Source organism: Bos javanicus, chromosome 13, assembly GCF_032452875.1.
Source record: "Bos javanicus breed banteng chromosome 13, ARS-OSU_banteng_1.0, whole genome shotgun sequence".
Taxonomy (NCBI): domain Eukaryota; kingdom Metazoa; phylum Chordata; class Mammalia; order Artiodactyla; family Bovidae; genus Bos; species Bos javanicus.
This window is the reverse complement of record NC_083880.1, coordinates 30016409-30088497: the sequence shown is the minus strand read 5'-3', so window position 1 is coordinate 30088497 and position 72089 is coordinate 30016409. Positions and strand designations below refer to the sequence as shown.

At 41.6% G+C, this 72089-nt stretch overlaps 1 non-coding gene and 1 pseudogene across 1 annotated transcript; one reads left to right on the top strand and one right to left on the bottom strand.

Annotated features, from left to right (window-relative positions):
• Positions 1 to 52883: 52883 nt before the first annotated feature.
• Positions 52884 to 53275, top strand: LOC133259976 (U6 spliceosomal RNA; annotated as a pseudogene).
• Positions 53276 to 57772: 4497 nt separating this feature from the next.
• TRNAQ-CUG (transfer RNA glutamine (anticodon CUG)) lies at positions 57773 to 57844 on the bottom strand. Its single transcript has one exon. It is a non-coding gene; the product is annotated as a tRNA-Gln (tRNA).
• Between the last annotated feature and the right edge of the window lie 14245 nt (positions 57845 to 72089).

Genomic DNA, 72089 nt, shown 5'->3' with positions numbered 1-72089 from the left:
ATTCTGGCCCAGAGAATTCCATGGACTGTATAGTCCGTGGGGTCACAAAGAGTCAGACATGACTGAGTGACTTTCACTTTCACTTTTAAGACTTTTTTTTTGGTGGCAGGGGTGCTGTGCTGGGTCTTTGTTGCTGAGCACAGGCTTTCTGTAGTTGTGGCGAGTGGGGACTACTCTCTGGTTTCAATGCAAGGGCTTCTCATTACGGTGGCATCTCCCAACCACTGGACCACCACGGAAGTCCAAGACTGTTCTCTTCTTATTCTCCAGCATTTTGTTCACTAACCCAGTTCTCCACATGGCTGACAGCGTGTTTCGTTTCTAACAGCAGAAAAATAATAATCAAATAGAGCTTGTGGAAAAGTCTTTGGGGCACTGATTGGTTCTGTGAGATTGTAGAGATCAAATGTCCTGTTTGTGGCCACCCACGTAGCCCAAAGCGTGCAAGTTCAATGAAGTATCTCTTATAATGGCCTTTCATGTAGAATGCAACTGACTAGGAGGAAACATCCCTAACAAAGGAAAAGCAGGCTAGGAAGACACTAGAGCCAAAACAGAAGAAAGGTCCTGCAAATGCAGACCACTGGATTGTTCCAATAAAAACCACTGGGTTGTCTCCTACTGTGATCTCTGATAAAGGTACTAAAGGGAATTAGACAGAATTTACCCTCTATGACATCATCCTCAAAAGTTTAAAATGTCCCTAAACATCCCTAAATTCCCTGGTAAGTGTTGGAAGAATGATTTAAAGCAATGATTTTGTGTGCGCAAGTTCTCTTCTTAGCAAACCACATCTGGACATGGGCCACAAGTCAAAGGCCTTCAGTGTGGGAACTAATTTGGTTTCCTCAGTGCCTAGTTACTTGGTTTTCAAAGTTCTCCCATTTCCACAGCCCAGTGGTCCTATCTGCCAGCCAGCTCGCACTCTCTCATTCATTCATTCATCCATCCAACAAGTACTCACGGAGTATTCACTATTCCACATGCTGGGACATGTTAGCTGAAAACAGACCCTTGGTTCCCAAGATGGGGTACCAGAGCCAGAAGCATCAAGATCACATGGGATCTTGTTAGAAATTCAAATTTACTGAGGCTCCATCTCAGATCTACTGAACTACAAGCTCTGGGGGTGGCCCCAGAATTCCATGTTTTAAAAAGCCCTCCAGGAGGTTCTGACGCACATCAAGTTGGAGGACTGCTGGTGTGGCCCAGACCCCACTCTCTCAGAGCATGCCTTCTCCTGGAGAAGAGCCATAAATAAATAACAATGTGTGATATAATGTCAGGCAGTGATCAACACTCCTTAAAAAAGAAAATCAAGGGAACAAGGATAGAGTGGTGGGGTACTGTTTCACTCAGGCTATCAGGAAAGGAAGACATCCGTTCTGAGCAGTGAATGAAGCGAGAGGACAGGATGTCATGGCTGACTCCACATCCAGACCCTGCATCCCCTTTCCCTTCAGAGTTTCCAGGTAGATATCAGAACACACTGGGAAGACACTTTTCTCGCCAGCCATTCCAAAATGTCTCTGGGAATCTGAATCCTAAAGAAAAGTAGAAATCTAGTACCTGCTCCAAACCTCCAGCTAAGTTTTGAAATCGGAAAAGACCAAAATAGCCAAGAATGTCATTGATTTCATGAAGACCGTTTGAGACAGACATAAGGAAGAACTTCTCGACAGCAAAGATTTTGAAAACACAGGGTAACTGCCAAAGAAACCGGAGGAACGCTTTCTTGGAGGGAAGATTAGTCTCCAACACTTATGGTTCAAGTGCAGTTTTAGTGGGAGGAAAGCCTGAAACAGATAACACTTTGGGGTCACAATTATTCCCAAGATCATACACATCTACTCTGTCACTTTTTTCAATGCTTTTTATGAAAATCCTCCAACATAGAGTAGAATAGGAGGACAATCATACATAGAACTGTCATCTAGAATCCAAAAATTTTAACACTTTGCCATATTTGTTTTATCTACATAGATAATACTGCAAGTCATTTGAAAGTAAGTTATAGACATCATGACATTTTACCACTAAATATATTATCATGAACTCCTAAAAATAAAGATACTTTTTACATAATCACAATATTATTACTCCTAAGAAAATTATTGATAATTTTTTATTATCTAATCATATCTACACATTCAAGTTTCCACAAACATGCCAAAGGTGTCTTTTTTCAAATTAGGGTATAGGGGCTTCCCTGGTGGCTCAGATGGTAAAGAACCCACCTGCAATATTGGAGACCTGGGTTCAATTCCTGGGTTGGGAAGATTCCCTGGAGGAGGGCGTGGCAACCCTCTCCAGTATTCTTGCCTAGAGAATCCCCATGGACAGAGGAGACTGGCGGGCTATAGTCTATAAGGTCACAAAGAGTCAGACATGACTGAGCGACTAAGCATGTATATAGTTGTTTTACAATATTGTGTTAGTTTCTGCTGTACAACAACATGAGTCAGCTATATGTATACCCATATCCCCTCCCTCTTGGATCTCCTTCCTACCTCTCTAGGTTATCCCGGAGCACTGGGCTAAGCTCCCTGTGCTATCCAGCAGCTTCCCTATCCTAGCTACCTATTTTACACATATTCATGTACATAGGTACATATGTCAATCCTACTCTCCCAATTCATGCGCATCCCTCTTGTCCACTGTGTCCACACATCCATTCTATCTGCATCTCTATTCCTGCCCTGCAAATAGGTTGAAATCATCCCCTAAAGAATTAATTAAAAGACACCTTTGGATTAATATTTAAAAGACTTATGTGGGATTTTAAATTTGCAGTGGACTTACTGTCTGGGCTTCCCTGGTGGCTCAGACAGTAAAGAATCTGCCTGCAATGCAGAAGACCTGGGTTCAATCCCTGGGTTAGGAAGATCCCCTGGAGAAAGGAATAGCTACCCACTCCAGTATTCTGGCCTGGAGAATTCCATGGACAGAGGAGCCTGGCAGGCTACAGTCCATGGGGTTGCAAAGAGTCAGACATGACTGAGAGACTAAACACAGCATTCATTGTCTACAAAGGCTCTTTGTGTCAGGGAGATAACCTGGGCTACTGGGATCAGAGTGCCAAGCAGAGGAGTGCCGGATGACCTTGGTCAGTGGACCAACAAATAAAGGTGCCATACATTGACATGAATCAGCCATGGGTGTACATATGTTCCCCATCCTGACCCTCCCTCCCACCTTCCTCCCCATTCCATCCCTCAGGGTCATCCCAGTGCACCAGCCCTGAGCACCCTGTCTCATGCATCGAACCTGGACTGGTGATCTATTTCACATATGATAATATATATGTTTCAATGCTAGTCTCTCAAATCATCCCACCCTTGCCTTCTCCCACAGAGTCCAAAAGTCTGTTCTTTACATCTGTGTCTCTTTTGCTGTCTCACATATAGGGTCATTGTTACCATCTTTCTAAATTCCACATATATGCATTAATATACTGTATTGGTGTTTTTCTTTCTGACTTACTTCACTCTGTATAATAGGCTCCAGTTTCATCCACCTCATTAGAACTGATTCAAATGTGTTCTTTTTAATAGCTGAGTAATACTCCATTGTGTATATGTACCACAGCTTTCTTATCCATTCATCTGCCTATGGACATCTAGGTTGCTTTCATGTCCTGGCTATTGTAAACAGTGCTGCAATGAACATTGGGGTACACGTGTCTCTTTCAATTCTGGTTTCCTCAGTGTGTAGGCCCAGAAGTGGGGTTCCTGGGTCATATGGCAGTTCCATTTCCAGTTTTTTAAGAAATCTCCACACTGTTCTCCATAGTGGCTGTACTGGTTTGAATTCCCACCAACAGTGTAAGAGGGATTTTTTCTCCACACCCTCTCCAGCATTTATTGTATATAGACCTTTTGATAGCAGCCATCTGACCAGCGTGAAATGGTACCTCATTGGGGTTTTGATTTGCATCTCTCTGATAATGAGTGATGTTGAGCACTTTTTCATGTGTTTGTTAGCCATCTGTATGTCTTCTTTGGAGAAATGTCTGTTTAGTTCTTTGGTCCATTTTTTGATTGGGTAGCTTATTTTTCTGGAATTGAGCTGCAGGAGTTGCTTGTATATTTTTGAGATTAATTCTTTGTCAGTTGCTTCATTTGCTATTATTTTCTCCCATTCTGAAGGTTATCTTTTCACCTTGCTTCAGTTTCCTTCGTTGTACAAAAGATTTTAAGTTTAATTAGGTCCCATTTGTTTATTTTTGCTTTTATTTCCATTATTCTGGGAGGTGGGTCATAGAGGATCCTGCTGTGATTTACACCAGCGAGTGTTTTGCCTATGTTTTCCTCTAGGAGTGTTATAGTTTCTGGTCTTACATTTAGATCTTTTACCCATTTTGAGTTTATTTTTGTGTATGGTGTTAGAAAGTGTTCTAGTTTTATTCTTTTACAAGTGGTTGACCAGTTTTCCCAGTGCCACTTATTAAAGAGAATATCTTTTCTCCATTGTATATTCTTGCCTCCTTTGTCAAAGGTAAGGTGTCCATAGGTGCATGGATTTATCTCTGGGCTTTCTATTTTGTTCCATTGATCTATGTTTCTGTCTTTGTGCCAGTACCATACTGTCTTGATGACTGTTGCTTTGTAGTATAGCCTGAAGTCAGGTAGGTTGATTCCTCCAGTTCCATTCTTCTTTCTCAAGATTGCCTTGACTATTTGAGGCTTTTTGTATATCCATACAAATTGTGAAATTATTTGTTCTAGTTCGCTGAAAAAATCTGATGGTAGCTTGATAGGGATTGCATTGAATCTATAGATTGCTTTGGGTAGTATACTCATTTTCACTATATTGATTCTTCCAATCTATTAACATGGTATATTTCTCCATATATTTGTGTCCTCTTTGATTTCTTTCATCAGTGTTTTATAGTTTTCTATATATAGGTCTTTTGTGTCTTTAGGTAAATTTATTCCTAAGTATTTTATTCTTTTTGTTGCAATGGTGAATGGAATTTTTTCCTTAATTTCTCTTTCTGTTTTCTCATTATTAGTGTATAGGAATGCAAGGGATTTCTGTGTGTTAATTTTATATCCTGAAACTTTACTATATTCATTGATTAGCTCTAGTAATTTTCTGGTGGAGTCTTTAGGGTTTTCTATGTAGAGGATCATGTCATCTGCAAACAGTGAGAGTTTTACTTCTTCTTTTCCAATTTGGATTCCTTGAAGCTGGGAGGACACCCTGCCCGAAGGGCGGTGGCCAAAGGAGTTACCCCACATCCGAGGTCAGGGGCAGTGGCTGAGAGTGCCAGGCTGTGACCACACAGGAAAAGCCGAGAAGAGCTACCCAAGTCCGAGGTCAGGGGTGGTGGCCGAGAGGAGCTACCCTGCATCTGAGGTCAGAGGCGACGACCAAGAGGAGCTACCCTGCAAACGAGGTCAGGGGTGGCAGCGGGGAGGACCAACCTCACCTCCAAGGAGCAGTGGCTGCGCCGGCGCAGGAGGGCCTAGAGGAGCTATCCCACGTTGAAGGTCAGGAAGGGTGGTGGTGAGGAGATACCCCTCGTCCAAGGTAAGCAGCAGCAGCTGAGAGTATGAAACATACTCACAGAAAACTAGTCAATCTAATCACACTAGGACCACAGCCTTGTCTAACTCAAAGAAACTAAGCCATGCCCGTGGGGCAACCCAAGACGGGCAGGTCATGGTGGAGAGATCTGACAGAATGTGGTCCACTGGAGAAGGGAATGGCAAACCACTTCAGTATTCTTGCCTTGAGAACCCCAGGAACAGTATGAAAAGGCAAAATGATAGGATACTGAAAGAGGAACTCCCCAGGTCGGTAGGTGCCCAATATGCTACTGGAGATCAGTGGAGAAATAACTGCAGAAAGAATGAAGGGATGGAGCCAAAGCAAAACAACACCCAGTTGTGGATGTGACTGGTGATAGAAGCAAGGTCCGATGCTGTAAGAGCAATATTGCATAGGAACCTGGAATGTCAGGTCCATGAATCAAGGCAAATTGGAAGTGGTCAAACAAGAGATGGCAAGGGTGAATGTCAACATTCTAGGAATCAGCGAACTGAAATGGACTGGAATGGGTGAATTTAACTCAGATGACCATTACACCTACTACTGTGGGCAGGAATCCCTCAGAAGAAATGGAGTAGCCATCATGGTCAACAAAAGAGTCCAAAATGTATTACTTGGATGCAGTCTGATCAGAATGATATCTGTTCGTTTCCAAGGCAAACCATTCAATATCACAGTAATCCAAGTCTATGCCCCAACCAGTAACGCTGAAGAAGCTGAAGTTGAACGGTTCTATGAAGACCTACAAGACCTTCTAGAACTAACACCCAAAAAAGATGTCCTTTTAATTATAGGGGACTGGAATGCAAAAGTAGGAAGTCAAGGAACACCTAGAGTAACAGGCAAATTTGGCCTTGGAATACGGAAGGAAGCAGGGCAAAAACTAATAGAGTTTTGCCAAGAAAATGCACTGGTCATAGCAAACACCCTCTTCCAACAACACAAGAGAAGACTCTACACATGGACATCACCAGATGGTCAACACCAAAATCAGATTGATTATATTCTTTGCAGCCAAAGATGGAGAAGCTCTATACAGTCAGCAAAAAAAGACCAGGAGCTGACTGTGGCTCAGATCATGAACTCCTTATTACCAAATTCAGACTGAAACTGAAGAAAGTAGGGAAAACCACTAGGCCATTGAGGTATGACCTAAATCAAATCCCTTATGATTATACAGTGGAAGTGGAAAATAGATTTAAGGGCCTAGATCTGATAGATAGAGTGCCTGATGAACTATGGAATGAGGTTCGTGACATTGTACAGGAGACTGGGATCAAGACCATCCCCATGGAAAAGAAATGCAAAAAAGCAAAATGGCTGTCTGGGGAGGCCTTACAAATAGCTGTGAAAAGAAGAGAAGTGAAAAGCAAAGGAGAAAAGGAAAGATATAAGCATCTGAATGCAGAGTTCCAAAGAATAGCAAGAAGAGATAAGAAAGCCTTCCTTAGTGATCAATGCAAAGAAATAGAGGAAAACAACAGAATGGGAAAGACTAGAGATCTCTTCAAGAAAATTAGAGATACCAAAGGAACATTTCATGCAAAGATGGGCTCGATAAAGGACAGAAATGGTATGGACCTAACAGAAGCAGAAGATATTAAGAAGAGGTGGCAAGAATACACAGAAGAACTGTACAAAAAGATCTTCATGACCCAGATAATCATGACGGTGTGATCACTGACCTAGAGCCAGACATCCTGGAATGTGAAGTCAAGTGGGCCTTAGAAAGCATCACTACGAACAAAGCTAGTGGAGGTGATGGAATTCCAGTTGAGCTCTTTCAAATCCTGAAAGATGATGCTGTGAAAGTGCTGTACTCAGTATGCCAGCAAATTTGGGAAACTCAGCAGTGGCCACAGGACTGGAAAAGGTCAGTTTTCATTCCAATCCCAAAGAAAGGCAATGCCAAAGAATGCTCAAACTACCGCACAATTGCACTCATCTCACATGCTAGTAAAGTAATGCTCAAAATTCTCCAAGCCAGGCTTCCGCAATACGTGGACTGTGAAGTTCCTGATGTTCAAGCTGGTTTTAGAAAAGGCAGAGGAACCAGAAATCAAATTGCCAACATTAGCCAGATCATGGAAAAAGCAAGAGAGTTCCAGAAAAGCATCTATTTCTGCTTTATTGACTATGCCAAAGCCTTTGACTGTGTGGATCATAATAAACTGTGGAAAATTTAGAAAGAGATGGCAATACCAGACCACCTGATCTGCCTCTTGAGAAATTTGTATGCAGGTCAAGAAGCAACAGTTAGAACTGGACATGGAACAACAGACTGGTTCCAAATAGGAAAAGGACTTCGTCAAGGCTGTATATTGTCACCTTGTTTATTTAACTTATATGCAGAGTACATCATGAGAAACGCTGGACTGGAAGAAACACAAGCTGGAATCAAGATTGCCAGGAGAAATCTCAATAACCTCAGATATGCAGATGACACCACCCTTATGGCAGAAAGTGAAGAGGAACTCAAAAGCCTCTTGATGAAAGTGAAAGTGGAGAGTGAAAAAGTTGGCTTAAAGCTCAACATTCAGAAAACAAAGATCATGGCATCCGGTCCCATCACTTCATGGAAAATAGATGGGGAAACAGTGGAAACAGTGTCAGACTTTATTTTGGGGGGCTCCAAAATCACTGCAGATGGTGACTACAGCCATGAAATTAAAAGATGCTTACTCCTTGGAAGGAAAGTTATGACCAACCTAGATAGCATATTGAAAAGCAGAGATTTTACTTTGCCAATAAAGGTCCGTCTAGTCAAGGCTATGGTTTTTCCTGTGGTCATGTATGGATATGAGAGTTGGACTGTGAAGAAGGCTGAACACCAAAGAACTGATGCTTTTGAAGTGTGGTGTTGGAGAAGACTCTTGAGAGTCCCTTGGACTGCAAGGAGATCCAACCAGTCCATTCTGAGGGAGATCAGCCCTGGGATTTCTTTGGAAGGAATGATGCTGAAGCTGAAACTCCAGAGTTGGCCACCTCATGCGAAGAGTTGACTCATTGGAAAAGACCCTGATCCTGGGAAATATTGAAGGCAGGAGGAGAAGGGAATGACAGAGGATGAGATGGCTGGATGGCATCACTGACTCAATGGACGTGAGTCTGGGTGAACTCTGGGAGTTGGTGATGGACAGGGAGGCCTAGCGTGCTGTGATTCATAGGGTCACAAAGAGTCAGACACGACTTGAGCGACTGAACTGAACTGACTTTCTTTTTCTTCTCTGATTGCTGTGGCTAAAACTTCCAAAATTATGTTGAATAGTAATGGTGAGAGTGGGCATCCTTGTCTTGTTCTTGACTTTAGGGGAAATGTAGAGCATAAGTTTCTTAATTTCCTACCAAGGCCATCTCCACCAGGCCATGCTGGCCTTGATGAGATTTCAGCTTACATGAGCTCTTTGTTTGTGTCCTTCCATGTAAGTTTCAGGAGGACAGAAACTTAGATTTGTTCCCTATTTCATCCCCTACCTAGTGGTGAACACACTGTATGTCTGAAGCATGATAGGTGAATGATTCATTTTTAAACTAAAAGAACATGCACACATGAGGTCATGCAGTGTATTACATCTCCTCATGTGTTGTACTAAGCACTTTTCTTTTTTTGACTGCGCTGGGTCTTTGCAGGATCTTTTAGCTATAACAGCGGCATGTAGAACTTTCAGTTGTGGCATGTGGGATATAGTTCCGTGACTAGGGGCACACAAAGTCTTAGTCCCTGGACTACAAGTGTGAGCTTAGTTGGTCAGTCATGTCTGACTCTTTGCAACCCTATGGACTGTAGCCCGCCAGGCTCCTCTATCCATGGGGATTCTCCAGCAAGAATTACTGGAATGGGTGGCCATGCCCTCCCCTCCTCCAAGGGCTTTTCCCAAACCAATGATTGAACCCAAGAGTCCCACATTGCAGGCAGAGTCTTTACCATCTGAGCCACCAGGGAAGTCCCTAAACACTTTTAATTTGTATTTAATTTACTTTCCTTACCACCCTTTACACAGAGGTGAAAGGGTGAGGTTGTTGTTGTTTAGTCACTCAGTCCTGTCCCATTCTTGTGACCCCATGGACTATAGCCCACCAGGCTCCTCTGTCCATGGGATTTCCCAGGCAAGAATACTGGAGTGGGTTGCCATTCCCTTCTTCAGGGGATATTCCTGACCCAGGGATCAAACCTGCGTCTCCTTCATTGCAGGCGGATTCTTTACCTCTGCACCACCAGGGGAGCCCCTGAAGATGCTATGTACCACATCTCATTATCTGCAGGGCAGGCAGAAGACTGGGTCTTTGGGACCTGGCCACCTTCACAGGGTGATGACAATGATTTAAATAACTAAGGATATTTTGTTTTTCTCAGATCTGGTCTTACTGTTCAAAAGTGACCTTATTCTCAATTTAGCCTTAAATAATGAAAACCATACAGGCAGAAACTATTTGATCCAACTCTTTGGGGGGAAAAAAATCAACACCGCAACAACATTAATGCTAGTTATTGTTGTAGCTTCAACACTAACCCATTGATCCTCTCAAATTTTATTAAAGCAAGAAGAACTACATCATAGATTTTCCGTGACTTGACAAAAAACCAAAGCTATGTCTAGATCACCTGAATAGTTCATGTATCACTTGGACAGCAGCCTAACTGGCATTTAACCCAAAGTAGTATTCTCAATACTAAATAAAATTTAGAGACATCATTACCTTTGTTGCTGAAAGCCTCTTCTGGGCTTAATTTTTAACTCTGATTGAATTTCCCAAGACAGTGAATGCCTTTTCAGTCTCCTCTCAGTCACTTGAGACTCACAGACTTAGAGAATGAACTTATGGTTGCCAGGGTGGGGGAAGGATGGGGAGAAAGGATAGTTATGGAGTTTGGGATGGATGTGTAAAACCTGCTAAATTTAAAATGGATAACAAGGACCCATATTGTACAGGGAAGTCTGCTCAATGTTATGTGGCAGCGTGGATGAGAGGGGAGTTTGGGGGAGAATGGACACATGTATATGAGTGACTGAGTCACTCTGCTGTCCCCTGAAACTATCACAACATTATTAATTGACTATACTCCAATATAAAATAAAAAGTTAAAAAAAAAACAAATATGCCAGTCATTTGGGATGAAGATTTAATAATTATTATGACTTTGAGATTCCTCAGTTATGAGATCATTTTTATAATAAATTGAATAACCAGGCAGATAGCTCCCATCAACACTCTGTGTTTCGCGGTAAGTGGAGCATTCACCAAGCCACACCATTTACTTTTCCTATTCTGTTTGCAATTGTTCAAACACTCTCTGGAGAGGTTAGGGCATCTCTCTGTGGAGGTGGGATATCCACCCACAATAACCAGAGTCTTATCCCTGGGGTTTCTCAGACTCAGAAACTCCAGCTGAGCTTCTGGTCCTGGCAGGGAGTCAGTGGGCCTGCCTCCCATGGTGCCATTTTATTAACTCAACCCAGGAGACGATTCATTCCACAAGGAGACTTTGTTCCTCCTCATCTGCTCGTCAGCCGCAGTGGGAAGGGAATGATCCGTTGGCTCTGATTTCACTGGGCCTCATCCTTTCCTCAAGCCTTTTAACACATGCCATCACGGATCATATTTTCCTCTTAATGTGGAAGGAGGGTGAATGGACTGGAAGGGGTTGGTGAGAGCATAGCCCCTCGGTGGCTGGATGGGGCCCTCTGAGCCCTGGTTCTCTTTCCAACTATGCTCCTGACCTGCCAATGTCAGCCATGGGCTCTGCTGTCCCAGTGTCCAAGTCCTACGATCAGTCACCTCTCAGGGTCACAGGTTTCTAAGAAACAGCAAACTTAGGGGCCAGGATGTGGGGAAAGACACTGCCTGAAAGGTGTAGGAGAGCCTCACTTTCCATCCTTTGCCCATCAGCCCCAGCTCACCTTGAACTTCACCCAATACTCTCAGGCCCTCCTGGCCTAAAAGGCATTTTTATCCAAATTCTGATCACTAGCCCTTCTGTCTTCTGCAGAGACTGCGAAGGCTGGGCCTCTGCCCGCTGGTTGGGGAAGAATGACAAGGGCACTTTCTTACCCTCTAAAGCTCCCTCCTGCTGAGAAAGGCTGCTGGCCTTGGGTTCCAAGAGGAAGCAGCAGGCTTGCATCCCTGGGAACTATGCATGATGAAACAGGGCACCCTGCCTGGCCTGGCCTGGCAGGAGTTGCAAGAGTTAGTAAAGAAGGGAGCTACAGAGAAGACACTTACTAACCCCAAGATCCCTTTCTGTGTCTCAGACAGCAGTGCTCCTCGTGGATTACAGTCACATGACTGAATTATCTGGCTTGTACTTAATGCTGGAAGATTCCTCAGAATGATGAGTAGACACCAAGGAACTAGTCTCATGCTCTGGTTCCTTACCTGAAGAGGCTGCTTTGAGTCACTCAGTGGTTCCTTACCTGACAAGCATGTCCTCAGTCATCTGGCCCCTGCTTCACTCTCCAACCCAAGTTCACAGGCTTGTCCTGGAAATTCTGAACTCTTTGTAGTCCTTGTACACTATGCCAAGAATCCAAAAATTTTATCTGTAAAGGTCCAAATAGCAAATATCTTAGGCTATGCAGGCCCTAAAGACTCTGTATCTTGTAAATCTTGCTTATATGAGAAAGTGAAAGTGTTAGTTGCTCAGTTGTATCTGACTCTTCACAACCCCATGGACTGTAGCCTGCCAGGCTCCTCTGTCCATAGAATTCTCTAGGCAAGAATACTGGAGTGGGTAGCCATTCCCTTCTCCAGGGGATCTTCCCGACCCAGGGATCAAACTCAGATCTACATTGCAGGTGGATTCTTTACCATCTAAGCCACCAGGGAAGCCCATCTTGCTTACATATTTAATGTTAATTTCTATTTGTTTTTATAATCATCTGTATTTATATAAATTTCCCCATCAACCTCTGATCTTGCAGGCAAAAATTACTTATCTTTATATCAAACAAATCAATCCTAAAGAAAATCCCAGTCCTGAATGTTCATTGAAAGGACTGGTGCTGAAGCTGAAACTCCAATACTTTGGCCACCTGATGCGAAGAACTGACTCATTGGAAAAGACCCTGATGCTGGGCAAGATTGAAGACAGGAGGAGAAGAGGAAGACAGAGGATGAGATGGTTGGATGGCATCACCAATTTGAAGGACATGAGTTTGAGCAGGCTCTGGGAGTTGTGATGGACAGGGAAGCCTGGCATGCTGCAGTCCATGGGGTCGCAAAAGTCGGACACAACTGAGCGAATGAACTGAACTGAACTGGTATCTCCACAATCCAGCAAGTACCTGGCATATCTAGTGTTGATTAAATAATTTTTAGTGAATGAGCAATACCAAAGAAAGTCAAGCTATACCCCCTCCCAAACTGCCTTTAAAAGAAAGAAAACTGAAAGATAAAAAGAAAGAAAAAGAGAGACAAGAAGAGAAAAGAAAGAAAAGGAAATGAAAAACGAAGACAGACAACAGTCAAATGCCAGAACCTGGGAGGAATTTAAGTCTTACAGAACCAAATGAAGAAAAACAGTCAGCTGCTCATGTGTGCTACGGAAAGAGACACCTAGACCTCCCAGGAGAGAAGAGCTGGAACTCATTCTGTCTGCCTCTGGACTCAGAGACTCAGGATCTGTAGCATCTGGAACAATCATTTCTTACACATGTAGATTCTGCTTTGAGGGGCGGGGTGAGTCTTCATAAATTCTCCCTTTCCTCTTCATTCCCTCCCAACCTCTCCCTAACTTACAGCCTTCCCATCTTTCTGTCCATTCAGATACCAGACATAATTCCCAGAAACAGTGGGGCAGGAAGTGGGGAGTGGATGTGGTTCTCCTGCAGATCAGAGTGAAGGCAAAGGAGGTGCCATGGTGCACGGCCTTCCCTGTGTTAGTTTTTCAGAAGACGGGGCAGTAAAGCAAGAGATAACTTCACCTCAGCTCATCAGAATCACAAGTATGTACTGTGCTCACTTCAAAACTGACAACACAGAAACAATTAGCATAGTACCTGTACAAGGAGGACACATGAATTTCTGAAGCATAATTAAAATTTTTACACTAGGTGAATTTTATTTCAACCACAAAAATGTATTATATATAGGGACTTCTCTGGTGGTCCAGTGGCTAAGACACCATGCTCCCAAAGCAGGGCTCAATCCCTGGTCAGGGAACTAGATCCCTCATGCTGCAACTAAGACCAGTGCAGCCATACACACACACACACACACACACACACACACACACAAATAAATGAATAGGTACCTCCTTAACCCTGGAAACAGAGATGAGAGTTATACATATTAAGCAGTCCCTCAGCTATAAATCTCAGGATATACCATAACCAGCATTCAGATCAGATTAGATCGATCGCTCAGTCGTGTCCGACTCTTTGCGACCCCATGAATCCCAGCACGCCAGGCCTCCCTGTCCATCACCAACTCCCGGAGTTCAGTCAGACTCACGTCCATCCAGTCAGTGATGCCATCCAGCGTCCATCCAGTCAGTGATGCCATCCAGCCATCTCATCCTCTGTCGTCCCCTTCTCCTCTTGCCCCCAATCCCTCCCAGCATCAGAGTCTTTTCCAATGAGTCAACTCTTCACATGAGGTGGCCAAAGTACTGGAGTTTCAGCTTTAGCATCATTCCTTCCAAAGAAATCCCAGGGTTGATCTCCTTCAGAATGGACTGGTTAGATCTCCTTGCAGCCCAAGTGGACAGTATTCCACTGTTCAAGTGGACAGTAAATGTAGCCAAGAGCAATCTTCATTCTCTATAGCTATTGTTCTAGAATGGAAAACCAAGAAAAGGCAAAAGAAGCCTGAAAGTCCGTAGAACTATGGGAAGGAAATTGTTTCAGAAAGAACACCTCAAAAAATAATTTAATATAGTAAACGAAGAAAATTAAAATAATATCACAGAATGCAGAGTCAAGTTGAAAAGGAGAGATAATGACAGATGTGACAGTGTTCCAGCCTAAGAATGAGAGTAGATTCTTTAAAAAGAGACCAGAATATTTGAGATAGAAGCAATAATGTAAGCAGATTTCCAGGAGCTAGGGAACCAAGCCTGTATATCAAAAGAACATTCCAAACAAAATCACTTAAAACAAATCCACAATTAGATATCCTTTGAGGGAAAGTAGATTATAAGAATGTCTCAGTTGTTGTGTTGACAGGCAGGACAATCTCTATAAGTAGTTTAACTGTGTAGCTATGGGGAGGATGCAGGAGAATCTATAGACATCAGTTGATGGTGGAATAGCTGGGCTTAGTGGGAAAAAGCAACCATCAGATATTTTTCCCTCCTCTTCTGCTCTCCCCATCTCGCTCTTATTCCATAACTGTTTCATCCAAATTTTTCAACAAACTGGCTTCTTTGCTTATGTATTCATTTATACATGGCTCATAATGGCTGCCTCCAAATGAAACCTTTAACTTCCTATAGGTAACAAACTCAGCCTCTGCTCTCCACTTACAAGTTTCTGGATAAGATTACGGATGGTCAATGAACCAAACAACAATACCAATGAGAGTCAAGCTATAACCAACCCAGCTTTGGATAGTTGTCACCCATGAGCCAATTAGCTGTGCCTCTAAGGGCAGGGTCATAGGCTAATCAGAGCTGTTCCACCTGGACTAAGGATAGAGTAAGTTCTTTGTGAAGGGGTTAAGGGATTGGAGGAAATTTTCTTAATCAGGTAGATTAAGAAAAATTCTATCAGCACCAAGGCAGGAAAGGTTTTATCAAAAATGTAATTAAAACTAGTGTGGCCTTCAGTGACTCTGCAACATTAAATACCAAATAACAAAAAAACATAGTCCATTGCGTTTTGAGTGGGAGAAAGTTGTGACCCAAGAATTTTATATCCAACCAATATAAATATATTCATACACCTGAAAGACATTCTTCAATCTGTGTGATTAAAAAAAAAAAAAACCCTCTGTAAGATATGGTCTAGCTAAACAAAAGGAGAGGCAGGCCCTACCAACAATGCCGGAGGGACTTCCCTGGTGGTCCAGTGGTTACGAATCTTCCTTGCAATGCAGGGGATGCAGGTTCGATCCCTGGTCAGGAAACTAGGATCCTACGTGCCTCAGAGCAACTAAGCCCATGTGCTGCAACTATCGAGTCCACAAGCTCTGGAGGCCATGCTCCACAACAGAAGACCCCGCATAGTCCAACAACACCACTAAGATCTGACACAGACAAATAAATGTTAAAAAAAAAAATGTGCTTGAGCTGTGGCACCAACCTCATGCCACATGGGAGTTATGAATGAACCAACAGAAGAGTATAGCCATGGAGCCCTGCCAGTTTGAATGGAAGTACTTTTCACTGAATATGTCACTGAGGCACGCCCCCTACCTCACTACAGCTGGGACAGGATGCCCCACTCACAGCCACGCTAGCTGCTGGAGCAGTGCACCAAAGCTACTATGATTTAATAGCATAGGCTAAGGCCAGCTTCTGCCCAATGGTCAAGACCTCCTAACACTGAGGTAGAATTGGATGGGACAGGACTTCTCAGTGTGCCACTAGAGTCCAGTGAACACACCAGCATTCCTACACATGTGAAAAGAGGTGAGTGGATCCCAGAAAGGAGAAGGCAGTGGCACCCTGCTCCAGTACTCTTGCCTGGAAAATCCCATGGATGGAGGAGCCTGGTGGGCTGCAGTCCATGGGGTCGCAAAGAGTCGGTCACGACTGAATGACTTCACTTTCCCTTTTCACTTTCATACATTGGAGAAGGAAATGGCAACCCAGTCCAGTGTTCTTGCCTGGAGAATCCCAGGGACGGGGGAGCCTGGTGGGCTGCCGTCTATGGGGTCGCACAGAGTTGGACATGACTGAAGTGACTCAGCAGCAGCAGCAGCAGATCCCAGAAATGGGTTAAACTAGGGCTTCTGCTGTTAGCTGTACTGGGAGCTTGATAATCCAACTTTGAGACTGAGGCACACTATTTTATACATGAAGCTATAAACAAATGCTCCCTGGTTACAGGAGACACTGGTCACAGTTAATAATTCAAGTATTGATAAGCCATAGACTGGATGCTTGGTGCTTTACTGTAAGATTTCTGTGTATTTACAGTAATAAACTGTATCCAGTTGATTGATAATGAACCTTTCAATTGGAGATGGGTCCTGGAAAAACTACTTTGTCAATGTCATTGATGGGGAAAAGAAACGTCTGGCTTTACTGGATGAATGAGATACGCCATTCTGGTTAAATCATCAACAGATTAAAAATTAATAATAAATAAAACATTAACAAATAAAGCCTAAGACAATGATAGTGGTGATTTTGTTTAGTCATCATCCACATACAAGATCTCTGTGAAGGATTTTCTTTGCATTAATCCTTGTGATCTTCACATAAACCAAGTGAGATATATGTGTTTTTTCCAGTTCATAGATCATTAAACAGAAGCTCACAGAGATTAAAGAATGTATATAAAGTTGCACAACCAGGACCAAGCTGAGGTTCATACACCAATCTGTCTAATTCCAAAGTTTGTGTTTTTAACCACTTTTTGCTCATCCTCTTCTGATATTTACAATTACCAGGAAAGGCTGGCTAGGAAAGATTTTCTTCAGTTCAGTTCAGTTCAGTTCAATTGCTCAATTGTGTCTGACTCTTTGCGACCCCATGAACTGCAGCACGCCAGGCCTCCCTGTCCATCACCGACTCCCAGAGTCTACCCAAACTCATGTCCATTGAGTCAGTGATGCCATCCAACCATCTCATCCTCTGTTGTCCCCTTCTCCTCCCTCCCTCAATCTTTCCCAGCATCAGTTCAGTTCAGTTCAGTTCAGTTGCTCAGTCGTGTCCGACTCTTTGCGACCCCATGAACCACAGCACACCAGGCCTCCCTGTCCATCACCAACTTCCTGAGTCCACCCAAACCCACGTCCATTGAGTCGGTGATGCCATCATACCATCTTATCCTCTCTCGTCCCCTTCTTCTCCTGCCCTCAATCTTTCCCAGCATCAGGGTCTTTTCAAATGAGTCAGCTCTTCGCATCAGATGGCCAAAGTATTGGAGTTTCAGCTTCAACAGTCCTTCCAATGAATACCCAGGATTGATCTCCTTTAGGATGGACTGGTTGAATCTTCTTGCAGTCCAAGGAACTCTCAAGAGTCTTCTCCAACACCACAGTTCAAAAGCATCAATTCTTCTGTGCTCTTATGCCAGGTCAATTCGTCTGAAAATTGCAAACCAATTTTCAACTTTCAAAATGCTAATGAAACAAAATAAAGCAAAAATTCCAAAGCATGAATAGGTAGCAAATATCTCAAAATAGAGAACAGGAAAAAATGTCCTTCTTATAAAAATGTAGTATTCTGAAGTTTAGAAAGTCAGACTGAAAGTTTTCTTTAAACATCAGAGAAAGGATATTCTAAGAAGTGAACTAGGATCACTGTAAATTTTGCCCGTCTGATAAAAATCCCACATTGAAATAATATGATTCAGAAGTGTTTCTTTTGAAAGGTTAATACTCAACCTAAACGTTCTTAAATTTTCCTTTGTTTTCTCACATAGTTCACAATTAAATCAAAGATGGATGAGTTACTTAAGTTAATGAAGTTTTTACAGCATAGGAAATGCCTGCATCATGATGCCATATGGAAAAACCAAGATACAAATTTTCTACCATCTGACCTTCAATATATTAAAAAATTCATAGAAAAACTATAAGGAAATAATACACTAAAAGGTTAAGAGATGTGGGGCTTGGTTAGGCAAGTTATGAGTAATATGGTTCTTGTTATTTCTGTTTATTTTCCAAATTTTCTAGAATATACACAATTTTATCATCAGAAATACATTTTTAAGAACTGTGATCTAGAGGCTCTTCCCTGGTGGCTCAGTGGTAAAGAATCTGCCTGCCAATGCAGGAGACATAGGTTCAATCCTTGATCTGGGAAGATCCCACGTGCAATGGAGCAACTAAGCCCGAGCACCACAACTACTGAGCCTGTGCTTAGAGCCTGGGGGTGGAAACTACTGAAGCCTGCGTGTCCTAGAGCGTGCTCTGCAACAAGAGAAGCCACTGCAATCAAAAGCCCATGCACCACAACTAGAGAGGAGCCCCCTCTCACTGCAACAGGAGAAAAGCCCACACAGTAAGGAAGACCCAGCACAGCCCCAAATAAATAAATAAATAAAATTATTAAAAAAAGAACTGTGATCCAGCCCACAACTTTTTAGTGACACTAACTCAGTGGAAAGAACATGAGAATGAGAATATGAGAGTCAAAAAAACTAGAACATTCCAAGAAAATCAGCTCCACTTCCCTAGGTGCCCCATACTGACAGTCATCCAGCTCCAAGTCCTGGGCAAAGCAAGAGGGTTGAACAATGACCTTCAAGGTTCCCTTTATTTCCACAGAAGATCATACTGCTATTATGAATACTCCATTGAGTAACAGTGATGGCCATGGGAATCCATGGTGAAAACTTCCAACTACAGGAAGTGTAATTGACCTCACCGTCCAGCTGCATGCTCTGAAATCTATCATCATGTTTGCATCAAGGTCATGCTTCCCATAGGTTGCTCCCAACCTACGACTGAGCACAGCTGGGCACACCTGGGAGACATGGACTCCTCTCAGACATGGGGCCTGTCTTCGGCTCAAGGATTCCCCAACAGTCTTATTGAAACTTCCTCAAATGGCATAGCCATTTTGCACATTTCCATCCAAATTTTCTTCCTTGTCTCCTTCACTCAGGGTCAGGCTTGCACTGTGGTCTGATGGCTCTCCATTCCTTCCTGGCTTTCTCATTTTTTTCTCACACAGGTGTTTCCTCTGTAGACATCTTTGCACATTAATCTCATCTTGGCATCTACCACTCAGAGGACCCAGACTAGCCCAGCCTATTGGTGGACCCACACACTACACCTGTGCATAGAAAGACGGAACAGGAGGCTGCCAGGATGGCACAGTTCCTCATCGGTCTGCACGCCTGATGTGTGCTTTCGTTTGTTGTTGTCGCTGTCATTTTCTCCCTTTTTAAAACAAATGTCAATTATACTCCCAAAAGAGCATTGTTCTATTGCTTGTACAGCAAAAAAAAAAATAATTATATTTCAATAAGCCTTTCCTGGGTTTATTTTAAACTCTCTCTTGTTTCTTCGGCTCTATCAGCCATATGTATCTCTTCAGCAACTTCTAACTCCCTATTTCAGATCAGATAATACGGTTCATTCTTCATTTCTGTCATCCACAACATTAGAGGAATCTTCCTCTGAGATTTAGAGTATAATTAATCACTTTCATACAGTGTGACCCCCTTTAGATGGCTAAGGGAACTTTTCTCCCTAAAGTCCTTTATTTTCAATACAGTGGCTTCCGCCTCCCATGGTTGTTTGTCAGTCTTTGTCCCGCTTAACCACTCCTTTGAAAATGTCAGCAAGTCAGTATCCCCACCCTTCTGCTCACCTCTCCCAGGTCGAGGAATCCTTTGAATTCCTGCTGAGCTGTTTAAAATCTCTTTCGCAAGCTAAATGAGGCACAGCTTTAAATTCAGAATCTCCAAATCAACACTGCAAAAAAAGACACCCTCATGCCTTGGTAATTAGGAGGAAAAATAAGCAACTCTGCAGGAGAGTACTGTCCTTTCTTTGATGGGCTCTGAGTAATTCAGAGACTCCTTGGGAGACATTTCCTCCTCTGAGTGAGGGCTAGGGGAGTGCTCCCTTCTGTCCCCTGAGCAAGGGTCCCACGTCTGTGGACCTTGCATAAGGAGCATTTCCTCTTCTGGGTGATGTAAGATTTGGCTCTGATTCATGGATTCTTGGAGCTGTTGTCCCTGTGCAAAACCCTTACAGGACTGGTACTCAAAGAGAGTAGGGAGGAGAGAGCGCCGTGCACGTGCGCAGACAAGATTGTACTTTTGTCACAAAAGGTGCTTTGGTTTTGACCCTTTCTCTCTCTTAGCCAGGATGACAAAGCTGTCTCCAAACTCATACTGCACCAGAAGCATGCACTGCAGCAGATGAAATGGAACAGACACATAGTCAATACGGGACAGCCCCACCAGTAACACAGAGAACGAGCTGATCCAGTCTTGGAGGTGGGAGTGCGTCTCACAAACCAGGTATCTAACTCCAGGGTCCCAGAGCACTCAATCAGCTCAGCACCAAATGTCCCTATTCCCTTGTTTGACCAAAATGACCCAAAGAGAAGGCTGACTCAGCGAACCAATAAAAGCTTTTTTTCCTCCTTCTTTGTGTTCCTGTTTCTGTTTTATCGTCCTCAGGGAATGTAGAAAAAGCAAATATTATCTAAAGCAATTTCCTCTTCTTAGAGGCCACATGCATGAGGCTTTATGTGCCCAAAGAATTCATAGCCTTCCCCAAGGAGACTTTTCCTAACATCCTCTCTTCGGTTATTTATTGTGACATTTCCAAAACAAACAACTGGACAACTGAAACCCAGTCTTGCATAGAGAGGCTCTGGGATATTCGTGGTCATAGATAGCAGGGAAGATGCCTGCCTGCAGAACCCAGGAGGCCATCTCGTCAACCTCTTGAACCCTGTTCAGTTTCTCCAGTCACCCATGAGCATTTCAACAACACAGACCAGCTCCCTCTCTTCCCCTTTGTAAAAGACCACTTTGCAACAGAGAGACTCTGATTTCTGGACATAAATCTCCTGCTAATACTGACATTCCCTACACACCATTCAGACAAGATCTGGGATTTTCTTAGCGAACTGAAACTGAAACTTTAATGCTTGTTGCTGATCAAGTTTAATCCCATGTTACAAATAATCTCACTAAGAAGGAAGGAATTCTATCCCCGTTGGTATGGGGATAGGATATGCAATTCTGTTTCTTCCAAAAGTATTCTTTCTAAATCTAAACTCTACTGCAAATCTCCTAACATGGAAGAAATCAAACAGTGGGTGTCAGAGGAGGGAAATTCTAGAGTTAGCAGCTAAAAGCATAATGAAACAGACCAGGCTTTGGGGACTATGAAAATGTCCTTGATTTAGCAAAAGAATGATGAAAGAGAGAGAAGACACTCCTAGCCAAGTCTGAGGATTTAGAATACATTGTATATTATGGATGGTGTCTTAACTGCACTTACCTCAATCATGTACATCTCTGGAGAATATTTCAGAAATGATTTGTTGTTTTACAGGTGAACAAAGAAAACAATACTCATCCCTGAGAAATTAATGTGAAGCTAAATTTTTAACCTGGATTTTTTATAATAAAATGGGATGATCCAGTGCTATAAATTAGTGTCAACAGCTCAAACTAAAAAAAAAAAAAGCTTAACTGAAGATAAATGAAAAATGGGTCAGAAAATACATCATACAATTTTCTCGAGACATTGGGTAGGTAACACATAAATAGTAAACTCATTTGAGGATGTTTTTGATCATTGGGCATCTTTGTTAATGACCTGGATGATGAAGAGTGGAGAAAATAAACAAAATGTAAAGGAAACCTGGAGAGAAACAAAATGGAGCTTCAGATGTGAGCTTTAACTCAAGAAAAATTCTACTTCCAGCAGAAAATCACTCAAAATGCAGACCTCTGAAAGCAAGGGTGAGAATGGAGCAGAGTAAAGAAATCTGAGGAGGCTGTTGGAAACCCATGACTGAATTCCTGCTGTGTAATAGGGAAACCAAAGGCCAGTGTTCTTTAGGGATCAATGACACCATTCCCTATAAGAAAAGATGACTAACCTACTCCCTAAAAGTTGATTAATTTTCACTTCCAGTTCTGTAGAATAGAATAACTAAATTCCAGTGACCTGAGGACAACAGAAGCTTGGGCTGTATTCACTATGATGGGTGTTTGGACCAAGATTCTCACCAGCCTTAGGAATGATAACCCATATGATACCAGAATGCTGTGCTTATGTTTCAAAGTCCACAATGCTTGTATTACATTTATATGGTTAGCTTGAATCCACACATAATGACAATGATCTAAGGGAATTTTTTTTTTAAACTCAATGTACATGTTTTGCCTGAAATAGCAGTGGGGAAGAACGGAGTGAAAGTGGGAATTGTTACATGAGAGGTCTTAGCACTCCTAACAGGCAGGGAATAGGTAAGGGAGATATTTTAGTGCCATTTAAAGGAAACATAAGAACACTGTTCACATGACTGACTGTGTTATGAGAAAAGGTTTCCAGGGGAGTAGCTTAAGCCATTTTATGCTACCCCTTTAATGCCAAACAGTCTCCTAAAGGATGTTAAAATTATCTTGGAGTAACTGTGAAGAAAAGAACAAGTGCTATGTTTGTGGAACTGACCATCATCTTTATTAGTGACAATGCAGAATCAATCAAGCAAAGATTGCTTATTTGGAATTATTATAATCCTAGGACTGCTGGGAACATGTTAAACACACTGGAGAATTATGTAATAGAATTATCATTTAAACAAAATTTTTTTAATTCGGAAAATCAAGATTTGGAAACAATTAGTGGGTAATAGAAGTCAATACAAAATTTTCTGAGTTATTGGAGAGTTAGTCATGAAGCTCAAGAGAAATTCATAGGAGAGTAAACACAGAAACATCCATGGAGGCTTCCTGGAATATAAAGTCCTGAAGACTCCCTGGTAGTTCAGCTGGTAAAGAATCTGCCTGCAAGGCAGGAGACCCTGGTTTGATTCCTGGATTGGGAAGATCCTCTGGAGAAGGGATAGGCTACTCACTCCAATATTCTTGGGCTTCCCTGGTGGCTCAGATGGTAAAGAACCTGCCTGAAGTGCAGGAGACCTGGGTTCAATCCCTGGGTTGGGAAGATCCCCTGGAGGAGAGCATGGCAGCCCAGTCTAGTATTCTTGCCTGGAGAATCCCCATGGACAGAGGAGCCTGGGGGGCTACAGTCCAAGGTTGCACAGAGTTGCACACAACTAAGCACAGCACAGGCAGAAGAGAAGATAAAGCGTTGGTCACTCAGTTGTGTCTGACTCTTTGTGACCCCATGGACTGTAGCTCTCCAGGCTTCTCTGTCCACAGAATTCTCCAGATAAGAATACTGGAGTGGGTACCCATTCTATTCTCCAGAGGATCTTCCCAACCCAGGGAACAAACCCATGTCTCCTTCAATGCAGGCAGATTCTTTACCATCTGAGCCAGCAGAGAGGCCTGAAGAAAAAGTACACGCCATAAAATAAAATAATGAAATTTAAATAAAATATAAAAGTAAAATCAAATATGACAGCAAGCAAGTTTCAGAGAAAATGCTCTGGAGACAGCAAAGAACAGAGGGTCTGTGATGAAGTGCAGACAAAATATGACACATCTTTGAAGGGCTTGTGTGAGCTCAGATGAGGAGGGATCCTAGACCAAGGCAGGGATATGTGCACTTCATAATAAGAAAATAGAGAGCCTCTTAGTTTCCAAACAGGGATTGGGCCTGACTTGCTAATAAGACTCATGCCAAAGTCCAAGCTTGGGGAATGGGAGTCTAGATAAAACATGGTGTTTACGGCAACTTAGGGGGCAAGAGAAGAGAAATATTCCAAAGGGAGAAAAAAATGAGAGAGACAGTTCAAAGGCACATTCCTGAGGACATTGTGTCTAACTATCTAACCCAGATCCCCAGGGAGGCAACCCCTGGAGTGCCTGCCACCAAGGGTCTACTGAGTCATCAGAGGACACCAAGTGTAACTTAATTTACCCAAAATGTTCTTTGAAGATAGTAGATGCAGAGAAGAACCCGGACTCTGTCAACTCAAAAGGCAATGTCTGAGTATTTGGAATAAAGACCACAGTACATGTTGCTAAAAAGAAGACAACTTAAACTTTAAGACCACATATTAAGAAGAAGATGGAATGAGGCACAGCATAGATTATTATATGAGCCAGAAGCCTCGAAATGTCTACACTGAGGTTTTCCCCATCAGCAACATCACTGGTTCCTAAGGAAAAAGCAATGCGACAAATTGGTGATAAAGCCCCTTTATCAAGGGGGAAAAAATGGTTACATAAGTAAGAAGGATGGCTGGTCTTATCATACTCCTACCCTTCCCCAATCCAGCCCTCATACCCAAATTCACTGGAATCTTAGGCTCTGGTATTTACAATGGCACCCTCTCCCCTAACAGTCTCAATCCATACCACTCCTGTAGCTTGCCCACTGGCTCAGCAGTAAAGAATCCACCTGCAATACAGGAGCCACAGGAGATGCGGGTTTGATCTCTCGGTTGGGAAAATCCCCTGGAGGAGGGCATGCCAACCCTCTCCAGTATTCGTGTCTAGAAAATCCCATGGACAGAGGAGCCTGATGGGTTACAGTTTATAGGGTCACAAGGAGTCAGACACAACTGAAGCGACTTAGCACACATGCACGCATACCACGCCTATACCTTTCTGTACAGGAGACCCTTTCAGAGTCCTAACTTTCTATCTTATGCTTCCACTTCACTCACATATTCTGGGTAAGGGTGAAGCAGTTAATGCTCTATCTTCTCTGCCTGTAACCAATTACAATAAGTTGAGAGGAAAGGCTGGTTAAGACACCTCACTGATTTCAAGATTACCCTTTGTCTCTGTTTTCATGACTTCCTGATCGTTTGTTCTAGAACATTAACCAGAAAGCAATAAATGTTATTTTAACTGCAGTCGGATGACTAATAGAGATGGAGAAGAAGCAATTACTGGAAGACAGTGGCAGTGCAGATTTCCCCTAATTCTTAGTCCCTGCTTAAGGCTATTTTGCAATGCTTCCAAGGTCTCTTGGAGTATAATTTTTCATTTAATCAGAGTTCACCAGACTATTCTGAACACACTTCCCTAAACTCCTTATTTTTATTACTTATCTTAAAAGTTAACTGTGTGAGTAAAATCTCATCTAAATGAATAGACTAAACATATAACAATTTGTTAGGACAAACAAAACAAAGGCAAAATATACAGTATTTGTGTAGGAAATTTTAGAGAAATCATCTCTGCAAAGGTATGCTTCATAGAAATCTCATAAGAAAATGCTAGTGCATACATCATTCAGTTATCCCTAGGAATTGTTCTTTTAGAATATTATCTATGAACATTTTTTAACCATAAGCTGACTTAACTCACCATGTAGCCTATCTGGAGCCCTCCTTCCCTCATGCTGGGTCACTATGTGCTCAAAGCAAACAGTTCTTCATTGAAGCTGTTCCTATCTCTCCTCATTCCCCAATCCCTAAATTCCTTAGATACAACCAGGGCAGATTAGACCATGAAAACCAACAGCTTTATTCTTGCCAGCATAGGGGGTTTACTTGACCTGGAACATTACCAGCTAAAGTGGTCATTGCAACAGCAAGAGACAGGAAGAGGCAGTCACTCCAGCAGACTAAGATTGTTGTTCTGTTTGGATAAAGCAAAGATTGGCAGATCAGCTAGGAATTTAAAAGGCAGTTCTAAGAGGAAACATAGCTCTGGGGGCTTGGTGAATTTTCCAGCTATCCCAGGTTGGCTGGAATCTGTTTGTATATACAGCAGAGTCCAGAACAAGATCAACTCATTCACACACTCCTAACCAACAGATTCTGTGTCCAAGCACAAAGAAGACATAAAGGATCTCGAAGGGAAAAAAGAACCCAGACCAACTTGAAAACGGCCTGAAGTTTGACTTTTGTCCACAGCCCCCTTGCCCTATAGATATCAGCAGAGAGTAGAAGCCTTACAACCTGGTGGGATTAGAGTACAACCCCTGATGTATCTTCAGATGAATGCAAACACACGGCAGCAACTCCACAGAAAAGAGACTTAAAGATAAAAGCAAGAAAAAAATTAGTGTCCACACAGGGCAGGAGAGAGAGAATTCACAGATTCAATCCAGGTGAGTTACTAAAGGAAAAAAAAAAAGCTTTTAGAAGGAAAGAAAGTCAGACTTGATAGTTGCTACAACATGTGTGCTAAGTCACTGAGACATGTCTGACTCTTTGCAACACCATGGACTGTAGCCCGCCAGCCTCAGAGAAGATCCAGCCTCAGAAATCCATTGGATTTCTCAGGTAAGAATACTGGAGTGGGTTGCTATTCCCTTCTCTAGGGAATTGTCCTGACCCAGGGATCGAATCTTCGACTCCTGTGTCTCCTGCATTGGCAGGCAGATTCTTTACTGCTTAACCACCTAGGAAGCCCCAAGGTCAGCATTACCCTGGTACCAAAGCCACAAAAATATACCACAAGGAAAAAAAAATCCTTAAAGAATAGAGACACTAAAATCCTTAACAAAATATTAGCAAAGTGAACCCAGCTACATATAGGAAGAATTATACACCATGACCAAATGAGATTTACCCCAGGAATGCAATTTGTTTAACATCCAAAAATAATATAATATATAATATTATTAACAAAGGAGAAAATTCACATGATCCTCTTCAGAGGTGCAGAAAAAGCACTAAAATGACTATAATCATAGATAAAATACTGGCAAGGACATGGAGCAACAGGAACTCTCACACATTGCTGATAGGAGTGTAAAATGGTACATCCACTTGGGAAATTAGCTTGGTAGTTTCTTTAAAAGTTAATAGCTTCCCATAGAAACACTCTTAGGGATGTAACCAAGAAAAATGAAAACATGCAGCCACAGAAAGACTTGTATGTAACTGCTCATACCAGCATTATTCATAATAGTCAGAAACCGGAAGCAATCTTTGTGCCCAACAAGAGGTGAATGGATGAACAAAAAGTGGTGCATCCATGCAAAGGGGTATCATTCAGCAATAAAACAAATGAAGTAGTGAGCGTGTCATAACACAGATGAAGCTCAAAAACACGATGCTAAATTAAATAAGCCAGATGCAAAAGTCTGCATATTTAATGATTCCATTTATACAAACTATCCAGAATAGTTAAATTTATAGAGCTAGAAAGTAGAATCTGTGCTTTACTGGAGGAAAGAGTAGAGATTTACAATACATGGTCTCATGATAATTTTTTGACATGATAAAAATGTTCTAAAAATGGATTATGATGAGAGTTGCAAATATAACGTATGCATGCTAAGTCACTTCAGTCATGTCCGACTCTTTACAACCCTGTAAACTGTAGCCCACCAGGCTCTTCTGTCCATGGGATTCTTCAGGCAATAATACTGGAGTGAGTTGCCATGCCCTCCTCCAGGGGAATATTCCCAACCCAGGGATAGAACCCAGGTCTCTTACATCTCCTGCATTGGCATGCAGGTTCTTTACCACCAGCACCACCTGTGAGGCCCACAAATATAATACATTTATTAAAATTCAAAATATTTTTTAAAAACTCTTTTACAGGTAAATCAGAGGGAAAAGCAGGGGTCAACTCAGGTAAGACCTTGTTAGCCATGGTAAGGAATTTGAATTGGAGTTTGGTGGAGAGCCATGGGGCAGTTTCAAGAAAGAACTCCATAGTTTAATTTTTTGGCGGTTTTGTGGGTTAGTTTTTATATTTGTTTTGTTTTGTGTATTTCTCTTGCTACTATGTAGACAATGGACGATAAGAGAATCAGAATGAGACCAGTTGTACGGACTCTTACTCATTCAGGCAAGAAACAAAGCTTGCTCAGATGAGGATGACAACAGTGGGGATATCCAAATAAATTTTACACTCAAGAAAATGGAATTATTGCTGTTTAGTTCAGAAAACATGAAGCAGGAGACCAGAGGATGAGAAAATACCAGATTTCCCTTACCTCCAGATGCACACATACAGTGAAAAAGCAAAAGTCACCTAAATCACCTTCCAAGAGAAAGCTGGGTGAGTGTATGACTTACTCAGTGGTTTCTAAGTGATGAACATGGAGTAAACAAGAAAACAGAATGATTTCTAATCATGCAGCAGCCAGACTGTTATTCAAAATGTTATTTACATTTCAGGAATTTTTTTCCCTCCAAGTGTCTTATGTTTGTTTGTCCTAAAGAAATCACCATCATCAAAAATCTGGGGGGTCTGTCTATAGTTAGGGAATTGCATGTTTGAGGAGTACACGCATGCCTGTTGTTCCCATGTACGTGTAGAGTCCTTGACGGAGTCAGTAAAACTGGGAAAAAAGAACAGAGGCTAATGAGAGATGCCAGTTTTATATCCCTGTGCTGACGCTCAAAAGTCTTGATATTTCCACGTGTGTTTGAATCTCCTCCTTGTTTTAATTATGTTCATTCAGTTCTAAGTGATGCATGGTATCAAGCATGACCAGGAATGGAAATATTTCTCTGTGGAATTTTTTAAATCTTGATTGCTGCAAGGGAAAGTCCTTTAAGAAAACAATTTTTCCAAACACAGATGAGATCCCTGTAACTAAGACCATTCTCAAATGGAATCATATGAAGCTTGTGGCCTATTTGCCCAACTCCTGTTAGTCTCAGTGATACACTCCCCAAAAAGGCAGAAATCTGAGAGAATGCAAGAAAGGGGTGCAGAAAACAGAATCTGGCAAGCAGTGAGTAGGACCCCAGAAGTGTTTTTCATGTCTTGGTTTGTGAGAAGAAAGAGCTGTTTATTCAAAGTGCTGCTTCAGGGGACAGGAAAACACAGAGGAGGACCCCAGCCTAGTGACCTCCATGAATTGCTGGCTGCAGCTCAGCCTCCCAGCCTCGCCTGCAGGAAGCCAGCATCCAGACTCCCAACTTCCAGCACTAATCAGGGCGGGTGATGGGGCCGGCCTCTGGTGAGCAAGTTATAAGAATGCTATTAGCCATATTCAAAGTTCAGGGCAACTGTTTCCTCCTCAAACATTCTGAGAACAGCAGGCAGAAGCTCAGAGGCCAAGGGGCCAGGCTGCTGCTCAGAGGGCTGGGAGCGGTGACATTGCTTTTCTCCCCACGGAAGTTTGATGACAGTGGGTGGTCAGCTTTGGCCCAGAGTCCTGGATTAACAGGAAATCCTCCTTTCTTCAAGGTCACAGAGTCGCTGTCTTAGAATCACTACTTATAGTCTCTGAGTCCATCCTTTAAGCCTCAGGTAAGGCCACCTTGACCAACCTATGGTGTTAGCATAATGCAATGCCCTGTCTCAGTTATGCTACATTGCCCCTGGCTGACCATCCAGGTGACTCACTGGGGAAAATGGCTTTGACACACACAAATTGTCCTGACCTCGGTACAATGAAATGCCAATCCACTTTTAAGAGGACATGTGTTTCATTAGACATTTCCTGGGGCTGAGACTGCTTCACCCACATCCACTGTCACCCTTTTTTAACACCCAGGATGACTTGCCCATGAGAACTTGTCTGGGTTATGTGGCACCAGTTATAATCTGGGAACTAAATTCATATCTCACCCAGCCATGCCTTTAGCTATAGCATGGTTGTTGCTGTGGGAGCAGTGGATGCCAAAAGAACTGGGCTTACAAGGCACCACCCTCGCTGGGTCCAGGAAATAATGAGAGAGGGTGAATGTTTGGGCCAGAGAACAATTAGAGTTGTGCTTTAGGAAGACTAAGTCTGGTCACCTCTACAGGAGACATAAAGAGGAGACATCAAACATTAACTGCAAATGATCAGCCTAAAACAGAAAAGGCTGAACCTGGAGAGAGGCAGTGTCTTACCCCTCAATGGGTGACATGCAGATATTTCAAAACCACCCCAGTTTTTCTTTTTGTTTCATTTCTCCTCTCCACATCTTCCTCTCTTTGATTTCTCTGTTCATTTCCCCCTCTCCCTCCTTTCCTCCAGAGGATTCCCTTAACTTCCATTAGCCAAACAAACTATTCAATCATTCTATGCACATTCCTGCATGCTCAGTTATGTCTGACTTTTTGTGACCCTATGGACTGTATGTAGCTTACCAGGCTCCTCTGTCGATGGGATTCTCTAGGCAAGAATACTGGAGTGGGTTGCCATTTCCTCCTCCAGGGGATCTTCCCAACCCAGGGATCAAACCCATCATTTTTGCTGCTGAGCCATCGGGGAAGTCTTATGAGACATGGCCTTTTCCTCAAATACTTTTCATGAGCTCCTGGAGCCCTTGGAGAGGTCTTCCTTCAATCAGGGGTAACCAGGATTGCAGGGCTTTGGCCAGACCACTGTGTGGAAACTTCAGACATTGGTTCATTATTTCACAGACTTCATTTTAAATATTGGGTTGGCCAAAAATCTCATTTGGGTTTTCCCATCTTATATAAAAATCTGCACAAATTTTTGACTAACCCAATAGTATATCTTTCAGAAGAGCAGCAAGGAGTTCATCAGATTCAAGTAAGTTTCTTAAGAACTTCAAATTTAAAGGTTAAGTGACTTTTAGGGAAAATGAAATAAAATCACAGAAAAGGCATTGGCTGTCCACATAACCATTGCTTGATGAAGGAAATTACAGTTAGGGAGGCTTCCTTTATAAAATACAGAATTATGAACTTCCTTGATTTTAACAAATATAAACTAAGTGGCCTTGTGGACTCCAGACATAATCTATCATCTGATCTCACACGACTTACTTCTGTTGACATTAGGATCCCTCACAAAATGAAGGATTGTTCAGTGTTAACATGGAAAGTGACATAAAAAGTATGTTAAGAAATGATAAATAAAATTCTTTTTAGTTAAATGAACATAGGGAAATGTCACCCTTAATGAGGTCAATCACAAACTTTATAATGCAATTTAATTGGAGTGGAAAGGGACTAAGGGAAAATTCACAGTTAATCTCAAAATGTTCTTCCATCCCTAATAGTGTGTGGTTCTCTGGTGGTTTGCCCTTGAGCCTGTGACTATAACCTAAGGAGTATTCCAAACTCTTGCTTTGATACGAGGCACCAGCTGAGCCCTATGTTAAATGGAACTCTTCTTCCCTACTCTTCATGTTTCCGTGTGGAGGGGCCTCCATCAGGGGAACACTCCTGGTCTCGCTGCATATTATGTTCATTCTTTTCCAGAGGACAAGGGTGCATAGTTATGTGTGACAAATATTGGTCCACATTTCCCAACTAGGCAGAGAACATAAACACGTAGGATCCTATCTCTTTTCTTCTCTCATCCCTCACTCTTCTCACCTGCATGACGTATCTTACCAGTGTGTTTTGAAGAAGGAACTCAACATTCCACCACAGGTCCTTCGTTTTCTTCCTAAAGACTTATGTTCTGACCTGCTGTCTGCTAAGAGGAAGCAGTCTACCTAGTGAGGGAGGTCTATGGTTTTGGAGTTGTGCCAGTAGCCTTGTAAAGTACCCCAAATTTCAGATGAAAATTTAGCAATCCCATTAGGCTACAGATCCCAGGCTACCTTCTCCCAATAATCCTCCCCCCACAGCAAAAGGGAATTATTTCCTATACATCCACCTGACTTCTGAGTCTATCTTCCAACTGAGATTCATCACCAATAAAGTGTTCATACTCGGAACAATAGTAGGATTCTAGATGTTTTTCTTCTGAAAGCATCCTTTGCAAATGAAATGAGTCTTTACAAACCCAGGCATATCTCAATATATCTTAGTCTACCTGGATGAACAACTACCATTCAGGCAATTCAAAAGCATATGCTCTAATGACATAAATATAACTTACAGAATATAAATCGTAACTTGCACAATAGAAGTCTAGTTGAATCATAGTTGGATCTAGTTGATCATGCACATGTTCTTACAGCCACTTTCACCCTATCACACTTTATACAACAATAACTTTAACCCCAGAATTGTCTAGGACTGTGTGCTTTACAAAGTGCCTTTCCATTCATCTTCCCATTGAATTCTCACCATAACTCTAGAAAATAGGCACAACAGAATCAATCTTCCATTTTACAGAGGAAAAAAGTAAATCTCAGGGGAGTCACAGTGTGGCCCGAGGCCACACAGCCAGATGGCAGACCCATGACTGTAAGTTGAGTTTCCTAACCTTTAGACAGTTGTTTGGCAAGGCTCCAGCCAGACCTCATTTCCTAGGATGAGCTCTCTCCATGAGACATTCAATCTGGCCATTCCCAGATTGGCTGGTCAAGAAAGTGGCCATGATTAGACTCACACACCACAGATGGCAGAATAACTGCTTCAGTCTGTCTACAGTCAAATTCCCTTAAAACGTCCAATATACGATTCAACCTGAACTCAAAAGGCCCTGAAGAGCTCCAGCCAGCAGACAGGAGCTCAGTGGTGAGAGAGGAGAGCATAGGCTACTTTGGACCCTGGAAAATGATGCTCTTAGAGCATCCCTGTTTTGTAACCACAAAAGTTCCATGGCAATAAAATATCTTTTAAAAAATGAAAGACAAAGAAAACAAAGGAAAACAATTACATCAATACAATGATAGTGCATTGGGAGAAAGTATGAAAACTTCAACCCTTTTATTTCTTTAAATTATTCAGACAAATTTCACAAATACCTTAAAATTTCTGGAAAATTTCTCTTTAAAGCACCAAACCTGTAGAGTAGAATGAATTTCTATTTTTCATCCAGATAATTTAACTTTGTTTAAAATAAAGCAATCTAAAAAGGGAGATGTATATATAAAAAATTGTTTAATGTATAAAACAGCTTGATAAAATGTTTCGTTTTCTGCTGTCTTTTTAGAGGAAAAAAGACAAAGAAGATTTTTCCCAGCTGGGAAACACTTTAGAGAGGTGACAGCTCTGATAACAGAGTAAGCTACAGACTATTCCACTGCACTGAAACAAACCACCCAGAAGCTAAATACCATGTTGCTCATATGGGTAAGAGAAAGTAACTAATGACTGAACTCTCGAAACACTTACTAGATTTCCTGGAGATTACTAAGGATTGGAAAGTGGTTGATACAAGCCCATGGTTTATAGAGTCAAGAACAAGGAGAGTAAAGATTAGTAAATAATACCATTGGTGGAAGAAATCTTGACACACATGCATGATTAGTTGATGGGAAAACACAGTTTAACTTTAAATAATACATTATAAAGCAATAGAAGGAAATATAGACCAATCTACTAGAACATAGGTATTCCATCACATGACTTTCAGTTCAGTTCAGTCGCTCAATTGTGTCCAACTCTTTGTGACCCCATGAATCGCACCACACCAGGCCTCCCTGTCCATCACCAACTCCCTGAGTTCACTCAGACTCATGTCCATCGAGTCAGTGATGCCATCCAGCCAACTCATTCTCTGTCATCCCATTTTCCTCCTGCCTCCAATCCCTCCCAGCATCAGAGTCTTTTCCAAAGAATCAACTCTTCACATGAGGTGGCCAAAATACTGAAGTTTCAGCATTAGCATCATTCCTTCCAAAGAAATCCCAGGGCTGATTTCCTTCAGAATGGACTGGTTGGATCTCCTTACAGTCCAAGGGACTCTCAAGAGTCTTCTCCAACACCACAGTTCAAAAGCATCAATTCTTCAGCGTTCAGCTTTCTTCACAGTCCAACTCTCACATCCATACATGACCACTGGAAAAACCAACATGTGACTTTATGCAACCCATAATTACCAAAATGTTCTTGAAAATTAAATAATAATTGAAAAGCACTACAAGGTTATGAAAATAATAGGACACAAAATTATATATAAGGTATAGGCTAAATTTTGTACTTATATGTATAAACATGGAAAAACTATACAAAAAAGATCTTAATTACCCAAATAACCATTGGTGTGGTCATTCATCTAGAGCTGGACATCCTGGAGTCTGAAGTCAAGTGGGCCTTAGTAACCATTATTATGAACAAAGCTACTGGAGGTGATGGAATTCCAGCTGAGCTGCACTCAATATGCCAGCAAATTTGGAAAATTCAGAAGTAGCCACAGTGGCCACTGGAAAAAGTCAGTTTTCATTTCAATCCCAAAGAAACACAATGCCAAAGAATATTCAAACCACTATACAATTGCACTCATTTCACATGCTAGCTAGATTATGTGCAAAAGCCTTCAAGTTAGGCTTCAGCAGTACGCAAACTGAAAACTTTCAGATGTACAAGCTGGGTATAGAAAAGGCAGAGGAACCAGAGACCAAATTGACAAAGTTCGTTAGATCATAGAGGAAGCAAGAGAACTCCAGAAAAACATCTACTTCTGCTTCATTAACTACACTAAAGCCTTTGACTATGTGGATCACAACAAACTGTGGAAAATTCTTAGAGATATGGGAATACCAGACCATCTTTCCTGTCTCCTGAGAAACCTGTATTCAAGTTAAAGCAACAGTTAGAACCAGACATGGAACAACAGACTGGTTCAAAATTGGGAAAGGAGTACAACAAGGCTGTATATTGTCACTCTGCTGATTTAATTCATAGGCAGAGTACATCTTGTGAAATGCCAGCTGGATGAATCACAAGTTGGAATCAAGATTGTCAGGAGAAATATCAATAATCTCAGATATGCAGATGATAAAACTCTAATGGCAGAAAGTAAACAGGAAATAGCCTCTTGATGAGGGTGAAAGAGGAGAGTGAAAAAACTGGCTTGAAACGCAACACTGAGTCCCATCACTTCATGGCAGGCATGAAAAAGTGGAGGAAAAATGAGGGGAAAAAGTGGAAACTGACAAATTTTCTTTTCTTGGGCTCCAAAATCACTGTGGATTGTGACTGCAGCCATGAAATTAAAAGACACTTGCTCCTTGGAAGGAACGCAATACAAACCTAGACAGCGTATTAAAAAGCAGAACAAACTCTTTGCCAACAAAGGTCCATATTGTCAAAGCTATGGTTTTTCCAATAGTCATGTATGGAAGTGAGACTTGGACCGCAAAGAAAGCTGAGCACCAAAGAATTAATGCTTTCTAATTGTGGTGCTGGACAAGACTATTGACAGTCCCTTGGACAGCAAGGAGACCAAATCAGTTAATCCTAATGAAAATTATCCCTGAATATTCATTGAAACGGAGAAGGCAATGGCACCCCACTCCAGTACTCCTGCCTGGAGAATCCCATGGACGGAGGAGCCTGGTAGGCTGCAGTCCATGGGGTTGCTGAGGGTCGGACACGACTGAGCGACTTCACTTTCACTTTTCACTTTCATGCATTGGAGAAGGCAATGGCAACCCACTCCAGTGTTCTTGCCTGGAGAATCCCAGGGACGGGGGAGCCTGGTGGGCTGCCGTCTATGGGGTCACACAGAGTCAGACACGACTGAAGTGACTTAGCAATAGCAGCAGCATTCATTGAAAAGACTGCTGCTAAAGCTAGAGCTGCAATAATTTGGCCACCTGATGTGAAGAGCTGACTCACTGGAAAACACCCTGATTTGGGGAAAGGCTGAAGGCAAAAGGAGAGGGGGTCAGCAGAAGATGAGATGGTTAGATAGCATTACTGACTCAATGGACATGAGTTTGAGCAAACTCTGGGAGATAGTGGAAGACAGAGGAACCTGGCATGTTATAGTCCATGGGGTCACAAAGAGTCAGACATGACTTAGCAACTCAACAACAACAACACATATGCATTATATATGTATAATACATATATGTATCATAGAATATATAATATTTATGATACACATATAAACTATATATTAAGAGTGGAAGGCAGTATTCCAACATTTTACTAGTGTTTAATCTCTGGAAATTTTAATTGTTATGGATATTTATTCTTTTCTTCCTAAATTCACTTTAAAAAACATGTATTTATTTGGTGGCGACAGATGTTAGTTGCAGCACACATGATAATCTTCATTGCAGTGTGTGAGATCTTTAATTGTAGAATGTGGACTCTTAGCTGTGGCATGTGGGATCTAGTTTCATGAAACCAGGGATCAAACCTGGTCCCCTAAATAGGGAGTACAAAGTCTCAGCCACTGAACCACCAGGCAAGTCCCGGGATATTTATTCTTTTCTTGTTATTCTTGTTATTTTCTGAATTTTTAAAATGATCTACAGAGAATACATACTGATAGAATAAATACATATAAGTATAATAGCAGTATAAAAAAGAAAATAAACTTGTGACTCTTGCTACTAAATTTAACTTCACATTCAATACATTTATAAAGCTAATGATCTTTTATCCTGCAATCTATCAAACTTTCCAGTGTTTGTGTACAGTGATTTCTTCATATTCAGATAGTTTTATGAAAGCAAAGAAATTGCTTGCAGTGAAGATGCAATGAATATCGGGTTCATAAGACTTTTTCTTTCTGCTTACCAAGGATTAAGGAAAAGGGACACCTTTATGTTTCACCTAAATATTATTTATTTTATTAAATTAGATATTAGATGTACTTATAGAGATACATTTCTGTATAGTACTCAAAGAAAAATGCAATATTAGGATATTTACATCATAGAGATTATTTAAAACTATACAACAATAATCCTATTTATCAATAATCTTTTGGCATCACTTAAAGGAGCTTCCCTTTAGGAATCATTCACTTCCATAAGTCATTGAAGGTGAATTACTTACCTTCAGTTCCAACTCAAGCCACCTTACTCCAGATTCATCAATTTGCTCATCAATTTGGCTCATCAGAGAGCCACAGAAGGAAAATCCTTTAGCTCTATTCACAATGTTAGCTGGTCCAGATACAGAAAAAGGATCACTCAACCAAACTAGATAAGAGAAAAGAGAGCTTATACTTTCCAAGATTTTTGAAGATTCTCCAAACCCAGTAGTCTTATACGGATGTGAGAGTTGGACCATTAAAAATGCTGAGTGCTGAAGAATTGATGCTTTTGAACTGTGCTGTTGGAGAAGACTCTTGAGAGTCCCTTGGACTGCAAGGAGATCAAACCAGTCAATCCTAAAGGAAATCAATCCTGAATATTTATTGGAAGGACTGATGCTGAAGCCGAAGTTCCAATATTTTGACCACCTGTTGCAAAGAGTTGACTCATTAGAAAAGACCCTGCTGGGAAAGACTGAAGGCAGCAGGAGAAGGGGACGACAGAGGAAGAGATGATTGAATGGCATCACTGACTCAATGGACATGAGTTTGAGCAAGCTCTGGGAGATGGTGAAGGACAGGGAAGCCTGGCATGCTGCAGTCCATGGGGTTGCAAAGAGTTGGACCCAACTGAGTGACTGAACAACAACAACTCCAAATTTTAACTCAAAGGTGAATAATGGGAGCCATAGAACCTGCACATCACCTTCCCAGGATAGCAAATATTTTCCAGAGAAAGACTTCCTTAACTAGAATAGGGTGTTTGTAATTTAAGTACTGTCCCACAGAAAACAAACACACAGCCCTGGCCTGATCTAAAAGCAAAATGCCTACCCATCTGTGCCCCGCCCAGAGAGAAGGTGGTCCTGTTTTCCAGAAAACAGATGGCCAGCTGAGGGCCAGGAGCCAGGCCCTTTGGTGCACGTGTGCAGGATTTCAGTTCCACTTCATGGGAAGGAGGTTACTGGGCTACCCTTTGCTCCAGGAGACAGGCAGAGATATTTTCCTGTTGATTTATATAAGGTGATGCTCTCTAAATAAGACATGAGGCAGCTGCTTGGGAAAAGGCACTGCCTAACATGCATTCCTATTCCCAGTGTTGGTGTTGGCTCTGCAAGGAGTAAGACACGAGTCCAGTCCAGTTATCACAACAAGCAGGGAAATCGGGGACTGGAAACCATGCCAATAGGAAAGGCAAATCCTTTGATTTCTGTCCACCCTTCCCCTAGCCATCACACGATCTCATAAAAGCAACTGATCCTGGGTCGTGCATTCTTCCTGATAATGTTTCTGGTCCCTTGAAAGATGACATTCTAGGATTTTCAAGCCTTTCAAGAATGTCTTTTTTTGAATCACATTTTGCAGATTTCTGCACTGCTCTGATCCATGGTGTGGATAGCTGTTCGTATTTGAATGTTCTTCCTGCCTGTTTGGGGTCCTCTAAAATAAATATGACTTGCCCCAACTCTTGTCCTGCTTCTTCCTTCCGGGATGTGGCTGGCTGCCATAAAGTCAAGAGTCAAGATCAAAGGGAGGTTCATCCTATGCAAGAGAAAACAGCGATTGTCAGCTGTACTTTCTCCCACTCCGTGAGACTTCGAGATTCAGAGGAGTGGGGGAAGCGAAGGTTTGGGGATGCTCTCCACAGATTAATGGTCTGAGGAAACAAGGCTGGTTGCCAGCAGAGCGAAGGAAACCATCTTCTATTGAGATTTATGACCAGAGCTCAGTGTAGCCTGCTGGAAAATTACTAAAAGACTGGGTGTGAATCTCCCACTTCGAAATCTCCCTGTTCCCTTTCGATAAACCAAAAAAAAAAAAAAAATCAGAAATCCAATCTCACAGGATCGCTTCAGCATACAGTGTAGCAAAGCAAGAAGGAATAAAGCCACTCCACTCAAGTCTTTCCCAAAGCCACTGAAATCTCCAATCTTATGTTTAACTACTCTCTGAACTATAGGAGTTCACACTCTATAAAAGGACTTCATCCCAAGATCAATTCTAATTACAGGTGTCTTCCTTTTAAGAGCTAAGAGAATACACCCATGACAGGCAAATTTTCCTTAAATCGTTTTCTCTGTCCTACATCTAAGGCAGGGCTTCCCAGGTGGCTCAGTGGTAAAGAATCTGTCTGCCAATGCAGGAGATGCAAGAGATGCAGATTCAGTCCCTGGGTTGGGAATATCCCTTGGAGTAAGAAATGGCTACCCACTCCAGTATTCTTGCCTGGAAAATTCCACGGACAGAGGAGCCTGGCGGGCTACAGACCGTGGGGTCACAGAGTTGGATGCGACTGAGCACACACCCATACACACACACATACATCTAAGGCACAACACTTATTTCCCTCCAGGCTTCTTCAGTTTGTACAAATCTTGAGAAAGAGACAGAGAAATGATGAGACAGAGACCAAAAAAGATAAGAATTAATATACCAAAAAATTAACAAAGATAATGCATGTCCACCAAGAATGGATCCACATTTAGGAAGCCACAACACACACCCTTTGAAAGAGGGATTGTTAAAAACACAAGTACACATTTGAAGGTATACCTACTCATACTTCCAGCCCAATCTGGAAGCCCAGTTCGCCAAACAATCTCTCCACTTCTTATTGACTTACTTTGTCAGTTGTGTTCCAAAAGAAATGTTTTGGGGAAATAAAATTATTCATCCTCATTGAAAAATAAGAAGCAGTAACTGCTTCAAATATGTAATTTGTGTCTCAGTTAAAGTAATGATAATTGAGCCTATTCAATTGTTTAATCGACAGCTGCAGAACTTGGAGTAACAGGGATATTAGTAATGGCATTGAAGCTGTTATACACAGTGAAAGGACAGCTTATTTTCAACTAAGTATCTCAGACTCTTTCTCTATTGGACAACCCTATTGAACTGGAACTGAAACTATAGCTTTACCCTAATAGATTGCATAAAATATTGGCAACATTGATCCCCACTTTTCTCTAGAACTTGGTCACATCAATCAAAATTTCATACTTTCAACTAGAGTTAAATATTTTACTCTGTTCCACTGAGAGCTGGTAACTCTTTTTATTTGTATAAGCATGGCTTTTGTCCATGAAAGAGGCTTAATTAACAGAATCAAAATTTTGTTTTCAGACAAGGTTTTTCTTAAGCAACACTTCACTTCTCATTTTCAGAGCTTAGGTCAGTCCTGGTATAGACGAGGACCTAATAAATGTTTCACAGCTGATTGGTAGCCCTTAGGACATGACAAATAATCAATCAACTGACAATGTATTTTGTCAACAGCCACCATTTAATTTATCTTAAAAGAAGGGAGAAAACAACACTTTTTAAATTGAAGTTTTTTCAAAGACTGGATGAATTTAGTTCATGAACAGGGGTGCTTCTTTTTATCTCATCGCTGTTGCTCTATGCTTATTTCGTGTTTCTTTAAAAAATGTTTTGGTTGTGGTAAAACCACACATAACATAAACTTTGCCATGTAATAATCTTAAGTATATAGTTTAGTGACTGTGCATTTAGTGTTATGCAACCACCAGCACTATCCAGTTCCAGAACATTTACATCATCCAAAAAGGAAATCCGGTACTGTTTTGCCCCCAATCCCTTCCCACAGCCCACCCGACTCCCAGCCCTGGCAAACACGAACGTGCTTTTGTTTCTGTGGACTTGCCTATTCTGGACACTTCATATAAAGGAGTTGTCACGGTATGTGCTTTCTGTGTCTAACCTCTTTCACTTAGCAAAATGTGTATATTTCAGTCTTCACAGTAAGAATCAATATCATTTTTGCCCTCACAATCAAGTTCTAGATTTGACTTCCTCTCTGAATTTATGTGTGTATCCTCTGATTCCTGATATTTAATCTAGAACTTAAATTTTTTTTTTCTTTGACAGGGCTTCTTTGAGAGAGCTTCAACTTGTATCAGAGCCGAGAGGATCAGTTTTGCTGAAGGTTTCAGAGCATGACATCATGCTTTCAATGGTGATATTACCCTGGTTTCAAGCTTAGATCTGTTGGAATGTTTTTCAGCTGCAAGTTGCAGAAAACTCAAATAATGATACATTAGGGGTGTTTTAGGGGTATAAGAGGGAGAAGGCAATGGCACCCCACTCTAGTACTGTTGCCCGGAAAACCCCAAAAATGGAGGAGCCTGGTAGGCTGCAGTCCATGGGGTCGCTAAGAGTCGGACACGACTGAGCAACTTCACTTTCACTTTTCACTTTCATGCATTGGAGAAGGAAATGGCAACCCACTCCAGTATTCTTGCCTGGAGAATCCCATGGACAGAGAAGCCTGGTAGGCTGCAGTCCTTGGGGTTGCAGACAGTCAGACACGACTGAAGTGACTTAGTAGTAGTAGTAGTAGGGGTATAAGAATGGGTTCATTATCCCATATAATTTTTCCAAAAACCCAAGGAAAGGTGGTTCTAGGATAATTAGTCCTTCGGTGAATGTGTTCCTGTCCATTTTCCGTCCTCAACTTGTTAGAACTGCCACTTTTCATTTACCCACTCTTCATTTCCCACCAAAAGTGGCAAGACTAGTACAGAAGCTTCCAAAGTCACCTCATCACAGAAGCTTGTCCAGAGGTGGTAAACGATGGTTATTTCTCCCATACTGACTTTTCACAGAGCACAAAACTTTCTCAAAACCTCCAGCCAATTCCTTCTCCAGATATTTGACTCCTTATGTCACATGTCTGAATCTGTGTATTCTTAGAACAGGCAAGGGAAATGGATTTGCAGTATCAATGTTCACTCCTGAGGCTGGGAAGACCCATCAAGCACATTGGCCCCGAATATCTCAGTCTGCTGGGGTTCTGTGAGTGTGGAAGTCCAGGGAAATGAGAGAGTAGTAGGCTACCTACAGTGTCTGCTATAGCATTTCTGTTGGTTTTAAATCACTTTTCCAACCTGAGTGTTTCCCTCAGGTCGGATAGCTTATGACATCATATCCGAATAACTCGATGGACCAGGAATTCATTAAAAGGGGTTGTTATGACTGACCTCCCCAAAACTCACATTTTACTGACACCCCATAGCTGGTTAATGGGCTTCCCAGGTGGTGCTAGTGGTAAAGAACCTGCCTGCAAATGCAGGAAACATAAGAGACACGGGTTCCATCTGTGGGTTGGGAAGATCCCCTGGAGGATGGCATGGCAACCCACTGCAGTATTCTTGCCTGGAGAATCCCATGGACAGAGAAACCTCGTGGGCTATAGTCCATAGGGTTGCAAAGAGTCAGACGTAACTGAATTGACTTAGCATGCATACATACATAGCTGGTTAACATAAAATAATAGACAGGTAGCTATACTTGGCAGAAACAAGTCTAGAATTGCTATGCCATAGAAATAGGGGGTGCAAAAGACACCCTGTCAAGGAGATATTTTGGAAAGGCTTCAGATTTCCATTCCATCACATCGTCACAGAATGTTCCCTGGTTATTTCCTCACAGTTCAGGGGCCACTTGGACAGGTTCTAGTCAACTGAGCAGCAATCAGGTCATTCCTTTTCATCACCCAACTCACCACTTCCATCAGGAACTAGATCAAACCTACCAGTTAGCGTCATGTAGACAGAGCCTTAATTGAACCAATAAATCTAGGAACCCATCAATTACAGCTATGGCTTACAAGGGTGAAGAGCAGAGATCATTCACAATTCAAAGGAAAAAACAAAGCACAACACAGAATGGGAGTCGTCCTCTTCCTCCTCATCCTGTGGGAAGAGGAAAACCTTATGAAACATGAGGAACTCTTGAGCCAAGAGAATAATGAGGCATAAATCCTGCTGATAGTGAGAAGTCCAGCTCAGGAAGTCACACCATTAACCAAAGGATCCTCTGGCCCTAGGAATAGTGATTAATGGTGTCGACGTGACACTGATTAGACACTGCTCTGTGACTCGGAAAGAGTTTGCACTGTTGGCTTCCACTCTTAGGTTGCAGAAATCAGGATCAATGTGGGTGACCAATGTCACTAATTTGCCAGTTTCCTTTGCACAGCAGCTGGGTTAAGGAGAAAGAAGAGACTTATTTATAACCTTTTCCCTCCAGACTGGAGAACCTGAGACTGTTATCTGTGTGGTGGGTGTAGCCGGCTCCCCTCTGAAACTGGAGGATGAGCTGTTCATATTACAATTTATGGAGCGCTTATCAACAGATTTCAGCTGGCAGGTGGCTCCAGGCAATCAACTTCATTTTTATCAGACTCTGTTCTCTTGGGCTGTCATTTGTTGGTCTTGGATATTCACATGGGCAGAGAGCACTGTTGTCTCACATTTGAAATGAAAGTAACAAAAGTCTTACAGACTGCTCTTTGGAAACTGAGCTTCTGTCACCTCTTCAGATGCCTGTCACGTCTCTTTATCACTAAGTTTTAAATCTCACGTATTTCTTAGAACAGAGGAGAATTAAACAGGAAGATCAATAACTTTTCAGGATGCACAGAACATTCCTGGGAAGATTGCTGGGATTTTTTAAAGTTTAACTTAGAGAAGTAGAGAAAGGACAGGTTTCCACCAATTATTCAGCAACCAGCTGAGGCAAAAACAGTAAGCAATTTGGTTGCTAGAAGAATTTTAGCCAGAGAGAAAGCTATCTGTTTCTCCAGTCTTATTGTCAATGAATACATTTTCTGTAATTTGTTACTTTTAAAAAATAAGCATGGGATGGGGAAATAGTGGAAACAGTGTCAGACTTCATTTTTGGGGGCTCCAAAATCACTGCAGATGGTGACTGAAGCCATGAAATTAAAAGACGCTTACTCCTTGGAAGAAAAGTTATGACCAACCTAGATAGCACATTGAAAAGCAGAGACATTACTTTGCCAACAAAGGTCCGTCTAGTCAAGGGTATGGTTTTTCCAGTGGTTATTTATGGATGCGAGAGTTGGACTGTGAAGAAAGCTGAGCACCGAAGAACTGATGCTTTTGAACTGTGGTGTTGGAGAAGACTCTTGAGAGTCCCTTGGACTGCAAGGATATCCAACCAGTCCATTCTGAAGGAGATCAGCCCTGGGATTTCTTTGGAAGGAATGATGCTAAAGCTGAAACTCCAATACTTTGGCCACCTCATGTGAAGAGTTGACTCATTGGAAAAGACTCTGATGCTGGGAGGGATTGGGGGCAGGGGGAAGAGGGGACGACAGAGGATGAGATGGCTGGATGGCATCACTGACTCGATGGACGTGAGTCTGAGTGAACTCAGGGAGTTGGTGATGGACAGGGAGGCCTGGCATGCTATGATTCATGGGGTCACAAAGAGTCAGACACGACTGAGTGACTGAACTGAACTGAACTGAAAAATAAGCATCCCAAAGGACCATTGTGTCCCAATGATTCCTTTGGTAAGACTCTGCGCTCCCGATATAAAGGGCCAGGATTTGATCCCTGGTGGGGAAACTAGACCCTGCATGCTGCAACTAACAGCCTGCATGCTGCAGCTAAGACCTGGCTCAGCCAAATAAATAAACAAAAATTTAAAACTATACAATTGGGAATTATGCTCAGTATTTTATGATAACCTCCAAGGGAAAAGAATCTGAAAAAAATATGTATTTGTATATATAACTAAATCATCCTGCTATGCACCAGAAACTAACACACCATTGTAAATTTTTTAAAAGGTGGAGGGGGGGACATTGAAGGGAAAATATAAAAAATTAAATTTAAAAAACTCTACAATTATTCTACTGTTACTGTCATACTTAAAACTTTTATGGAACTACACCCTCACAACCACTCACACATAAGAAAATTAGGCTCATTACTTTAAAACTATATTTCACTTAGGGAATAAAATAGAATTCTCTAGCTTATATACTCACTTTCCTCACTAGTCTTGTTTCTAAATGCTATTGATCCAAAAGGATACCTTAAAAAGACCAATATTTGGCCCACAAAGAATATTTGATTAATGTAGTCATTAAGGGTTCTTTTTATTTAGAAATGAGAGTTCTAGAGATGTTCTCTTCAGTAGGAGCATAGAGGTAATAATATAATGTTAATTTTTTGATTTATTAGTTTAGAAAAAGTTAATTCATTGCTGTATCATGATGTCTTTTAGTTACAGTGAGGCTGCTGCTGCTGCTGCTGCTAAGTCACTTCAGTCGTGTCCGACTCTGTGTGACCCCATAGATGGCAACCCACCAGGCTCCCCCGTCCCTGGGATTCTCCAGGCAAGAACACTGGAGTGGGTTGCCATTTCCTTCTCCAATGCATGAAACTGAAAAGTGAAAGTGAAGTCGCTCAGTCGTGTCCGACCCTCAGTGACCCCATGGACTGCAGCCTACCAGGCTCCTCCGACCGTGGGATTTTCCAGGCAGGAGTTCTGGAGTGTGGTGCCATTGCCTTCTCCGACAGTGAGACTAGTTGCTATTAAATTCCTTCTCTCAATGCTATCAGTGCTACCAGTTATCCTCCACTATCAGAAACAACCAAAGTCAAATAATTCTATGTGTTGGGACTTCCCTCGTGGTCCAGTGGCAGAGACTCCGCACTCCCAGTGCAGGGGGCTGAGATTCAATCCCTGGCTAGGAAACTAGATCCAGGGTGCTGCAACTGAGCCCCAGGGCAGCCAGATAAACAAGTGAATAAAAGTAAATATTAAATATATATATATATATTTCTACATCTTGACAGTAAGATCCAGAGAAGCCAAATAAATAAAAACTTTAAAAAATATTTCTACATGTTGATAACATGGATGTAGTCACTATACTGTTAGAATATTTTCCTAGCTTCTTGCCTGTGACTTCTTTACATTAACAACAAGACATTTATAAGTGCTACATAAAAATAGGGTCATTATAGCTGAGCCAGAGAAAAAAGCTGTTAGAAACACCACAAAAAAGTCCACTGGTTTTTAAGTATGTGTGTAAACATGCAGTATAGAGTTGGGTTAAGAGTTTGGAGTCTGGTAGTCAGATCAGGATTCAAGTCTTGACTGTCCCACTGCACATCACTCAGCCTCTCTGAGTGTTAGTTTCGTCATCTACATAATGGAGATAATAGCAAGGTGCACTATCCACCTCATGTTGTAAGGACTACGTTAGCCAATGTAAAGCCCTTGAATCCTTCTGGGTATGTGAACACACAGAAATCCTAGTGCTTTTTCTAAAAGTACACACAAAGCTGGAATTCTGAATGAAACATCCTTCTGATGAGTGACTATGTTCTTTACTTGCTTAAACTACAATGAAGTGACTGAAGTGAAAGTCACTCAGTCATATCTGACTGAGACCCCATGGTCTATACAGTCCATGGAATTCTCCAGACCAGAATACTGGAGTGGGTAGCCTTTCCCTTCTCCAGGGGATCTTCCCAACCCAGGGATCGAACCCAGGTCTCCTGCATTGCAGGCAGATTCTTTACCAGCTGAGCCACAAGGGAAGCCCAAGAATACTGGAGTGGGTAGCCTATCCCTTCTCCAGCAGATCTTCCCAGCCCAGGAATTGAACCAGGGTCTCCTGCATTGCAGGCGGATTCTTTACCAACTGAGCTATGAGGGAAGCCAAACTATAGTAAGCTGAGTTTTAAAAAATGGAAATTTGAGAATTTGGAAAGAAATTTTGAAATCTTGCATGAGACTTTATCTTTTCCTCCTAGAAATTGCCTCTTGGCCAACTAAAGTAATTCTCAATACAAAACAGCATTTTCTTTGCATGTGATGCACATAAATCTGAGATTTGTTTGTTTGTCATAAATCAGAGACTCAGTCTAGCTTAGTACATGCACTCAACAAATATCTGAAGATGAATGCACGGGGTCATCTGATTCATCGTGGAAGAATAGAAACATAGCTTTCTATGGGTAAGTGGCTGCCTAAATACTACAGAAATCAACACTGAAATATTGGGTTGGCCCAAAAGTTCATCTGGGTTTTTCTCATAGAAAACCATCTTACAGAAAACCAGAACAAACTTTTGGGCCAATCCAATAGTATGACATTAAAACCTACCATTTGTATTGAAATGGCCATAGGAATACGCAAGGAGTATGTGTTGAAAAAGGAAAGGCGAGAGAGGACAGTCTTCTCTTGAGGCAAATAATCACAGTGTGCATCTGCTGCTAGCCTGATATGTGAATATATGGGTAAGGACAGGTTTGGTTGCTGTTAGAGAAAGATTAAAACAACTAAGGCTTTAAAAGCCTGGTCGGTTTTTTCTCTTTCACATGAAAGTTTGGGAAGGCAATCCAAGGCTGGAATGGAAGCCATATAATCATCAAAGATCCAGTTTATTCTTTCCTGTGCTCTATCATCCTCCAAACAGTTTCCATCTCATGGTTCAAGCCAGTTGCTCTATCACAACTACCTACTCGCCTGCAGAACAGAGGCAAAAACAGGTCATGGCCTTGCCCCTTAAGGACAGGAAGTACAAAGGAGGAAGTGGTTCACCTCCCTTCACTTGTAAACCGATGGCCTGTCTTGGTCACATGGCCACGCCCAGCTACCAGATCCCCAGCTAGGCCAGTAATTCAATAGTATGAAAAAAAGGACTGAATAGACAGTGGGAGAAATCTTGCAGCCTAGTTCAGGTGGGTGGAAAATTAATCATTCTTTAAGGATACCATGAATTGGTTCAAATGCTGCTGCATAAAAATGTAGCAAACAGGACTTTTCTGGAGGTCTAGCGGTTAAGACTCCATGCTCCCAATGCAGCGTGCATGTGTTCAATCCCCAGTCAGGGAACTAAGATCCCACCTGCTGCACAGTGTGGAAAAAAAAAAGGAGCAAACACCATTGTTTCTGGGCCTTCCATAGTTTACTAAGGATGCATTAAACCGGAAGGCATCTCTTATTATAGAGCAGTCTGGTTACAGCATAACCATGTTGCCTCTGCACTTTCAGATGCTCTCCCTGAAGATACTATAAGCAAAGTTTAATTTCCTCTATTAAGCCTCAGGTGTTTCCAGAGGCTCTCATAGGAAAGTAAACTTTGGCTGGGACCTCCCTCTGGAGTCCATCTTTGTAGCAATCACTGAGTCCCCAGTAAAGATTTTCATCACAGAATTATCCAAACCTACAAACCCATCAGCCTTTAAAGTAAGTACTGAGGGATTTCCCTGGAGGTCCACTGGTTGAGAATCCGCCTTCCAATACAGGGGATGTGAGTTTCCTCCCTGGTCATGGAAATAAGTTCCCACATGCCATGGGGTAACTAAGCCCCTGCACTGCAACTAGAGATGCCCCTGCACCACTACACGAAGCCAGTACATTGAAACAAAGACCCAGGGCAGCTAAAATTTTAAAAATAAGTAAATAAATAAATTCAACTTCTTTAAAAAAAATAATAAAAAATAGCATCAATATTGAAAAATGAAACAATTTGAATAATAGGAACAGAATGCTATACCAAAACTCAAGTAGAGATTAGCACTCATTCTAAATTGTATGTTCATTTTTTTGTGTAAAATCCCTTTATTTTTCAATGTTGACACCATTACCCCAATTATTACTGAAATCATGGGCACCCCAGCAAAGCCCTCAGGTGAGTCCCTCACTCCCTTTCAGTCTCTCAGTAGACAGATTTCAGGCTACACCTTGCCCAGGGTTTCGATTTCATTTCTGGCCCGTTCGCAGCTCATCTCCAGAGTTACAGGATTGTTGGCCCTGGATTCAGAAAGAAGGGAGTTGTCTCTGAAAGCTGAGTGTGGAGTCTGCTGCCCTGATATTTGTGAGCAACTAACATTTGCTCTTAGAACAGGCAGTAGGTTGTGAATGGTGTCAATGTGGACAAGAGGCTGAAGCACCTTGTTCTCATCTTCCTGGTTGGCGAGGGGAGCTCAGTTAGTTTCAGTAATCTTTCTCTGTGCGAATCCCTTTAAAAAGGGAATTCAAATCTACATAGCAGAGGTAAGACACTAATGGCCTGAAGCAGTGTGGGGACGGGGTGGTGGTGCTGATGGTGGTGGAGGAGGGAGACTTAACAGAAGATAGAGCCTTGAGAATGGGGGGATGCGACTCACTACCCAAGAACGATTGCCTTTCTAATCGTTATTTAGATAAGGTTAATTTCAGATATAGAAACACATTTCCAGGGAAGATTAACCCTAAATTGACCTCCATTTTTCACACCTTGAGTCTACACTTTGATCACCCAAGGAAATCCAGATCTCCCATGGACTTCAATGGAGGAAATTCTTGGATTCACGTTGAAATAATTACAGCAGTGGTAATAATAACATACCTGAGCTCAACACCCCAGGGGTGCTGATGAGAGGGAGGGAGGCGTGACTCTAGCCCAGATTGTCACACTCACACGGGGGACAGGAAAACACTGTAAGTTGTCTTTTTAGCCCAATTTAAAGCCATTTATCCTATTATGTAGTCCACAAGGGGAAGTCTGAGAATAAATATCTTTCTACCACTCCCGCAAGCTTCCCCGCCCCATGCATTTTCACTGTGTGTGTGTGTGTGTGTGGACATGCACATATATACAAGCAAACATGCATGCTATGTGTTGGGGGGAGGGGGCAGTGCATGGCTAATCCCTGCCTGTCAGAAGAAAAGCCTCTTTCTCCTTAGATTTCCAGACTATTCTTACCCACCCAGACCCTTCTGTCCTTTCCGCTCTCCCCTCCTGCCCTCCGCATTCCACTTCTTCTGCTTTAGTGAGGGGTCCTTTAGCTCCAGGGACTCCCTGCTACTGGGGCAGTGTCAATCCTGTGCAATAGACGAGGGAGGGGGGATGGAGGTGAGGGAGGGAGACCTCCCAGGGGGCTGCCCTCAGGAAACAGCATCTGCACAATATGAGTTAACAACCCTGTGAACAGCCGCCGCATGCTGTTACTTTGAAAGAATACCTGTAGCACTCTTATTATTTTTTGTTGAAGTATAGCCGATTTACAATGCTGCATTAGTTTCAGATGTACAGCAAAGTGATTCAGATACATATATATATATTTTTTTCTTTTCAGATTCTTTTTCATTTTAGTTTATTATAAGATATTGAATATAGTACCCCTTGCTATACAGTAAGTCCTTGTTGATTATCTATTTTATATGTAGTTGTGCGTATATTAATCCCAAGCTCCTAATTTATCCCTCCCTAATCGTTTCCCCTTTGGTAATCATAAGCATTTTTCCTATGTCTGTGAATCTATTTCTGTTTTATAGATAAGTTCATTTGTATCATTTTTTAGATTCCACGTATAAGTAATATTATATATTTGTCTTTCTCTGACTTGCTTCACTCAGTATGACAATCTCTGTGTCCATCCGTGTTGCTGCAAATGGCATTATTTCCTTCTTTTTAATGGTTGAGTAGTATTCCATTGTATATACGTCCCACATCTTCCTTTTTTAAAATTGTATTTATTTTTGGCTGTGCTGGGTCTTTGCTGCCATGTGTGGGCTTTCTCTAGTTGTGGAGAGTGGGGGCCACTCTCTAGTTGCAGAGCATGGGTTCTGGGTGCTCAGGTTTCAGTAGCTGTGGCACATGGGCTCAGTAGTTATGGTCCAGGGGCTTAGTTGCTCCATGGCATGTTTGACCTTCCCAGAGCAGGAATAGAACCCATGTCCCCTGCATTGGCAGGCAGATTCTCAACCACCACATCACCACAGAAGCCTTATACCATATCTTCATTATCCATTCATTGGTTGATGGACATCCAGGTTGCTTCCATCTCTTGGCTATTGTAAACAGTGCCACTATGAACATTGGGGTTCAGGTATCTTTTCAAATCAGAGTTTCTCTGGATATATGCCAGGAGTGGGATTGCAGAGTCATATGGTAACTCTATTTTCAGTTTTGTAAAGAAGCTCCATAGTTTTCCATAGTGGCTGTATCAATTATATTCCCACTAACAGTATAGGAGGGTTCCCTTTTCTCCACACCCTCTCCAGCATTTATTATTTTAGACCTTTTGGTGATGGCCTTCTGATTGGTGTGAGGTGGTACCTCATTTGTAGTTTTGATTTGCACTTTTCTAATAATTAGCAATCTTGAGCATCTTTTCATGTGTAGGATTCCTATTATTATTTCTACTGTCACTGTTACTGTCCACTGTTGTTATGATTTACTTCTGTCTTCTGTTCCAGTCCCTTTGCTTTATTATCTCCTTTAATTCTCAAAATCCAGATAAGTAGGTCCTGGTATTGCTGCTGTGGTTTCTATAATGATACTGCTGTTTGGAGGACTGAACTCACTTGTATCAGGTTGCACAGCTGATGAGGGGCAGCGTTGGACTTTGACACATCGGCGTGAGTCTCAAAAGTGAGGCTTTCCAATTCCCTGGAGGAAAAGAAGCTAATCAGGGCTGGACTGTGCAGATAAGACGTGTGTAATTGTTTTGTCGTGGTCAGCTTTGAGGAAAGCCAATCTCCCTCGCTTAACACTCTTCTTTGTCACCTACTGTGCTCCGATGACTCCACACTCTTTCATCTCACTTACAAAGGCATTGTGATTGGCCCCCTGCTTGCTTCCCCAGCCTCATCTCTCAATGCTCTCAGTCTTCTGTGATCTGACTTTGGGCAAAATCTTCCCAGAAACCCACTCACTGGAGAAACTCACTGAAATGTGTGTTCAGTGTAATCTTCAGCCTTCCCATCAAACAAACTGTAAACCCCTGAAAGCAAAGAACATGCCTTCAATCTATAAACTCATCAATCCCTACTCTGACACCGAAGGTCCAGCTGGATGGGGAACATTTGAGGAGGTTCTCAGACCTCTCTGAGTCACAATTTAATACTGTCAGTGATGAGGAAAGTGACAATTGCTAAGTCAGCCCCTAAGAGGGCCCCTAACCCAGACTTGGAAGACCCGAGAGGGCTGCCCTGAAGAAAGAATGGTAAGCAGAGACTTTCAGGATGAATTAGGTTGGTCAGGTAAAGGACAGCAGAGGCTAGGGAGTAGGGAGCCATGCTTCAGGCTGAGGAGCAGCACACAGCAGACGTGAAGGCCAGAGGCTTCCCTGGGGTCCTGTGGCTAAGACTCCACATTTCCACTGCAAGGGACGTTGAGTTTAATCCCAGACCGGGGAACTAAGATCCTACATGCTGTGAGGCACGGCCAGAAAAAAAAAAAAGAAAAAAGTGGAGACCAGAAACAGCTTGACTGGCTGCAAAAACTGGAAGATGTTCCATGGGGAGGCCTGCGGGGAGTGGATCAACGAAGCTGGAAAGGCAAGTAGGGGCTGAGCATGAATGTTCTCAAGCCGGAGCTTGCACTTTGTCCAGGAAGCAACAGGCCAGTTTTAATATTAAAGTGTCTTTGACGTGGGACTTCCCTGGTGGTCCAGTGGCTAAGACTCCACACTCCCAGTGCAGGGACCTGGGTGCAACCCTTGGGCAGGGAACTAGATCCCACATGCCACAACTAAGAGTTTGCATGCCATTTATAAACCCTGTGTGCAGCAATGAAGAGCCAGAATCCTGTGTGCTGCAACTAAGATTCAGCATAACTCAATAAACAAATTAAAAAAAATTTTTTTAATAAGCAAATAAAATTAAATGTCTCAGGCAGAGGAGTGGCATAATCAGAAGGGCATTTTTTTAAATGATCACCATGTTCTCTATTTCTGTTGCATATTCCTTCAAGCTACAGAGTAGAATTCTCTGCAAAGGGACTTAAAAGACATAGTGCTTAAGGTGTTGCTGTCCATGGGGTTGCAAAGAGTCGGACACAACTGAGCAACTGAACAACAACAGCGAAGATGTCCCTAGGTTTCTGAAGGAAGATTCAATGTGTAATTTCCCCCCTCTCAGGTCTATGTAGAAAGAGGCCAGAAAGTTGTATTCATTGCTATGGAAGCAATCCTCTCCAGGAGTCAGCAAAAGCTCCCAGAAGCCACAGCATCTTCCCTGTGCCTTTCACTGGGCTGTTTGGGAGGTGAAAACATTCAGCCTTTTCATGTTTGGATTCAGTAAGGAAAGCTGCAGGGGCCACGTACATCCTGAAGACACTGGCTTCAACAGGGTAAAACAATGACTTATTGTCAGCCATGTTTAATCAGCCTCTTGAATGGGGGTGCAGGAAAAGCGGGGAGAGCTTTGGGTCCCCTGAGGAGGGTGATGTGTTAATAACGGCCACAGGCCAACAACAGAGGAACACATAGAGAAGATGTGGCACATATATACAGCGGAATACTACTCAGCCATTAAAAGTGCTCGCTTTGGCAGCACATATACTAAAATTGGAACATTATAGAGAAGACTAGCGGAGAAGGCAATGGCAACCCACTCCAGTACTCTTGCCTGGAAAATCCCATGGGCAGAGGAGCCTGGTAGGCTGCAGCCCATGGGGTGGCGAAGAGTCGGACACAACTGAGTAACTTCACTTTCACTTTTCACTTTCATGCATTGGAGAAGGAAATGGCAACCCACTCCAGTGTTCTTGTCTGGAGAATCCCAGGGACGGAGGAGCCTGGCAGGCTGCTGTCTATGGGGTCACACAGAGTCGGACACAACTGAAGCGACTTAGCAGCAGCAGCAGCGAAGACTAGCATGGCCCTTGAGCAAGGATGACATGCAAATTCATGAATCATTCCATATTTGGGGGGCTTCCCTGGTGGCTCAGATGGTGAAGAACCCATCTGCAATCCAGGAGATCTGGGTTCAATCCCTGGGTCGAGAAGATCCCCTAATGAGGGGAAGGACTACCTACTCCAGTATTCTTGCCTGGAAAATTCCATGGATAGAGGAGCCTGGTGGGCTACATCCCATGGGGCCGCATAAAAAGGAAGGAAATTGGGTCATCAGTAGAGACTTGGATGGAACAAGAGACTGTCATACAGAGTGAAGTAAGAAAGAGAAAAACAAATATCATAAATTATCGCTTATATGTGGAACATAGAAAAATGGTACAGGTGAACTTATTCCCAGAGCAGGAATAGAGATACAGATGTAGAGAACAGACATGTGTATATGGAGAGGGAGGGGGACTGGGGGAAAGAGAGGTGGGATGAATCGTGAGATTAGGTTTGACATATATACACTACCCTGTATAAAACAGATAACTAGTGGGAAGCAGCTGTATAGCACAGGGAGCTCAGCTAAATGCTCTGTGATGACCTAGAGAGGTGGAATGGGGGGAGGGAGGCTTAAGAGGGAGTGGATATATATGTACATAGAGCCAACCCACTTCGTTGTACAGCACAAACTAACACAACATTGTAAAGCAATTATACTCCAATTAAAAAAAAAAGCCACATATGTATAGAATTTATTATGTGACAGGCACTATTCTAAGGATGCTACATACATATTAGCTCAGTTAATCTAAGCCATAACCCTATGACAGAAGGACCATTCAAACCCCATTGTCCAGATAAATAAACGGATGCACAGAGATGTCAAATACCTTGCCCAGGTCAGCCAGTTGATGAGTGACAGTGCTGGAATTCATGTCCTATCCCTCCAGAGCCAACCAGACCTTTTCCTCCACCCCCTGTCACCCAGCTTGAAATGTGGGTCACGGCTTCACAGGAACTGGGGGTATTGCCACCCCTTTACCCCCTCAGGTCCAGTAGCCCAGCCACAATTCTGACATTAGTCCCCTCCATCCTCATGGCTACAGAAGATCTCTAATTCCCTGGTCTCTTTGTGATTCCAGAAGTGGGGCTGTGGTCCCACTTCTGGGGACAACCTCCCTCCTGATCTGGAGGGAAAGAAAAGAACTCTCTAGTTTTAGTAATAAATCACACACATGACTTGTTCACTCCTCATTCGAAGTGCTCTGTTGAAATACCAGCTCCTCCCAGAAGCCTTCCCTGATTCCTTATCAATTAAGCACAAACACATTACTCTTTAGTCCCTGGTTTATTTTACTTCCCAGCACCTATTACCAGTTGAACTTACATGGTCTATTTATTTGTGTAATGAGATACCTGGTTATTATCTATCTCTGCTGCTGCTAAGTCACTTCAGTCGTTTCCAACTCTGTGTGACCCCATAGACAGAAGCCCATCAGGCTCCCCCATCCGTGGGATTCTCCAGGCAAGAACACTGGAGTGGGTTGTCATTTCCTTCTCCAATGCATGAAAGTGAAAAGTGAAAGTTAAGTCGCTCAGTCATGTCCGAAGCTTAGCGACCCCATGGACTGCAGCCTACCAGGCTCCTCGGTCCATGGGATTTTCCAGGCAAGGGTACTGGAGTGGGGTGCCATTGCCTTCTCCTATCTATCTCTAGTACTGGAATATTATATTTACAATATTAATTTCTACTCTACAGAAAAATGACTCATACATATACATATATATACATTCTTATACATATATATACACATTCTTTTTCCTATTCTTTTCCTTTATGGCTTATCACAGAATATTGAATATACTTCCCTGTGCTACGCAGCAGGACCTTGTTGTTCATCCACCCCGTACATAATAGCTTATATCTGCTAGCCTCAACCTCCCACTCCATCCCTCTCCCAGCTCCCTTCGCCTTGGCAACCACAGGTCTGTTCTCTCTGTCTGTGAGTCTGTTTCTGTTTCATAGGTAAGTTCATTTGTGTCATATTTTAGGTTCCACGTACAAGTGACAATGTATGGTATTTGTCTCTCTTTCTGGCTTACTTTGCTTAGTATGACAACCTCTAGGTTCATCGTTGTTGCTGCAAATGGCACTATTTCATTCTTTTATTCCATTGTATATATATGCCACATCTTCTTTACTCAATTTATTCATAAATTCCATGATAGGAGAGACTTGGTCTTTCACTAATGGAGTTTTGGCTCCTAAACCACTGTCTGGCAACAAAAGGGGGCCCCTGAGATATTTATTTTTTAATTCAGTCATTGCTAGGGGAATAAAGTTATTACTGACTGACTTCCCAGCCTCACCTCTGCTAGGACTGCTTTTCTCCATGGAAGCATGAGTCCTCTCCCTTCTTACCTCTTTTTCTCCTTTCACTTCTACAAGGTCTAAAGCCACAAGTTTTGTTTTCGTGTTTTTTGGAGTTCCTGCTATGTGACGTTCCTCCTCACCCTGTGAGTCTGTGCTGGGTTTCCCTGGCTGCCTTCTTTCTCTGTAAGGAGAAAGGCACATGTCTACCTTCTGGGGTGGGAACGGTCACTGAGAGAGTCTGCACATTGCGGGGCACCTGAGTCCCAGCCCGTGGCAGGTTTCCCTTCCCCCCTTCCCCACAGAAGGGAGTTCTGTCATCCCAGCACCACCTCGTGTGGTGGCGAACTTTGTCTTTTGAAGTTCTGTCCAGTTTATGGCAGGGAGTTTGTCTAACGGGTAGTGGAAAGATTGGGAGATTGCAAATGACTGTGAACCCTGAGGGAAAGGAAATCTTCTGACCTCGCTGAGAATTAAAACAGCCCCATGTAGGATGTGCCCGGAGACTCCATGTCCCGTGGTGAATGAAAGGCAGCTTCCCTGAGCAGGAGAGAATACTCCGTTCCCCCATCACCCCACGGCCAACTTCAGATACAACTCAGGGTCAACTGTCTTCTCCATTCCTTCACCCCAAACAAAATCATGGAGGCAAAACAGGGTAAGAAAGATCGGCCAACTGGAACCTGGCAGCAAAGCAAATCCAGTGAAAAATCCTCAAATGAAGGAGTATGCATTTCAAATTGTCTTTGTTTTTCTAATTCTGGACTCCCCTCCAACAAACTTTGTTCACTTAAAAAAACAGCCAGGCATTATCTTTGTGTAAATATTGGAATAAAGGAGATATTCCCTAGAAGAAGGGAATCTAGTAGAGGAATCTAACTTGAAAACATTCATTTAAGAATAATCAGTGGGGGGCTTTCCTCCTGGCTTAGTGGTAAGGAAACCCTCTGCCATGCAGGAGACACTGGTTCTATTCCTGGTCTGGGAAGATCCCACAAACCCCAGAGCAACTAAGACCATACACCACAACCACTGGGCCTGCGCGCTAAAGCTCTGGAGCCACAGCTACTAAAGCCCACACCCCTTAGAGCCCATGCTCTGCAACAAGACAAACCACTGTAAATCCAAGGCTGAGTTCCTCACATGGAGAGTAGTCCCTCCTTGCCCCCACCACCTCTCCTCAACTAGAGAAAAGCCCTCACAGCAACAAAGACACAGCATAACAAAAAATAAATAAATTAAAAAAAAATTTAAAGGGAATCTGTTAAAAAAAAAAAAGCCAATGGTGACTTCCCTGGTGGTCCTGTAGTTAAGACAATGCAGGGGCTGCAGATTCTATCCCTGGTTGGGGAGCTAAGATTTCCACATGCCTTGCAGCCAAAGAACCAAAAATGTCAAACAGAAGCAATATTGTAAAAAAATCACTTAAGGCTTTAAAAAACAAAGCTTGTCAACATGTGAACTTCAGAAATCACAGTAAATACTTAATACGTAATCTGAACAATTATCTATAACACATGCTTTTACCAGGTTAGGTGAATCACTGAACACTGTATGTCATTAGAAGGCTACTGGGGGTTCCCTGGTAGCTCATCTGGTAAAGAATCTGCCTGCAATGCAGGAGACCCCAGTTTGATTCCTGGGTCAGGCAGATCCCCTGAAGAGGGATAGGCTACCCACTCCAGTCACTCCCTGGTGACTCAGTCTGGTAAAGAATCCACTTGCAACGCAGGAGACCTGGATTCAATCCTTGAGTTGGGAAGCTACTCTGGAGGAGAGCATGGCAACCCACTCCAGTATTCTTGCCTGGAGAATCCCCATGGACAGAGGAGCCTGGTGGACTGCAGTCCATGGGGTTGCAAAGAGTTGGAAACGACTAAGTGACTAAGCACAGCACAGAAGGCTATGGAAATTCAATTTTTATTTCTACCTGAAATGTTTTAGCGTAGAATGAATTAATTTATTTGCTCAGATAATCACTTCAAATCCTTATTGTATACTTGAAGAAAATAGTTTACTCAGTTATCTATATACCTTTTTAAAATTTTGTATTGTAGTTGATTTACAATGTTTCAGGTATAGTGAAAAGTAATTCAGTTATACATACATATTTTTTTCTTTTTCAGATTATTTTACATTATACATTATTACAAGACTCAGTTAACTTTACTCTTTTTTGGCTGTGCATCCTATGTGGCATGCAGGATCTTAGTTCCTTGAACAGGTATCAAACCTGTGCCCCCTGCATTCAGAGCACAGAGTCCTACCACTGGACCACCAAGGAAGCTCCCAGTTATCTATATTTTAAAAGATATTCTAAGGTCATTTAAGACATTTGGATGTGTTGTCTTACAAATTTCCTTTCCTTCATCCACAAAATTCCTTTTTTCTCCATAATAAACTTTTCATCACCAGCAACAATTTTTACCGAGTGCCTCTCTGCACATAGCAACACACCAAACACTTTATCTTGAATGACAACTATATAGGTCAACAGGCTGTGGAACCTTCAAATTGTCATAAAAATCCCTTTCTCCAATGGGTTCTCTTGTTTTGTGTCTCAAGATATTTTTTCTTGATTCTTTTTATCACCTGCCTTTGAAACACCAGATTTTCCCCAAAGCTTTAGCATGCTTCCAGTCTGTAATCTTTTTCTTCATTTCCACAGCTTTTTAAACGATGCAATAGGGACCACATTAAGAAATATTTAAATTGTCAACACCCTTTAAAATTTTATATCTTCAAAATGGAGTCAGTATTAAGTACTCATCAAATCCAAAATACAGAAGTCTCATTTGCATCTTTGAAATATCAACATTCCTTGAAAATATTTTTGTCTCAAGATCTCCTACCACTGGGACTTATTTAGATATAGCAATAGTTTTCACCTATTCTTCTAAATTGTTCTAAGTCTAGGCATAGATTTTATGTCTAGACAAAACAGAATAATCCTCTATTCAACTCCAGATTTTTTTTCCCTGCTGTACATCATTTGCCAGCAAGATGTGAGAAGGGAAAGGTTACAAACTCAAGTTATTCTGAGGGTTTCAATCCAACTTTCATTTGCAACTAATTGGTGCAAAAATTAGGCATCTGATTTTCCCACCATGCTCATTTCTAGCCAACATCCTATACCAGCTGCTCAGTGCTGATGTAGGTAAGTGTGTTATGAGTTTTGTAAACCCAGAGTTGAGAAGAATGTGTATAAATATGAATAACTGCATGACCACATTTTAGATGGGACCTCTTTAAAACTCAGATCAGGAAGCTTATAAAACTATGATGATAACTGACCAATCCTTTTGAAAATAAAATAGTTTCAAACATTGGGGAAAGGAGTGTATTTTCCATGAGGAAAAATAAAAAGTAAGGAAGACGAAATAGACAAACTAAAAGCTTCTTGCTTGCTCTTTTTAAAACAAATTTTATTTTGTCCTTTTGTACTACTTGAGTTTCTTTTTTATCACGTGCCTGTGCGTTCCCAAGTATAAAAGAACCAAAACTTTTTTAATTGACCATTTATCTGCATTATTTAATTCAAGGGTTAGCAAAACAGAGCCCTGCTGTCAAAATGATCCAGGAGAGGACTGCTGGTGCGAACAAGGCCATCTCCCCCTTGACCGCGAGACCTAAGCGTTTCGTTGGAAACCTCCCCTGGGACAACTGTCTTGCTCCCTTCTGATCTCCCAGGCACCCCACCTGTCACATGCCTCAGTCTCTAGTCCACATAGCCTTACTCCTGTCAGCTGTGAGCAAATCCCCTTTAAGATGTTCAATTTTTTAAGTACATAAGTGTATGTTTCAAGCAATGGTGAACTCCAGAGCCCTCTTCAAGTGGCTATAACGAGGAATGCCCCCTTCAAGGCAGCATTTCAGACCCCTCCTTGGTCTTCTAGTATATGAATCAGAGGCAAGGCAAAGACAGCCAGTGAACTTCTACGTGTGTCAAAATAATATAGGGACGGTAGAGTTTCTCACTGATGATGGACCCTTCATTTAATCCGGCTAGGAGTTCGGGCTACCAAAAATAAAAATAAAGAAAGAATGGAGCTAAGATCTCATCTTAGAGGATGCTCTTATAGAAGGCAGGCGCATAAACACACCATTGCAATTTCCTGTGATAAATGGCTAAAATAGATGCCATGGAATCCCCTAAAGAGACAATGCCCATGAAGAATTTTAAACAAGAAAGCCATGTAGTCATAAATACCTCTCTGGCAGCAGCATGGAAGGCTGGAAACCAGGAAACCAGAGGGAATGCTCTGACACAGCCGAGACCCCAGCAGATGAGGGCAGGAGGTAACACAGGGGCAGGGGAAGCAAGCAGACAGGGGCCCAGTCCTTCCTGCAGTAAGTTATATCAATAGCAGGTCAGATAATGTTCACCCTCCGTGGAGAAAGAGAGATTGTGTGCCATGGCACCCCACTCCAGTACTCTTGCCTGGAAAATCCCATGGATGGAGGAGCCTGGTAGGCTGCAGTCCATGGGGTCGCTAAGAGTCAGACCCGACTGAGCGACTTCACTTTCACTTTTCACTTTCATGCATTGGAGAAGGAAATGGCAACCCACTCCAGTGTTCTTGCCTGGAGAATCCCAGGGAGGGGGGAGCCTTGTGGCCTGCCGTCTATGGGGTCACACAGAGTCGGACATGACTGAAGCGAATTAGCAGTGCCACCCTCTGGTGGCTGACTCCTCAAATAGAAGAATTCCTATTGTTATAGATACACACACAAACAGTAAATCCCCTACATATAACTGAGTTCCATTCTGAGAGCATGTTCGTAAGTCCAATTTGTCTATAAGTCCAATAAAGTTAGCCTATGTACCCAACTAACACAATTGGCTATAATACCACTGCTTTTATACTTACTTGCTTCCCAATATCCTGGGCTTGAAATAAAGATACTGCACTACTGTATTCTATCAGTGCTGTACAGTAAAGTGCACAAAAACACAACCATTTGTAGAGGATGGATGCACGTGACAATGTACACCAGACATGTGAACTAACTTACGTGACTGGTCATAGGAATGCATGTTCACAGGTTCGAAAGTTCGAAACCTGAAGGTTTATAAGTGGGGGATTTTACTGTATTTGTGTGTTGCTTTTGAGAGGAAGGGGGCAGCGCAGCATGTGGGATCTTAGTTCTCTGACCAGGGATCGAACCTGCAACACCTGCAGTAGAAATAAAGAATCGTAACCAGTGGGCTTCCAGAGAAGTCCCTACATTTGTGTATTGTTTACCACAACTCTGAAAGATGACTTTGCTGAAGATACTGTTAATCTTCAAGTGTGTGATTGGAAAACATGAAAAAAAAGTATTAACACAACCTTAGATCTGAAGACTGTGTTCTGGTCTGTGGCCTTAAACAATACAGCATTCATTTAAAAACACCATTGTCTGGGGACATGCCTAAGACTCTATGCTTCCAATGAAGGGCACATGGGTTCGATCCCTAGTTGGGGGACTAAGATCCTGTATGCCATATGGCACAGACAAATTTTTAAAATTAAATTAAAGATAAAAGACACTCCAAAACAGAGTGACTTGAAACAATCATTTATTATTAAAAATTGTGTGTGTGTGTGTTGCTCAGTTGTGTCTGACTCTTTGCAACCCGATGGACTGTAGCCCACAAGGCTCCTCTGTCCCTGGAATTCTCCAGGCAAGCATACTGGAGTGGATTGCCATTCCCTTCTCCAGAGGATCTTCCCGACCCAGGGATTGAGCTCAGATCTCCCGCAATCCAGGGAGATTCTTTACCATTTGAGCCACCAGGGAAGCCCTATTAAAAATTAAATCACATTAAAATAAAATAAATAAAACCACCAGGGACTGGTTGTAACACGTGGTTTTCCCTGATGCCCTTTAGGCTTACTAAGGCACCAGAATGTATTGAGAGGGACTCAAAATCAGGGTTTCTTAGATCTACTTCTTGCTCTGCCTCTAACAAGGCGTGAGATGGTGAAATGATCAGTTATCCCTTCTACGCCTGGTTTCCCATCATGAAATGACTCTAGGCTTCCTCCCACGTCTAATGAGCTGTGGGTCATGCTGTGCATTTCTCCTCCTTTACCTGATGGGAATGGACCCTTTCAGTAAGTGTGACCCTGACCTCCTAATTTTCCTGCACCTCTCAGTTTTGAGTAAGATAGATTGTTTACTCGTTAGTGAACCCTTTGTGTTCAAGGATGGTGAATAATTACTATTGAAGAAATTCTTCAATAGCTATCACAGCTTTAGAAAGCCTAACATTTAGTCATAGAGAAAGTTAGTTAACATCTCCATCCTGCAAAATACTTTCTCTGTGTGTCCACAGATACCCTTAACAGTCTCGCAGGAAAAAAAAATTTTTTTTAATCTATCAACCATCTAATTATCTATCGGTCAATATTTAGATTTTATTTTTAACAAGTATTTTACTGAAGTGAATTTAAACAAGAATAAAGGCGATCAAAAATGATTATTTGTTAAAGGAAATGGGGTAGGGGTTGGGAGGAATAGGTGAAAAGGGTTAAGAGATACAAACTTCCAGTTATAAAGTAAATGTCATGGAGATGTAATTAGTATACAGCATAAGGAATATAGTCAATAGTGCTGTACTGCATGGTTACAGAGGGTTACTGGGCTTGTCCTGGTGGTCATTTGGTAATGTATTTGATTGTCAGATTGCTATGTGTACACCTGAACTAACACACTATTGTATGTCAACCCTTTTCTAGTGAAAGTCGCTCAGTCATGTCTGACTCTATACAGTCCATGGATTTCTCCAGGCCAGAATGCTGGAGTGGGTAGCCTTTCCCTTCTCTAGGGGATCTTCACAACCCAGGGATCAAACCCAGGTCTCCTGCATTGCAGGCAGATTCTTTACCAGCTGAGCCACGAAGAAAGCCCAAGAATACTGGAGTGGGTAGCCTATCCCTTCTCCAGCAGATCTGCCAGACCCAGGAAGGCAACAACAAAAAAAAGATTATTTTTTAAACACCGTGACAAACAATGACTTAAATAATGTCCCACTGTAAAAAAAAAAAAATTACATCAAGGAAAACGTGCCATAATATGGTAAAAGCAAGAAAGATGCTGGCATTATCATCTCCCCCACTGCAACCCAAGGTTTAGAAACATAATAGAGAATTTTCTTCCTTTTTATATTTGTGTTTTTAGAGATAATTTGAAGTTCCACAGATACTTAGATGAAGCATGAAAACGGCAGATCCCAGTCTAGGCTTATGATTTTTCTACCAATTTAAACAAAAGGCTCCTCTTTTCTCCTTCATGTTTTATTTCCTTTCTTTGGTTTAGTTCCTTAACTGAGAATTTGAAGAGAAAAAGAGATAAATATGAAGTTAAATTTCAACAATATTGTAGACCTGTTTTCTTTCTCCCCTTTAACATATTATTCAGCAAGTTTATGAATATAAGAGAAAATGTCATATCACTTAATTTTCTCTGGGGTTTTAGGGGAGCAATTAGCTTTCACTCTGTTTTGCCTTCTCTTAATTCAGCCAAATAGCCTGGACAGATGGAAGGTTATCTGGTTTACTTTTTAATAATTAAATAGAACAATATAAGATAATTTTTAAGTTTTCTGGATTCCAACCTTGAAAGCCCCGGGTGCATGAAAAATAAAATTAGATTATAAATTGGAGAAGAAACTTGGGCTTGCAGAATCCAAAGTATATAAGGAATCATTTTTGGCAAAGAAGTTATTATTTGGATGCAGCAAATGTTTCAGTTAAGGAACCCCTCCCAGATTGCCATGTAACGTAGGTGTAGAAAGAAGGGAAAAGTCACATATAGCATGTACATGAATAACTGGGAATTCCTGCCTCTCGTTGTTTGAAATGTGACTTTAGTCCTTGCAGAGAGGCCCAACTCCTTGACTGGAAAGAGATACCAAGAGGATATACTGGAGCACTTTGCAAACTGGGGCCAAAAAAACTGGACTTAAATCCTATCAAATATGACACCAATTTTCAGAAAATATGGAGACAAAGGAGCAAAGTAAACAACCTGGGACGCAATCGGCAAAATCCAGATTGTGGGAAAGTCTATAGGATGAGCAGCCCCGTTTTTTAAAAATCAAAGGGGCAGGAGGGAGACACAGAGGAAAGAATCCATAGATTCAAAGACTTTTTAGAGACACACCTATGTTTGCATTTTATGTATTTTACTTTGAATCCTGAGTCAAACAAACTGCAAAAATGCGATGGGACAATTGTGAATATTTGTACCTTGACTAGTTATTTTATGTGATTAAGGAATAATTACTGATTATTTTTAAGTGTGATCATGGTATTGAGGTTACGGTTAAGAGAAAGAATCCTTATCTTTTAGAGTAACATCCTGGGATGATAAGAGTTGTTTCAAATAATCTGGGGGAGATGGATGGGTATATATCAGTCAAGATGGGCCATGAATGGGCGCCAAAGAGTTGATGCTTTCGAACTGTGGTGCTGAAGAAGGCTCTTGAGAGCCTCTTGGACAGTAAGGAGATCAAACCAGTCAATCCTAAAGGAAGTCAACCCTGAATATTCTTTGCTGAAAGTAAAGCTCCAATAGTTTGGCCTCCTGATGTGAAGAGCCTACTCATCAGAAAAGACCCTGATGCTGGGAAAGACTGAGGGCAAGAGGAGAAGGGGGTGATAGAGGCTGAGATGGTAGGATGGAATCACTGACTCAATGGACATGAGTTTCACCAAACTCAGGAAGACAATGAAGGACAGGGGAGCCTGGTGTGCTGCATGCAGTTCATGGAGTTGCAAAGAGTCAGACACAACTTAGCAACTGAACAACAATATTTAAATGATGAAACATAAAAGTTTATTCTTCTATTCTATTTTTGTATACACTTGAAATTTTCAATAAAAAAAAAGTTTTTTAGAAAAAGGAGATTGACAGAGAGTGTTAGGGAAGATGAAGAGCAGCCAAAGTTTCCACACAGACACAGAGAACAGACTGGTGGTTGCCAAGGGGGACGGGGCTGGGGGAGGTAAGGATTGGGAGTTTGGGATTAGCAGACGCAAACTAGTATGTATGAAACAGATAAACAACAAAGTCCTACTGTATAGCCCAGAGAACTAAATTCAATATCCTGTGATAAACCATAATGGAAAAGAATATATACTCAAAACTTTGCTGTACTGCAGAAATTAATAGAACATTGTAAATCAACTATGCTTCAATACTTTTTTTTTTTAAGAGAAATACCCAAGGAACAAATGTTTTCACAACATTTCTAATTTGTTTAAGGTGCAGAATTTTAAAGGGTTTGGAAAAAATAAGACTCAGAATCTTGATATCTGCCTAGAATTAGGTTAAGAAATCTGAGTTTCCCTCCCAACTCCTGTTTTTGACTAGTATCCCAGAAAGCAACAATTCTTAAATCTGACCAAAAGGATAGTATAGCAGCGCCATCTACTGAGCCCTCGATATTTTTACACAGCAACTTGGAAAATGTCCTATAGTATACAAAAAGTAGGCTGAAGTCAAGCACAGTGTAAACAAAATGCCTTAGAAGAACTTGTACAATTACTTTATTCTATTTTTTCTTTAGTTAAAAATATGAAGATGGATCATGTAACAACAATACATGTAAAGGATGTATATCAGATGGTGAAGCTTTGTCTTGTTTTGATTTGTCTAATTACCACACTGTCCTATTAACTACCATACTGTCATAACACTTCTCACAAAAAAAGACAGACTTAAACATATTTGGGGCTTCCCAAGTAAGCGTCAGTGGTAAAGAACCCACCTGTCAACTCAGAAGACATAAGAGACATGGGTTCGATCCCTGGATTAGGAAGATTCCTTGGAGAAGGGCATGGCAACCCATTCCAGTATTCTTGCCTCCAGAATCCCATGTTTTGAGGAGCCTGGCTTCAGTCCATAATGTCGCAAAGAGTTGGACACGACTGAAGGGACTTAGTACACACTCAAGCAAAGATATTTTACTTCAGAATTGTGGGGCAAAATGACGTCCTCCAGATTTCTACGGTGGTGTGGAGCCCACGTGAGCCGTTTGCCAAGGGCTCCTGACTGTGAGCTCAACTCAACAAGATGCCGGCCGAGCGCGCCCGCTCCCGGAAGTGGAAGGGACAGACTCCCAGAAGCGGAAGCAGCTACAGGAGCTCGGGCTCCAGGAGACGCCTTGGGCCTCCTTTACCACTTCACCTCTCTACGCATTCATTTTTCAGTCTGTGAAAAGGATGGTAAGTCATCACTAACAGGTTTTTTATGGAGATTTGAGAGCAGCAGCATCACTTCTTCAAGCCCTCCGGGAGGAAGGACAAGGAATTCCCTGAAGCCTCTCCTCTTCTGTGCCTGAGCCAAATTGGGGAATATCCTCGCCTCTGCCCAGGGGACCAAGAGAGGATGCTGATGCTGTGATTCTTTCACTAGTAAGTGTGAGGGAAAGAGTCATGTTCGAAATCAGGAAAGAAAATAGGAGTCATTTGGTGAGGAACATTTAAGTTCTTCCTTGCAAGACTGTCTTAATCCTTTTATTTACTGAGCCTGTCCCTGGTTGGGGAACTCAGATCATGCATGCTGCATAGCTTGGCATTAAAAAAAAATCCCTATTGGGCCAGTGGTTAGGACACCATGGTTCCACTACCAGGAGCCTCTGTTCAATCCTTGATTGAGGAACTGAGATCCTGCAAGCTTCAAGGTGTGGCCAGAATATAGAATAAAAAATAAAATTTATTTACTAGCCAACAAATTCATTCAATAAATTGGTAGACCTTTATACAAAGATGATTCAAAACTGATTTTCAAACATAAAATCTCTTCTAAAATATTAAAATAACATATACCTCAGGTGGCACTAGTGGTAGAGAACCTGCCTGCAAATGCAGAAGACATAAGTGATGCAGGTTCAATCCCTGGGTCAGGAAGATCCCCTGGAGGAGGGCACAGCAACCTATTCCCATATTCTTGCCTAGAGAATCCATGAACAGAAAAGCCTGGTGGGCTATAGTTTATGGGGGTCACAAAGAGTCAAACATGACTGAAGAGACTTAGCACAAATGCACACGTACCCATGTACCTTAAAGTAAAATTCTAAAAAACATTCATATTCATAATCTGAATTTTTTTTAAAAAACAGGGTAACTTCTTGGTACATAGTCACATACGTAAATTATAGTTTTAGCCAGATCTAGTATTCTTTTTTTCTGAAGAACATATATTTTAATACAGTCTTACAAATATGTTTTGCAAAATTTCATCAATATTGCATTTTATGCCTAATAAACTTGGTGGTTGACACTTTCAGTAGACTCTTCTCCATAGAATATATATTTTAATACAAATGCTCTTTCTATGAGAGAAAGCTCATAGGTACTATGTAAGCTCAGAGCAAAGTGCTTAATGAAAGATCATCTCAATTCTAGTTTCTGTCACCTTATAACGTGTAAATATAAAGCCTAATATTTTCCATAAATACTGTCTTTTTTCTCTATTTAAAATACTTTTCGTCCAGGGCGGGAATAGTGATGAAGACGTAGAGAATGAACATGTGGACTCAGAGGGGTAAGGGGAGGATAGGACAAATTGGGACAAAACAACATATACACACTACTGTATTTAAAATAGATAGCTAGTGGGGAGCTGCTACATAGCGCAGGCTGCTCAGCTTGGTGCTCTGTGATGACGTGGAGGGATGGGATGTGGGGGTGGGCAGGAGACTCAAGTGGGAGGGAATATATGCACATATCTGGTTCACTTCATTGTACAGCAGAGACTAACACAACATTGTAAAGCAATTATATTCCAATTAAAAAAAAAAAACTTTCCTTCAGCAAATACTTTATAAGCAAAACTTAAGAAATACATTGTCTGTCTAAATTTCTTTCAGATGTTTTGCCACATATATTTATAGCAAAATTATAGGCCTTCTCAATTAAATTTACTTTTGGTTAGAATATAAATATGTCCAATTAAAAGTAAGAACTCTATCAAACATGTCAATATTGTTCAAAATACAGTTTCAAAATAAAATCTGGTACAGTATTTGAGACTTTTTCATTTATTTGCACCCCCTCCCGCTGCCAATTGCTTTTCTAGGGATAAATTTCAATGCCGTTCTCATTACAAACTCAGTTTTCAATAATTCAAAGTGGTAAAACCTTCAAAAGCTGCAGGGTCTTTTAACATTTTGATTAATATTTTCAATATATTGTGAACAAAATTCAACCAAAATATAAAGGACCCTCTTCTAATACCATTGCATGACATTAGGTATATTAACAAAGTAATATTAAAATGCTCATATATTTCTAAAACAATAATGAGTAGCAAATAGAGGATATATATGTATATATACACATACATATATGTGGGTTTCCCAGGTGGCTCAGTGGTAAAGAGCCCATCTACCAATGCAGGAGACTTGGGTTTGATCCCTGGGTTGGGAAGATCTCCTGGAGAAGGAACTGGCAACCAACTCCAGTATTCTTGCCTCGAAAATCCCATGGACAGAGGAGTCCGATGGGCTTTGGTCCATGAGGTAGCAAAGAGTCAGATACGATTGAATGAGCACTTTGGAGAAATATAAGACTTGTCCATTTTTTAACTGAGTTTTTTTTTTTTTTTTTTTTGTCTCATTGTTAAGTTGTAGGAGTTCTTTATATATTTTTCATATTAATACCTTATCAGATAAATGATTTGCAAATATTTTCTCCTTCTCTGTGGGTTGTCTTTTCACTCTTTTGATAGTGTCTTTGGATAAACAAAAGGACATTTTTTGACACATTAGCAAAGTGTATGTGCACTACAACCAATTCCAAATACATTGCTACTCCATGCTGCTGCTAAGTCACTTCAGTCGTGTCCGACTCTGTGTGACCCCATGAACTGCAGTCTACCAGGCTCCTCCGTCCATGGGATTTTCCAGGCAAGAGTACTAGAGTGGGTTGCCATTGCCTTCTTCATTCTACTCCATAGGTTTCTTTATTTAATAATATTGTTTTTATCTCAGTGTAATATTCTACCAAAATTCAGATTTGTACTATCACCACAGAATATTATCTTTAGTGTTGTTTAAGTGAATCCATAGTAGCATTCATCACCATGTCATACATTTTTCTCTTTAATGGAATGGATTTTATAACTTTTACACCGACTCAATCAAGTAGAGGTGAAAATTCAGCTATTCAGCTCTTGTGATTTTCTGTTTAACATCAATGCATTGCTATAAAACTGTTATCATTTAATAACTGAAAAGTTCCTGTTCTGCTTATAGAGTGAGCCTATCACTTCATTTTGTGTCTGCACAAGATAACTTGAGATTTTAAAATGAGCAAAATTAATTTGCAATTCATCATTTCATCTTAATGAAAAGTCATGCTTTATGAAATGACATGTAAATCCTCCTTTTGTGGCTGCTTACAGACTTCCTCAGATAACGACTGCCTTAATGTATGTGCAGACATTTCTTAGGTCTGTTTGTGCCTTTTGGTTCTCACATGGTCAGTCATGTCACTTTGCCCCAGGATGGACAGTTGATATCAACAATTATTTTGTGAAAATAATATATCATCATTTTCCTTGAGAAACTGCAGCAGTACTTTTCTTATTACACATACACTACCATCATTTGATCCCACTACTCCCAAGAAAATTTACTGTGAAATAAAGCATTGCCAAATAATGGCATAAGTAAATAGACAATTGTATATTTATATCAAGCAATACATAGTAAAACCACTGTAGTAAGAGTATTTAGACTACCCTTGATTCACTCTATTTTCTCAGCCTCTATTTTCTACATATATTTCAAATACATCTAACGTAATTTCTGAACTTTCCCACTGACTATACCAGCTGGCAGCTTTCTGATTCTATGCTTCTTTCAGGCCAGTGCTTAACGGTTTTGGCACAACAGGCTGATATTACACCAAATGGCCAGCAGGGGCAGCAGTGTCAAGAGCGTTCACTACAAGTTAAAACTGGAAATATAATAGCTATCCCTGGGACTTAAGTGTTTCAGAAGTGTGTTATCTCTGGTTGCTTTAAAGATTCAACAGTATGTTACAGTAGAAACTATCTTTAGTCATATGTGTCCCAGGCTACAAGGCAAAAGCTGGATGAATAAAATAGAAGTCCATTAAACTTTCCCTGACTTATTTGAGTACAACAATCAGTAACAACATTTTGTTTAAATGAAAAAGTCAAGGACAAATGCTAAACTAAAAGCATTCTGAAAAAATATACATGAGTCAAAACTGTTCACAGAAAACCAGGACAAGGCTCCCTGACCATAGGGAATGGCCACCTTCCACTGGCGATTCCCCAAAGTGATCGTTGGAATTTACATCCCCACCAACAGCATAAGAGAGATGCAATGACTCCACTTCCTCACCAACATTTGGCACCATTTGTCTTTTAAGTTTTGACCTTTTTGGTATTTATACAATGGTACTACATTGTGGTTTTGATTTTACTTCCCCTGTTTAATGAAGAGATGAGCACGTGTTTATTGGATATAACCTTTTTTGAGGTGACTGTCCAAACCAACTTGTCTATTGGGTTGTGTATGTATGTGTATTTTTCTTACTGATTTGTAGCAGTTCAAAGAATCTGCCTGCAATGTGGGAGACCCAGGTTCAATCCCTGGGTCAGAAAGGGTCCCTGGAGAAGGAAATGGCAACCCACTCCAGTATTCTTGTCTGGAGCATTTCAAGGACAGAGAAGCCTGGCGGCTGACAGTCCATAGGATCACAAAGAGTCAGACATGACCGAGTGACTTTCACTTCATTTGACTTCACTAGCAGTTCTTAATATATTTGATAAATAGCACTCGTTCACTTTCGCTTTTCACTTTCACGCACTGGAGAAGGAAATGGCAACCCACTCCAGTGTTTTTGTCTGGAGAATCCCAGGGACGGCGGGGCCTGGTGGGCTGCCATCTATGGGGTCACACAGAGTCAGACATGACTGAAGCGAATTAGCAGCAGCAGCTATACGTGTTGTAAATATACTACCCTCAGGTTTGCTTTTTGGCCTTCAAATGATTTGTTTGGGAGAATTAAAATTCTTAATTTTTGCTGTTTGCCATATCCTTTTTGATAAATCTTTCTTTTTCCAAAGGTCATGAAGATATTATCCTATGTTGTTGTCTCAAAGCTTTTTTTTAAAACCTGTCATATTTAGATATACAATCCTGATGGAATTGATTTTGAGATAGTAAAAAACAGGGATGATGGTTTTTTTCATGTTGATATAGACTTGATTGAACTTTTTTTTTTTTTCCCCCCTTAAGAGTGTCCTTTTCCTATTGAGTTTCAGTGGAGATCCTTCAGAAATCAGGTAATCGCTGTGTTTAGGTCTGATTATTGAATCTCTCCGAGAAGGCAATGGCAACCCACTCCAGTAATTTTGCCTGGAGAATCCCATGGACGGAGGAGCCTAGTGGGCTGCTGTCTATGGGGTCACACAGAGTTGGACATGACTGAAACGACATAGCAGCAGCAGCATAGAATCTCTATTCTCTTCCACTAATCTTTGACTAGTACCCTCTGCCAGTACCATCCCCCATCTTGATATTATGATAACCCTACAATAAGTTGGTTTCTAGTGGTATGAGTATTCATTTATGTACTTATTTTTAAAGTCTGGCTTTAAAAATGCAAAGATCCTAGGTTCTTTGCATTTCCATATAAATTTTAGAATCAGCTTTTCAGTTCTCACCAAAACTAAATTCTGCTTAGACTTTTACTGGGCTGCGGCATGTCTATGGACCAAGATGGTGGGGGAACTAATAGCATACTGAATCTTCGAGCCATGAATATGGCATATTCTTCTATTTCTTTAAATCTTTTTTCATTTCTTTTGGCAGTACTTTGTATTTTTCAGTGCAGACATCTTGCACTCTTTTAGATTTATTCCTATATATTTTACAACTTTGTGTTAGTGTAAACCCTATTTTAATATCATTTCTAACTGCTTATTGCTATCATATAGAAATGCAACTGTTTATATTCTGAACTTGTATCCAACAACCTTGTTAAATTCATCTAAGTCCAACGAGTTGCCTATACATTCTTGTAGATTTTTCTGATACATGAAACCATGTAATATGTGAGTAATGGCAGCTTACTTCTTCCTTTATAACCTTTATACCATTTTTTTTAATATACTTCATATATTCCTAGTTGCATTGGCCATGACCTTCAGGATTTATATCCTTCTTTTTATAATTAGATTTCAATTTGCTAGAGTTTTGTTTTGGATTTTTTTTCTTCTGTGCTCATGAAAGGGATTGGTCTGTAATTGCCTTGCCTCTAAAATCCTTGTCATATTTAGTGTCAAGTTTATACTAGCCTTGTGTTTTAAAAAAAAAAAATTGGAAAACATTTCCGCTTTTTCTGTTTTCTGGTAGGGTTTGTGTAAGATTAGCATTATCTGTTCCTTAAATGTTTAGAAGTCACTAGTAAAACTGGCAGGGGTTTTTCTTCGTTGGAAGGTTTTAAATGATAGATTCCATAGATTCAAATCACTTAACATATATAATACTATTAAGT